At 45.1% G+C, this 72,089-nt stretch overlaps 1 protein-coding gene across 1 annotated transcript; it reads left to right on the top strand.

Annotated features, from left to right (window-relative positions):
- Window positions 1–32,172: 32,172 nt before the first annotated feature.
- On the top strand, window positions 32,173–47,082 carry LOC138525912 (heat shock factor-binding protein 1-like). Its single transcript, XM_069636201.1, has 4 exons — window positions 32,173–32,329; window positions 40,120–40,186; window positions 40,980–41,074; window positions 46,853–47,082. Exons 1-4 carry the CDS (start codon window positions 32,285–32,287, stop codon window positions 46,871–46,873), a joined length of 228 nt encoding a protein of 75 aa, XP_069492302.1. The 5' UTR covers window positions 32,173–32,284; the 3' UTR covers window positions 46,874–47,082.
- The last annotated feature ends 25,007 nt before the right edge of the window (window positions 47,083–72,089 follow it).

Genomic DNA, 72,089 nt, shown 5'->3' with positions numbered 1-72,089 from the left:
CCCCAATGCTGTTCGCATTAACGATAGAGCCCTTCGTGAGTAGGATCCGCGAATCCCACGGTCATAGGGGAATACACATAAAAGGACCCCCACAAATCATATCTTTGAACGCCGACAACACTCTAATATACCTGAAACGCCCAGAGGAAAATATTTCACCAATCCTAATTGAGGTCGAGAAGTTAACCCTGCACTCCGGTTATAAAATACATAATATGAAATCTGAACTGTTCCCCCTCAATAACAAAAAACACCAAACCTATGCAGCTACACTGCATGAAATGGGCGGGAGAAACAGTGAAATATCTAGGGGTCCAGGTCGGTCGGACATACAAAAGCCAATACGAACACAACCATGCAAACTATCTCAATACACTTGAGCATAAACTCGCTCTATGGGGGAAGCTCCCGCTGTCACTGATAGGCCGAATTGCCATCTTGAAAATGGTTCTGGCACCGAAATTACTTCATTTTTTTAGCACCATCCCGATCTGGCCAGGTCGACAATTTTTCAACTCGCTCGTAGTCTGCCAGGGGGATTTGCATGGGGCGGAAACACTGCCCGAGCAAAATGGGAATCACTCACTGAATCGTACCATCATAGGGGCCTAGCACTTCATTAGATGCTTGGAGACGCATAACATCTAGACTCCATGTCACAAACCCTTACAATCAGAATATTCTGTTGTGGTATACCCCAGATCTACCCCCAACTATGGATGTAGATATTCAGACTGCATGGGACCCGGTAAGAACAATGAAATTGGGTGATCTATTACCAGAATGCAGGTTTGTGACTATAACTGAGTTTAAAGAAAAATTAGGGGACAACTCGGTGAAAATACTGCAATATTTTCAAACAAGAGATGCTGTGCAACGACAGTGGCCATACTACCCTAACGAGCCAGAATCCAACGAGTGCATGGTAATGGTAATAGAGAACGATAACAGAAAAAGGCTGCTAGTGAGACTGTACTCCAAAATACAAGACATAACCCCAGCAAGGCCCAAACTTAGGGAGCAGTGGGAAAAAGATACTGGATCGGCCATAGATGAAGTCAAATGGCAAAAGATGTGCACACTGACCAAATAAGTGTCACTCAACGCATGACTACGATTGATTCAATACAAAGTACTAAACCTACTTCACTATAGCCCTAAACATATCATTAGATTCAATCCTCAAAATATACAACGCTGTCCGAAATGCAATGCAGAAGATGCAGACACAATACACATGTTTTGGCACTGCCCTCAGATCGCCGACTTCTGTAGACAAATCGCACAATCACTAAGCGAAATGCTGACCTTCCCGCCGACACTTCACCCATTAAAGTACCTACTAGGGGACATTGGCAACATCAACATAAAAACCTGAATACTATTTAACATAGGATGCATAATTGCAAAGAAATGCATACTATTGAAATGGAAAGCAAAGGAAGCGCCGACACAAAAACAATGGCTCTCCAAAATGGCACAAATCAATCAAAATGAGGAAGGATACGTGCACACTGTGGTATCAACGTCACGGCCGGAGGACATTTGGGCACGGAAAAGTCAAATTGAAGACAGTTTTTTGCCTGAATCATAATATAGACTTTTGAAATTGTAATGGGAGGGATTGATGATACATTACAGATGCACACGTCAAAAACAATGTATATGCACATAACTTGTACCGTATATGTGATAAGATTTACTGTACCTGAAGTATAATGATGATATATACTATATGACATTGCATCATGTTAAAATAAAGGTTTAAAAAATAATAAAAGCGTGGATACAGAGGAGATAGGAGTTTATCATTTAAAGGAATTAAAAGCAGTGGCAGGGTATAGGCACCCAACAAAGGAGCCTCCCGCTTATATTAGTGATGACAGTCCAGAAGAGAGCAAACGGAAGGAAGATGCCTGTAAACTCGTACAAGATGAAGAAGAAAGGGGTGAGAGGTCGAACATATCGACAGAAATAGACAGAAAAATTAAGAGATGGAAAGGGGAGAAGGATAAGGCCAGGGCTTTAAGTGGGCCGGGGCCTGCCGGGGCTGGGCCCCGGCAGGCTCCGAAATTTCGTTTTGAGGCGGGGCCCTGCCGGGGCCCACTAATCTCCCCTGGCAGCCCCGGCCACTCCATGAAAAGGCATTTTTTTCTACAGCCTGAAGCTCTCGCTCGTGTGCGAGAGCTTCAGACTTCAGAAAAAAATGCCTTTCAGCCATAATGGTGGCGCCTCACCTACGAAGCATCCCTTTAATCAAGTGATGCACGTGGGCCGGCGCCACCATTATGGAGAAAACGTGAGGCCGCTGGAAGCAGAGGCCTTGCTTTCTAAATGCTGAAGCTCCCGCGGATTCGCGGGAGTTTCAGTCTTAAGGAACAGGGCCTCTGCTTCCAGTGGCCTCACCCTTTCAGCCTTAATGGTGACGCTACCCCTCCCCAGCTGGCGAGGAGCAGCACCACCATTAAGGCTGAATAGGGAGGCGCTGTCCCCTGCCAGGCAAGCCTATAGAATATAAATGCAGAGATCATCACCCTCTCCCCCATAGGGGAGAGGGTGCTAATCTCTACAACAGGCTGCCTGGCAGGGGTGCCAGTAGCCCATTGAGCCGGGGCTCGTCAAGGGGGCGTGGCCTAACGGGTCATCAAGGCCCCTGCTGTTAGGCCACGCCCCCTCGATGAGCCCCGGCTCGATTTGTAGTGCCACTTAAGGCACTGGATAAGGCTGATGAGTTAATGATTGTACAGAACAAATGGATGGGAGGGCAGATATTATTCAAGTTAGACACAAAAAGCATTGAGGAGGTTAGACAAAGGGAAGATAAGGACGAGCAAGAAAAGAAAGATAGGGAAAGAGAAAAGTGGTTGAGGGAGGATGAGCAAGAAAGAAAAAGCAGGGAACAGATATATAGGGAAGAACAAGAGAAAGACGAAACGTGGACATAGGAACAAAGGAAGTAAGAAACTACAAAGAAAGAGATAGAGGAAAGGGATAGGAAAGAAAGGAAGAGGGAAGGAGAGGCACAAAAAATGCAGGAAAAAATATTACAGAGAAGGAGAGAAGAAAACGAAGATATGAAGTGAAAAGGGAAGAAGGAAGGCAAGAAGAAGATAGGGCAAGAAAGCAAAGGGAAGTGGATGAAGAAATAAAACAGAATAGAAGGCAGTGAGGTGTTGATGCTAGTCTCATTCTTAAGGAACGAGTAAGACCAAGGGATGAAATACAGGGGCAATGGGACACGATAAGTGAAATTCTCACGATGAGAGAACAGAGTCAAGGAACACCTAAAGTAGCACAGGAAAGGGAAAGATGTGATGCAGAAAGTATTGGAGAAAGGATTGATAAGATATATCAGCAAATAAGGCAGAGCAGCAAGCATGGGACGCAAGGGAGCGGCAACCGATCCCAGATGCCAAAATCACAGGATGAGGAGGAAAACATGTTTAGTGATGAACGCAGAACATTGTCTTTGAGTAGATGATATTTAGAAAGAGAAGAGGAGGATGATAGTCACACTAGTTGGGGTTTAGCAATGTCAGATAAGGAAAGAGAGTTAGAGTATGACATAGGGGTAGAGGGTACATGCATCCCCCTGGAAGTCAACAGATGGATAAAAAGGTAAGATGGTCAGATCTGGTACACCTTAAGGAAAGAACACCAGATCCCATATGTATCCTGAACTTCCCCGAAAATGATTGTGTAGTGAGCGAGGATGATCTCTACCTTAAGTGAGTAGGTTAAGGTTGTTACCAGCACGGAGATGAATAGGGATGATTATCCCTGCATTAGGCAAAAGAATAATGGGAATCAGATTATGGGATGGGGTTCTCACAGATGCCCTTGCCTTGCTAGAGAGGGGGGGCAAGACAGCAATACATTCCATTGCCTCAGATGGATAAGGATAACTTAAAATGCAAGCTCCTTAGTTTGACTTTGGGGGCTGAAAAATGGATATACGAATTAGAGAAAATGACAGGGGGAAACACGCTGGTCATAGGAGACATAAAAGGTCTACTAGCAGCTATTCGTGGAGAGAGAGCTGACGACAATGCCATTATAAAAGGATTTAATACCATAAAAGAAGAGCTGGGGGCCATAAGGTTGATGATCCTCCAGAAAAGATATGTCCTCGACATGATTACAGCAATAAATGGAGGTGTTTGCGCCAAGATTTGGCCATTATGTTGTACATTCCAACCATCTCATGACGGCAAGAACGAGACTTTGGCGGAAGCCATATCGATGTTGACAGAGCTACATGTAAAAATGGTGGATGAGACAGAGGCCATTGGAGATGGCAGCTGGTTCCCACTCCTGTTCCCATGGATTCCTTATTGGATGGCAAACGTATTCAAGTTCCTTGGAGCGATATTGGTGATAATAATGTTTGGATTTGTATGATTAGGATAATAATTGGACAATGCCAGAAAACAGCAAGGAAAGCAGTGGGCATGAAGATCATGATTGATGCAAAAGATCAACCAGAAGACAGTGTGCTGACTGATGGTGCCATTAGAGACTACATAAAAGCAAGTATTGTGACACCCGAAGGAACAAAGTTCTGGTATCCAAAGGATCATAAGAATTGCGTGGGACTTTGGGTCAACTGTAACCCAAATGAACAATGCAATTAAATGACCTGGAGTGTGGAGGAACACATTAAAACAATGGGCATCCTGAGGGGGGTGACAAAGATATGGATACCCAAGAAACCATTCTTCAAGAGAAGATACAAAGAAGCAGGAAACTTGAAGAGGTGGTCGAGTACTCGACCAGCGGGGGGAATGCAGATGAGCAGATGTATACATCCTCAGGAGATCCCGCCCCTACCTCCTTTGTATTGGGAACATGAGGTCATGCCTTGCCTGACACCAGCTATCATACCAATACCACAGCAAGTATTTGGAAGGAGACATCCATTCAGACAACCCTATCAAATGTATCCTCGAACTGATGACAACCTACAGGAGGAACTCCCTGAAGGAATATGAGAAAAAGCCAAGAAAATGAACTGATGACGTCATAAGAAAGTGTGCACGACGTCCCAAGATACTGAATGAAGATGATGTATGGATCCTAGAGGAGAAGAGACGAAGTAAAAGGTTCACATAAACCTTGAAGTGTAAAAGAAGAAGAGTACACGTTAACAAAGTCCTGCAGAAAACAGATGTTCAATGAATGTACAGACGCTGAAACGCAAGATAGATCAAGTCATCATATAGGCTAGCTATAAGTAGTAAATAGAATGCAGGCGAAACCGCCACTGTATAGACACTGGACATTGGTATAATGAAATAGATAAACCAGAAACCATGGAAGGAATGAAAAGCTGTGTTGCAGTAGAATAATAGGTTGCTGAAGAAGTGTGGCGAGGCTGACTGGCCTGAAGTCAGGATCACAGAAATCAAGGTCAGGTATCTACACTGAGAGAACTAGTGGTCAGAGGATGAATGCTCTCAAGTTAAGGTGCAAGGAACACCAAGGATGTCAAGTTTCAATTCATTTAAACCATTTAAAAGCTGCAAAATTGACCAAATTGTGGTCTATTGTCGCGTGAGTCAAGGATGGAAATAGAGATCGAACTTGGAGTTCCAGACACAATAGCGAGTGCCTTCACTCCCATGCATTCCCAGGTTGAGAATACTCTGCAAGGCCAAGTATAAAGCCAATATCATGGAAGACGGCATGGGTGATGAGAGATGTTGGGCTAATTGGGTGGTGACGTAGCTTCATGTCCTATCTCACTGCACCTGGGTCTTGGTTTACGTGCTTCTAAATGAACCGAATGTTCCAGACATGGCACAAGCATGCCAACCAATTGTATTAGTCTGTATAATGAAAGACCTTATAGCTTAGAAGACCAATGAAACACAGTGTAACTATGTTTTCCTAAATGACATGTTTGAAGAGGTACCAATCGAATGTAGACACCATGCACTCCTAGTGTAAAAGGTTTTTCTATTTTGTAAGGGAAAATGGATTTTATGTCCCTATAATTACAGTTTTTAATGTGGTTAGAGGTGCAGGGGAGAATAGAAACAACCCTGGCATATGGGTTGTCGATACAATAGAACCAGAATAAGTTCCCTATTTGGGAAATCCCGTCCCCTGCATACTATCTATGGGTAAACAAGCTCAGTAATTTAAAGTTGCTCAAATGAGTATTTCAATGAAAATATAGTCATCATATGGAATTCTATATAAAATAATGCACTGTAGAGTCACAATTGTATTTAGGGTATAAACATTAATGCAGACTTTACAAAGAGTTTTTCAATTTTTCTCAAAATTATGTATTCCATACATAAGTGCCCAATGCGTTTCGAGATGAATTCTCTTCATTAGGGGCTGTGAATTCATTCAACTTTCAAAAATCTATAAATACAAGAAAGAAATACAGACATATAAGTCAGTAGATTTAAGTAGCATAACTTTAGAGGGTGTGCAAATAACATATCAATCTACATTTGTAAAACCAATGGTCTGATTTGAAAATAGTTGGTAATAGTATAATGTGCTTCACATCGCTTTTTATAAAGGATATATCCTGTTGTCTAGAGCACTTGCTTACTCTTAAATAGGGCCTCAGATGAGACAGGTGTATGTGCATATTAGACACTATTAGGTATTAAGACAACTAAAACTATAAACTCTGCATCTTAGTATGGAAAGCATCCTAATACATATTGCATATGTTCAACAAAAAAGTGAAAACTAGAAAGCATACAAAAGGCATACCGTGTGCTCATCATGTTGTAATACATTTTCTAAGTAGATCAATCCAGAATGTATTATTAAGATTTCCCTCCAAGCGGTGTTTTCAAAGTTCCACAATCTATATGAAAAACATAAGATTTATTAGTATAGGTGTGAACTAGGTTCATCATGCTAAATGGGTTACTACGAATCAAGTGAAGGACGCTTACTGCTGTGGAATGCTATCCGCATACAGCCGTGGATGTCCTGGAATGGTGTAGTGAAGAGCAGAATTAAGCCTATGGCAAGGGAAGAGGTAGGCATAAGAGGTAGGCATAAGTTGTCTACCTGATAAAGGACAGACAATAACAATCCTAGCTCCTATATGATTGTATATCTAGATGTTTCCCTTAACCTATCCCGACCCTTGCTAGGTTTTTCACTATTGCCACATAGTATGACGTCACTCTGATGCATAATTAAGTATATGAAGTTTATTTTTTGTGGAAATCATTGAGAGACTGAGCGTATGTCAGTTGATGTTCGTTGTAACCTCCCTGTTTTAGATAATTGTTAATAAAACAGTAACTTGCCATCTTCTTGAGTTTGTCTGGTTATTTGGTCTTGGAATTATTCTGGTGTAATCCCATCCATTACCATATGCTGTCAAGGAGTTCCCCCCTTCTCACCTTGGTCCGTTCTTTGCTGGAGTCCTTGGTCACTGCCTTCATGCGGACGGACCTGGTTTTGAACAAGGCTGCCCGAGTCTCTTCCGACTCCAGAGTGCGTTCAGTTTCCGGGACGCGGGTCCAGGAATCCGGGCAACTAGGAAAGGTGCAACTAGCACACGAGTCCAGGGAATAGGAGGTAAGGAAAGGGCAAGGAACGGGTAGATAGACAGGTACAAGGAAACAATACCGCGAACTACGGGACACACGTCGGATCGCTACTTTGCAATAGCATTGAGACGCGCGGAGCCGCGGAAGGCATGGTCTGTTAATAGAATACGTTACATCCATCGCGTGGAGCGAGAAAGGGGTTTCACGCTGGATGACCATGTTGGGAGTATTATGGAGTGCAAGCCCCGTTGTGACAAGGACCAGGAAGTCCAAAAGCGACGTGTTCTGTAGTTCATGACAGCATGCCTCCTCCGAAGACCCTTTCCTCCAGGTTTGCCCGGGTGTATGAGGTGAAATCTTCTAAGCAACCGAGGGGCCTTGATATTAGAAATAGGTTCCCAGGTTCTTTCACTAGGAGGGTATCCTTTCCATTCAACCAGGTATTGAAGCTGGTCCCGTTTATACCTGGAATCGCAAATCCGGGATACCACATATTCCAGTTGGTTGTCGACCAGCAGAGGAGGAGGTCTACAGGATTTCCGTGAGGATGGAATGTAGGGTTTCAATAAAGAGGTATGAAAAACTGGATGAATTTTCTTCCAGGAGTCTGGTAGTTTGATCCGGTATGAGACGGGGTTAATAATTTCCTTGATGGGAAATGGACCATAGTACCGGGGGGCCAATTTGTTTGGTCTTAGATGTCGGGGTAGTAATTTTGATGACAACCATACTTGGTCACCGACTGCATAAGAGGTGCCTCGTCTTCTTTTGGAATTCGCATATCTCTTGGTCTGCGATCTCGCCTTCTCTAAGTATTCCTTGGCCTCCTGGTGTATGTTGACGAGGGTTTCGATCCAGGAGTCAACAGTAGGTACCGGTGTAGAGTGAGGAAGAACAAAGGGTAAAACCGATGGATGGAGCCCTTGACTACAATAAAAAGGACTGGTTTTGACCGCTGAATGTTCGGAGTTGTTGTAGGCGAATTCAACAACGGGTATCAGGAGTGACCAGTCATCCTGGACCTTGGTGGCGAAACATCGAAGATACTGTTCCAGGGTCTGATTTGCACATTCTGTGGCTCCGTTGGTTTGGGGGTGATACCCTGAAGAGAGGGCACGTTGAATTCCCAGAATTCGACAGAGATGTTTCCAGAATTGTGAGACGTATTGAGGTCCTCTATCAGATATGATCTTGGAAGGAAGGCCGTGCAGACGGAATATGTGTTCCAGAAAGATTCCAGCTAGTTCGGAGGAGGATAGTAGTTTACTGAGGGGAGTAAAATGAGCCTTATGAGTGAACAAGTCTATGGTAACCATGATAGTAGTGTATCCTCGAGATGGTGGTAGTTCCACAATGAAGTCTGTAGCGATGAATTCCCATGGCCTAGTTGGCAGTGTTGGTTGCAGTAGAAGACCCGCCGGTCTCTTGTTATCATGCTTATTTTGAGCACAGACAACGCAAGCTTGGACATAGTGCTGTATGTCAGTCTTCATCTTAGGCCACCAGAACTGTCTCTGTATAAAACAGAGGTTATTGGTGATACCACGATGCCCGGAGTGAAGTGTGTCATGACAGAGGTTTATTATTTTCTGTTGTAATTTCTGTGTAGGAATGAGAAGTGCATTGTCCTTGAATAAATATCCTTCCTTGGCTCTTAGATTCCATTGACTTTTCCTTGACATATCATTCCATAACTCAGAGGATTGGGTTTGCGCTCGGATTTCTTCCACGAGGTTGACTGCTTGCGCTACGAAGATCGTGGGGGAAAACATCTTAGGATATGCCTTATCTTCAGTGGTTACGTAGTCAGGATGTCGAGACAAGGCGTCAGCAATCAGATTATGTGATCCAGGGACATGAGTGATGTGGAACTGGTACTGGGCAAAAAAGTAGGCCCAACGTGCCTGACGACTATTTCTACATTCCAATGACTGTAGAATCTGAAGATTCTGATGGTCCGTATGGACTTGGACTGGATGTCTAGCTCCCAGAAGTAGATGCTGCCATTCAGTGAAGGCTTTGCGGATGGCTAACAATTCCTTTTCCAGGACAGAGTAGTGTGTTTCACTCGGAGTCAGGGTTCGTGAAAGATAAGCAATGGGGTGTTCCAGCTTATCTTTTAATTTCTGTTTCAACACTGCTCCTATGGCGTAATTAGAGGCATCCGTTTCCATTAGAAATGGTCGGCTTATGTCGGGTTGGGCTAAAATAGGAGCTAGTGTAAACTCTGTCTTCAAACGCTGGAACGCTGTGTCTTGCTGTGTGGACCAGATAAAAGGGGTGTCCTTCTTTAAGAGAACAACGATCGGTTGAACAATCTCGGAAAAGGTGGATATGAACTTTCAGTAGAAATTGGCAAGTCCCAGGAACGATTGAACTTGTTTCACGGACATGGGAGCAGGCCATGCCAGAATGGCCTTTACCTTTGAAGGGCCCATACCAATTCTCTCTTGGCTAAGGATAAATCCTAGGTAGTGAACAGAGGCAACGTGAAACAAGCATTTTTCGGGTTTGGCCAAGAGTTGGTGTTCACAGAGTCTTTGTAGTACTGTCTTTACGTGTTCTTCATGCTTTTGAGGGTCTTTGGAAAAGATCAATATGTCATCCAGATAAACAATGACAAAGAGGAACAACATGTCAGAGAACACCCTATCCATAAAACGTTGGAAGACTGCCGGGGCATTAGCTAGTCCAAAGGGCATGACCAGGTATTCGTAATTGCCAGAGGGTGTTCTAAAGGCGGTTTTCCACTCGTCTCCTTCCCGTATACGGATCAAATGATAAGCACCCCGGAGATCCAACTTGGTGAATATTACTGCGCCTCTTACGGCTTCCAGGATATCTGAAATCAAGGGTACTGGGTATCAGTCTTTGAGGGTGCATTGATTTAGGCCACGATAATCGAGGCAGGGTCTGAGTTCCTGGGTATCCTTTTTGGGAACAAAGAATAACGAAGCACCTGCTGGAGATTTTGAAGGTCTTATGGTGCCATTTTCAAGGTTGGTATCCAGGTATTCTTTGAAGGCCTTTTTCTCGGGTTCAGAAAGGATGAAAATCCTGCTGAAGGGAATCACCGCTGAGGGGTCCATTTCTATTGCGCAGTCTTCAGTCCTGTGTGGGGGTAAGGCCTGGACTATGGCAGTCGAAAAGACATCAGCGTAACCTTGGTAGGCCTCAGGGTGTTACAAGAACGCGTAGAAACCTATGGAGACAATGGAAGCTACATCAACCATGATACACTCAGTGGAATCCAAGATGGCGGCTCCTTGATAATGTTTCTATCAACTAACAATGCAGGTCTAGTCTTTTTCTTCCACTTAGTCCTTCTTCTCTTTCTACCGTTTGTTCGTATTTATTCCCTGCGAACTTACAGGTAAACTGCGTTGCTACTCTGCTCTTCAGCGTCTCTTGTAGCTGCTCGCTCGTAAAACTTGCCTCTGCCAGTTTTTTCTCCTCTGGAGCCCTCCCTCGCTCCCTCCTTCCTTATCCGCTTCCGCGGCTTAATTATTTTCTGCCGTTCGCGGCTTCTTCTTGTGCTTACCTTCTCTGCCGTCCTCGGCCTTTCTTTCCTTCCGGCTTCGGTCTTCCTAAGCCGGCAGCTTCTCATACTTGCAGCCGCTTGCGGCTTTGCTACGCTTTCATTTCACTCTTTCTAGCCTACTTACCCCTCCTCTTTTTTCTGGTTCCGGCGGTCCTCTGCTCTTTCTCCCCTTCATTCTCCTTCTTCTCCTCTCTCCTTACCCCTTGGTACTTCCTATTGTTTTCGACTGCTATTACAGATCCTCTTCCCCTTTTGCTTCTGTCGGGGAAATCTCCGTCCTTCTACCTGCCACCACGAACTGGGAGTTCCATCCTCATCAAGACCTGCAGGATCTGGGTTTTCTTCCCCAAGAGGGTTTCTCAGGGGGCGGCCCCCTGGGAGCACAGAGCACAGATTGCCTGGCCTCTGAACCTCTGGGGGGATGCCTCTTACCTCTTCACATCTGTCTGAACCCGAAGAGCCGTGAGTACCCCGTCGGATCACAGAGGTTGTAAGACAGGGACTTGTATGATATTGGAAACCACAAGTGGTGTTTCTTGGTCTTTATGCAGTTCCTTAGGGGGTGTTAATGAAGGTTCCAGGAATAGGCAGTGAGACATACAAAACTCTGAGCCTAGGAATAGTGATCCTGCTGTCCAGTTGATACACGGATTATGTTTTTGTAACCAGGGCATACCAAATACCATGGGGTAGTGGGCTGACTTAATGATGTCAAACCTAATCAGCTCTTGATGGTGATTTATTGAGAGCTGGATCTCCTTTGTCTGCAGGTTTATGGGCCCTGAAGTGAGGGGTCTTCCGTCAATGGCTTCCACAGGCTGCAGGGTACTTTGTGTCTCGTACGGAATCTGGTGACTAGCAACCCAATCATGATCAATGAAGATCCCCATAGCTCCGCAGTCCACCAAGGCCAAAATGGGATAGGTCTTGCTCTTGGAGGGTGATAGAAATGCCTGTAGTATGACCAATTTGTTTTGTCCAGGAGAGTTCAAGGATGGAATTGATGTGGAGCAAACATCTCTCTCCCGAAGCTCTGCTCCATCTAGGATCGAGAGCTGGCGTTTCCCGAACACCGAGGGGGTCTAGAGGACATTCCCTAACAAAATGTTTGCCTGAAGCACAATACATACACAACCCCGTTTGAATCCTTCTCATCCTTTCTTGCGGGGATATGGGTCCACGGAAGGCTCCTACCTGCATGGGTACTGGTTCTGTGACTGAGCCTGGGTTTGTGTCCGTTTTGACGGTGCTCTCAAAGGACACCTTGGAAGGATTTCCCCTGGATTTCTTCTTTTCAGCCTTTCTTTCCTGGATACGGAAGTCTATTTGCATGGCAACGTCCATTAGTGCCTGGGATGAGTTTGGTCGAGCCACTATGGCCAACTCATCCTTAATCTCATCATTCAGTCCTCTCCTGAACAGGGTGAAACTCACCTCAGAGGACCAATCAGCTTCCTTGGCCAATTGTTTGAATCGGGTCACATAAGTGAGCATATCCTGGGAACCCTGCTGAAAGTCTAACAGACGTTCCTGGGCACTAAAGACCTGCTCAGGGCGATCAACCATGTTTTTAAGAGCCTGCATGAATCCCATCATAGTCATCTAGGAGGGCATCACCGGAGTTAACGAGGGGTGTAGCCCAGGTTAAGGCATTCCCGGAAAGGTGGGAAATTATGAACCCCACCTTAGCCCTGGGAGTCGAAAAGTAATAAGGCTTAAATGTAAAGTGGACCAAACATGAATCCAGGAATCCACGAAGGGTTTTTGCCGACCCATCGTATTTGTCAACAATGCCGCCCAACAAGACTCTTTCTTTTGTGGCCGAATCCCGGGATAGGACCAATTGTTTGAGTGCAACGTTTTCCGCCTTTAGATTTTGGACCTCGGTTGATAGTTCTTGCATGCCACGCATCAGGTCCTGAACAGCGGCTTCCATGTCGCTATCGAGTTCGGTCGGGTGGTGTCTCAAACTGTCAAGGAGTTCCCCCCTTCTCACCTGGGTCCGTTCTTTGCTGGAGTCCTTGGTCGCTGCCTTCTTGCGGACGGACCTGGTTTTGAACAAGGCTACCCGAGTCTCTTCCGACTCCAGAGTGCGTTCAGTTTCCGGGAAGCGGGTCCAGGAATCCGGGGAACTAGGGAAGGTGCAACTAGCACACGAGTCCAGGAAATAGGAGGAAAGGAAGGGGCAAGGAACGGCTAGATAGACAGGTACAAGGAAACAATACCGCGAGCTACGGGACACACGTCGGATCGCTATTTTGGAATAGTATTGAAACTCGCAGAGCCGCGGAAGGCGTGGTCTATTAATAGAATACGTTACGTCAAGCGCGTGGAGTGAGAAAGGGGTTTCACGCTGGACGACCATGTTGGGAGTATTATGGAGTGCAAGCCCCGTTGTGACAAGGACCAGGAAGTCCAAAAGGGACGTGTTCTGTAGTTCATGACATATGCACGTTCCAAGGGACATAAACTCTGCTTCATATAAAGTGGAAAAAGGCTCTTGAATGGGGAATACATTTTATGGTGATGCAGTCGTTTTGAACACACGTACATAAAAATAAACATGGACCCATTGTTGTTCGGGAAAACTGCCTGGCCAAGGGAGAAAGTATAAGTTGCAACGACATGGGAACGGCTATTTGGATCTCAAATAAAATGAAGAGCATGGGCCCAGGTTTTCGCTTGGAAATTGTTGGGCGAGTGGCCAAAGAAGCATCGGACACCTGGCACAGTCAATCTAGGGTTAGTGGCTAAAACTGTAAAAGGGTGATTGTGAGCGGAGATAACCAAGGGCCTATGAGAAGGTCAAATAGATTAGCAGGAAAAAGATTTTGAAATGGAACAGAGGCCAAATGGATTGAACTGGTGGTCACGCACAATGAAAAGGCAAGAGAACGACAAGAATAAATATCTAGCATGTGACAGTGCTTACAGAAACGAGTTAGTGCCCAATCAAAGGAGACTTTCGTTAGCTCTCTATAGCCGCATAAAGTATCCATATATAAACCATGCATGTCAGATTTAGCATTGCAGGTGTGTGACCAAGTGGAAGCTGTACTAAAAATGTATTGTATGCACTATTAGGGTTGTGTGACTTGCAGGAAGAAACCCAAGAAGAGGATTCAGCTGGTATTTGCAATGTCATGAACATTGTATCTCTAAGGGAGTGGTGCCACAGTGAAGGCAGCCACCGAGACTGATGGGATTAGATTTCCTTGTATAGGGACAACCCATTTGTATTTTGGGTAATGACTTGTAAGGTAACATGAGGGAAATGTGAGAGTGTGTTACCTGTTCTGGAAATGCATATATACTGTATCTGTTCCTTTGTTCTAGGAGACTCAGGTTAGTTCCATCTCCAGGGTGTTGTCTAGCCTCTCTCCCAGTGGCCGTTGTGAAATAAACTTGGTTTAATGACAACATACATTCACTTCTTGAGAGGTGGGCTATTTTAGAGTGCAGAGATCTGAGGTCAGCTCTGACATTTGGTAACCTTGACATGATCTCCAGGCCCCCAAGTAGTTGGGAGTTTCCTATACGCACATATTGGCTGCAGCACTTTTCTTAGGGGCTCAGTCATTGTGCACATAGAAAAGGAGTGTTTGCAAGCAACATATTCATTAAAGGCTGGTCTGCTCACTAAGGCGTGGTGCCGTGGCCCAGCTGTGCAGGACAATTGAGAGAAGCACGACTTCAGGAGAGTTTCGGAAAAGACATCTAGTTTATGTAAGTGCATTTTGACAGGAAAGTAAGTTGGGTTTAGATAGGGCTGTCTATTGTATCTTTTTAGGGAATATAATTGGGGATGCGTATGAATGGAGTCAGATAGGGTGGTTTTGTGAGTTGAGTGTTTGACGGGAGTGAATGAATTGTTACATGTTGTTAGTCTTTTTTCCATATTTTCTATTTTTTCCTTCGTATATTATTTTATTTGCTTGGTTAGTCAAAAGTAGTGTTGGGAATCTTTCTGTAGTCAGAAAAAGACAGTATTGCAGTCGAGAGCACTGTAAAAGAGATGAAGAGATCAAGAGGATTTTTTGGCCATGGTGGTGTAATAACATGCTGTCTTTTGTGTGTGTCGGAGTCTTAGGAAGGAATAGGAAAAAAGGTTAGTAAGACAATTGTGTTGACGCTAAGAAGTGTATGAATGAGTGGGGGAAAGTTTAAGAAATTGGGAGGAACAAATTTGCGTTGTGCTGGGGATTGGATTAGATTTTTGTACCACAGATTGGTTGTTAAGTTTTGGTGGAAATAGATTGTTGTATCCAGATTAATTTAAGCACTGAGACTCTGCTCGATCATTTGTGCCAGGTACTTCCAGGGCATAAAATAAAAATTCTTAAGTACAACAGGGAATGGGTACACAAAGCTAAGGGGGACATTTTTAAATCATGGCCAGAGGAAGGGACATATTATAAAGGGATGTTAGAAAATATGCATACCGGAATTCTAGAACTGCAAGCTTCAGGGGTGATAGCTTGAAAGCTGAGCTCCTGCCTCACATTTTTACCATGGCTGGTGCTTTGATTCCTGAACACTCTAAACCTGCCAAAAGCTCCAAGGGTGATGAATAGATGGGTAATTGTAATAAAGAAGAATGGGATGTCAACATTTTGGAAATGCTGACAAAAATGACAGTTGGTATCGCTGATATCAAAGCCAAGTTGTACAATTCAGAGGAGAAATGCCCGGAGATGTCTACTACGATTGTTGGATTAGATTTGAGGTCTATTAAACTGGATGAGAAGGTTACTGCAACGGCTAATACCATCAGTGAGCTCCAGCTGCACAATGAAAGCCTCACTCAAAAATGATCTGAGCAGGAGAAACATTCCAGGAGAAATAACATAGGTGTCGCAGGCTAGCCTGAAAATGCAGAACATGGGAATCCGACAGAGTTCATACAAAATAACCTCTCAAACATATTGGACTTGGACCCCAGGCATTTTGTGGACATTGAGAGAGCTCACAGGTCTTTGGGCCCTAAACAATCATTGGGACAGAGACCACGCTATTTCATTATAACATTTTTAAAATTCCCTGTTAAGGAAATGGTACTGAGATGTGCATGTGAGTTGGGTGACTTGTCCTGGGTTGGACACCAAATTATGATTTTTGGAGATCTCATTGAGGACGTTGTTGGCAAAGGAAAAGGCGAGACAAAAGAAATTGAAATAGGGAATTATTTCCAGGGCCTCTTTTGGATCCCAGTCCACCCCTGAATCTACCATGCAACCCTGCATGTGGTTTTGGATGGGAAAAAACATTATTTCATTCATCATGTCAGGGCTGAGGCATACCTGTCAGACCTGAATGAAAATGAGCTGGACCCTATGGAGCAGAGCAGGCGGCTCCTTCCCCAATGAAAACCTCTCAGACGACCGAACTCCCCCAAACAAATCAGAACAATCCTTTTTCTTGTACAACACTTTCTCAGACTGAGACAGAATAACTAAATCATTTATCCGTTCATCTATTTGAGGTTTTCTACCTGGTTATCCAAACCTTTAGAATTTGCTTATGTGCAACCACTAATGCACAAACTAACCACATTATCAAACAATATACAATTCCCCTACTACACCCACTCAACCTTAGTACTGTATACTTTGGACATCTTGAAACACTTGCATCCACAACCAATTTACCACGATCCAAGTACTCCTTCCAAAACACCTCCACCCCAGAACAACCCCACAACATGTGCAGTAATGTCTCACCTGCCCTGTGTGAGAAACCTGAAGGTGTCTTCCTATCTAGTCCCCGGGGATCTGTCATCCAGGTGCCCAGGACATGGCCATGGCTATTGGATCCAGTTTCTGTGGGTGGACTAGTGCAGCAGGTTCACCTGGATGGGGGTCCTTGGGGAGTGGAAGTGGGACAGTGATGGGTGAGATGCAGTATCCCCCTTCTTATGACACCTTTTCCCCATCCTACCATGTAGGATACTCTAACACTCTACACCCCCCACCTCCCTTTTCCGACATGAACCCTTTTGCACACCACGAAAGACAAGGGACAAACGCCAGAGCCGTTTACCTGACATGTCCCAGTACAAGAGTCAGGCAAAGTCAGGCAATTGACCAGGATCACACACACCTGACGGCCCTTTCCCTTCCCCACAGGGATAAAAGGTGGAGCACGAGAGAACAATAGGAGCAAGGCAGACAGCACGACGAGAGAGCTAACTCAGCACGGAAGTTCAAGAGGAGGAGAAAAGCAGCGCAAATTAAGAGGGTACCAAGGAGAGAAGCGACCATGCCCTTTCCGACCAAGGCCTGTGAAACATTGGGAGAAGAAATTGTAAGGTTGTATTCTAATTGACCTTTTCACAATTGACCTTGGACGAATTGACCTCGGGAGAATTGGCCTAATTTAGAAGGTCAATTAGGACATATATGCGGGAGGAAACCCCCCGCTCACCCCCCCACCCAATCCAAAACCCCCTGCAACCCCCACCCAATCCCCTTATATTATTTATAATCCATAACCAACCCAATACATATATAAAATAATTAAAATAATATAAAGGTCAATTGTGCAGAGGGTCAATTAGGACCACTATAATTAGGTCAATTGTGCAAAAGGTCAATTGTAAAAGGTCAATTTGGGTAATACCAATTGTAAGATCGCAAACAATAGCCAGTGTGTGTTGCAGCAGATATCAATGGTACACAAGGCCCTCCACCGCTGACAACCAAGCTGGGGAGAGACGCTTGCCCCCAGGGTACTGCCCTTGACTCCAGAAACAAGAAAAGCCAAGCTGTTCATCACAATCGGTGAGTCGACGGGAGACTGATAAGAAACCGAATTGTGTTGAACGAAAGTAGCAAGCTGCTAATTAAAGTACAGAGGACTATTGATACGCACAGGGGAAGCCAGCTATAGAGGAGTCTGGCACCATGTGGGTTCTCACTCGAGAAACTCTGGCCGATTACCATTTTGTTGAAACTACCGTTACCAGAAGGCCTTGGGAGAAAGACGAGAAAGGGGTCAAAGTGGTCATACAGGGCTCTAGTAAAATCCTCTGTACAGTTGAAAGCCTCTGACCGGCAGATGATTGTGAAGCTAAGGGACGTGAAGCACACATCGTAAGAACTGTTCAAGTAATTGTAAATTGGAAATGTTGGCAAGAAAGAATCCGACTGAGGGATGCAGATAAAGAAGGGGAGAAGCCAAAAGTCCTGATTAACAGTGTGTCAACAAGAGTGAACCCAGCAGAGGGATGTCCACAGTGAACCATTTAAAAAGACCTTAAGATTTGTGAATGTCACAGATGAAATTGTGTTAAAAGCAGTAGTGAACCCGGCGGAGGGAGGCTAACAATCGAGAATGGTCTGATCCTGGAAGAGGGGGATCCAGGGGTGAAAAGCCCTCACCCATCGACGTGACTGCAACAGAGAAAATCTTTCAATACATGCCAGAGTGAACCCGTCAGAGGGAGGCGGATATTCGAGAGAGGTCTGAGCCCGGAAGAGGGGGACCTAGGGGTGAAGCCTTGTCACCCAAGTTTAATCAGAGAATAGCTTTTTAACTTTTGTTGAACTTTTGTTTTGGTACGTTGAACGTATCAGGCCCTTGCAAACTAGAAAACATCACTACAGAAGGTGCTGACATCATTACAAACTTTTTGTAGAACTGAGCCCAGAAGAGGGGATCCAAGGGTGAAAAAGCATCACCCAATGTGCAAGCAGAAAGGAACTTTGTTTATTAATTTTGAAGACGTCTGGTCGTCAGAGGCAAGAAACGTTTTGTAGAAAAGAGACTTAAACCATGAAGGCCCTTATAAGCTAACAGCGGAACTGTTATCACGTGCTGGAGAAGCTCGAGTGTGTGCTTTGCTCAGGAGTCCCACCTTGTTCTGTGCTCAAACCGTGGGGAAGGGAGACCCTGACTACCGCGTCCTGACTTATTCTTTGTGAACACTTCTTTCTATCCCATGAACTTCATCCCACACTCTTTGTTTTAACGTAAACATTGGCAATAGGTTTTTCTTAGTATAGGCCCCTTTATTTGACAAAACGCCACTAAGACTGCCTTATTTTTATTTGATGGTTGCAGTTTGCTCTCATCTTAGATTTAGATTTAGATTAGGTTTTTTTTCCATCCAGCATTTACTGTTTAATAAACTCCTTTGAACTGTGATCACTTGTTTCTGTCTTTACTGTTGCCACCATGAGTTCCTTACACAGGGGATAAGAAGATAGCAATGTTTTGGCATATGTTGAAAAAGGGGTTTGCTACAGAGGTTAAGCATGATTTGGACAAGGTTGTAGGATAGAGACCAAGGATGGCCATAGATACAGGCGCATATTATTCATTTTTGTAAAATAAGATTGGAAAAGGAAAAAGAGAATGCTGAACAGGTACAAAAAGCAGACACTAAGCTTACCCAGAAGACATTATCAAAAATTAATCTGTAATGAGTCGTTTTTTTATTTTTATTTTTTTATTTAATTGTGCTACAATTTTTACAGAAAGGAAATAGAGGCCAAAGCTGGTTGAAGTCCATTTTCCTCTTGGCTTAGCTGTCCCTCTCAAATACAAATACAAATACAAACATCATTCTAGTTAGTCTTATCCCTATCTCACTATGACAGTCCTATATTTTCCATAAATAGGGCCACAGCAATTGTCAATGGGTTTTTTCGCCACTCATAAGGAGTGTCCACCATGTTTCTTCCTCATGTGTACTTATCGATTTCAGGATTTTCATTAAATAGGTGTCTCTTACTCCTTGCGTGCCAGTACACGTCAACAGTAGGTGACGCATTGTCTCTACCTGCTTTGTATTGCAGAAGCAATGTTCATTAGTCGAGGATTCACCTCTGTTCGCCCATATCTCATTTGTCCTCACGACATTTAATCTAGCTCTCAAGAAAGTGCGGCCAAGTTTTCTGTCCGGAAATTTTGTCCGGTAGCCTCTGATTTCATTAATTGCCATTGGGTGGGTTGGGAAGTTTTTTTGTTAGTTTATAGGCTGCTGCTACTTCTTGCGTTCTTATTCAGTCAATTTCTTTGCCACCTTATCTGGATTACCTATGAGGGTTTCTTCAGTCAGTGTTACTTCATCTAGGAGGTTGATGTTATCCCCCGCCTACGTTGACAGCATTTTATTCTTTCCGCTGTCCATTTCCTTTTTATGATCTCAAAGATTTTTGGTCTTTGTTTCATGATAGTTTTTCTATATAGCATCATGTTGTTTCTTTCAATAGTACCCCTCAAAGATGTTAAACACAATTTGCGCATAATGAGGGATATTAGCAGTGATTGCAGGAGGCCAAGTACCTGTTTACATAAGTAGCCTTCGAGTTTATCCCAGATTTGTTTTGGGATTTGGGGCATTGCTTCTGTGCCGTATGTTATGCGCAGTACTGCCTTTGTCGTAAAGAAAGTTATCACTGGAGCTAGTGAGAACCACCCGAACTTCCTGTCCACTGCCTTCGCCTGTGAGGTCAAGGACTTAATTTTTTCTCTTACAGTCTCCTGCATTGGATATTTCGTGATGCTTTTTCTCAATGTTACACCTAGATATTTGAAGCTTTTGACGTTTTCTAGTTTTTCTTCTGCCAAATACCATTTTCCTTTTCCTACTGTCCTTGACAACGTCTCGAACGCCATGATTTTGGTTTTGGTCTTGTTCAGTTCCAAGTTATGTGTCTTCAGGTATTCTAGCAGGTTGTTCAGTTGCCTTTGCAAAATTACTTCAGTTTGGTCTAGTAGTATAATGTCGTCTGCATACAGGAGTCGGGACACTTTGGATTCTCCTATCGTCGGGGGAAAGCTTCTGATGTTATTTGTTCACTCTTCAAAGTCTGCTATGAAAGCATTGTATAAGGCCGGAGCTGGAAGGAGTAGTGATTACCGGCTCAGCAGAAGGACAGTAGGGATGATTGCAACAACTGGGACATTTTTAATCAGGATGGATAGATGGGTATGCTCCTGATTTAAGGCAGGTGGAAGGATTCATGAGGGGAAGGTGAGCATTGTCGAGAGGAGGTGGTGCATTTGGTGGGTTTGGTGGCATGAGGCCCTGGACTATTGGGCCGATGAGAGGTCAGTATGGAGGGTTGTAGGGAGAGCAATGCTGGTTTTATGGGAAAATGGGACATGTGTCAAGAGATTGTCAGAATAGATCTACATATTTTTCAATTTACGTGCTAATCCAGGGGGATTTGTTGGTAGGTTTAGATGCAGTCCTTTGCAACAGATGCAGCCCCCAACCCTGCAATATGCCCCAGAATCTGTGCAAACACAGCAGGTTCAGGTTGTTCAGAACCCGATGTCTGAAGTTGCACGGAACTCTATACCTCAGTCGGTCATGCCAGTACAGGCATCGGTGCAGACATGGGATAAGAATAATTAACCTCAAGGAACAATAGCGCATTACTCTAGAGTGCATTCAGTTTGGGAAAGCCAATAGAAATCTCTAGCATGTCCAGTCCTGTCTGTTACTGCCGATTTCGGAGAGGAACCCCAGTTAGTTGTAACAATAGGAAATCAAACCTTTTCGTTTATGATAGACGCGGGCTACAAAATCTTGCATGAAGGAAGGTGAGTTTCCCTTATCAGGTAAAATGATGGACATGCAGGGATTTTCTGGGGCAGTCCTGTCGTTTCCATGCAAGGAGGATCTGCCTATCGATGTGCGTAATTAAAATGTATCTGGTCCTTGTTATATTGTACCAGTGAATCAATTTGTAGTATCGGTTTTCTTTTTTCTTTAGCTTTCTGTTCTAATGGATCAGGAAGAACAAATGTAAATATTTATAAGATGTCTGGGGGTATAGAGTTTAAAGAAGTATTGTTACGGTCACCAGGAGACCGGGAAACAGCATCTATGAAATTGTATAATGAACCACATTTTAATCACATTGTAAACATGCATGGTTTTGCTGCACAGAGCGTTTGGTATCGGTATATGATGGAGGTGGGGAGAGAGAAATCTTTGTGGTCTTGTTATATATGCTCACTCATTCCCCATGCTTCTGGCATACCAATGTTATTTATTCCAGATGAAAGCGAATCTAGAGTTGCACTATATTTGGTGCACCTAGCCTCATGTCGGGTTAGAGGGAAGTTTCAAAGGCAGTCTGTTACAGATACAGTAATTCCTGTAGATTAAGGTGAATGTATAAGAAAAGATGTTAAGGAGCAGGAAAATAATGTATGTTGCACCAGAAGAGTACAACTGAATCTCGAAGGCTCTATTGTCATAGATAACCAATGGGAGCAAGGGGTGAAGAGATGTAAAATTGGTGGAATGAGGGGTTATAATGATGTAATGGTTACACAAATTAATGAAGATTGTGGAAATATTTGGAACCTCCATATAAGATGTCTGACTTGGCTCAAGGAGCCAGAAAACCTGTTAAGAGTCAGATACTTACATATTTTTCTCTGTGTTTTAAGGGCGATGGCACAGTGTCTGTGGGCAGTAATGTAAAGTGCAGTCACATAATGCACCTTGCTGACTTGGCTGGAGGACCATCTGCATTGTTAAACACTGTGTAGACTTGTGGAACAAACTCCTATCGACAATTCCCTCCAGCCTGATGGGGTGTGTGCAGTTTGACTACATTGCATCTGCCCATTACGTGGTTCTGGAAAAACACATGATGTTTGGAAGTACAGTATCAAAAGCTGTATGTGTGCCTAACTTGTCCCCTGTGGTCCTTGCATATTTTGAGTTTCCGTATGAGAACAGTACATCAAACTTTTCTGAGCCTATGATGATGGAACATCCTAGTAGGGTAAAAAGCGCAAATTATGTTTCAGCTGCATCTACAGGAGCACTTAACAGGATTCCTGAGCAGCACAGACATTTTTTTTAGTAAAGCTGAGATGGTTTTTGCCTCATTCCTGGCCCCAGGTGTTCAAGCCAGAGCAAATGCAAAATGGCTCCAGATTACCCGATCGATTCAAACTGCTTTTGTTAGTAAACTCTTTAGAGATAGCATTTAGTGCCATCAAGGAAGAAATGTGTGCTTTAAGGCTTACGGCATTACAGAATTGCTATGTCCTCGACCACCTCACTGCTATGGAGGGCGGTCTTTGTAGCAAAATGTGTAGTTTGTGTTGCACCTTTGACCCCTGCATATGATGGGGAGAATGAGAAACTTGAACAGACTGTTACCACATTGCGTAAACTGAAAGAGGCCCTGGAGAGTGAGGCTGGCATTAAATAAGATTCATGGATTGACTCTTGGTTTGCATGGATTCTATCATGGATGAGCATTGCAATGAAGATCCAGATGCCAATCGTTTTTATACTGTGTATTTCTTGCCTTTCTCTAGTTTTTTCTAGATGCTATTCCTTTAACATGCCAAGAACTGCTCGTATAATGCCTGCCAACCCGTCCAATACCCCTCCAGTTCATGCCATGTGGGTACTCAAACTCTACATTGGGAATTAATGGGGGGGTTCGGATTTGGGTCTAGGAAATGTATTAGTTAATGAATTAACTAAAGGGGGGAATATGTTGGGCTAGATCGATTTTATCCCAATAGGAAAGAGAAATTCACGTCGCACGCACCATATTTGTTAGGAAATGGATGTGATATTATTACAATTTTGTAGTTTTGCAAGTATTTAGAATGGTTAATTGAGGTTTGCAAAAGGTAACTTTTAGTGTTATTTTATGTCACGTGTGATACATTTTAGATTTGCATACATGTAGCAACATAAATTGTGCAAATATAATACAGGTGCACATTGTGCAAGTTAGCACAATGTATTTAAAGCATAGAAGCTTCTTATAAAGTGGAAAAAGACTCTTGAATGGGAAAGCCATTATGAGGGTATGTGGTAGTACATAAAAATAAACATGCAAGCATTCTTGTTCAGGAAAACTGGCTGGCCGAGGGAGAAAGTATTGGTTGGCAGAAAGACAACTGCAATCACATGGGAATGGCTATTTGGATGTGAGATAGAATGAAGAGCATGGGCCCAGAGTTTGGCTTGAAAATTGTTGAGCGAGTGGCCAAAGAAACATCGGCCAGCTGGCACTGTCAATCTAAGGTTAGGGGCTAAAACTGTAAAAAAGGTATCTGGGAGCAGAGATGGCCGTGCACTATGAGAATGTCAGATAAATTAACAAAAGAAAGATATAATGGGAACAGAGGCCAAATGGATGAAACAAGTTAGTGCTCCATCAAAGGAGCCTTTCATTAGCTCTCTATAGTCTCATAAAGTGTCCATACATAAACCATGCATGTCAGATTTAGCATTGCAGATCTGTGTCCAAATGGAAGCTGTGCTAAAAATGCACCTAATGCCATGTTAGGGTTGTATGTCTACAGGGATGGTGCCACAGGGAAGGCAGCCAATGAGATTGTGGGCAGAGATTTACTTGTATAGGGCAAACCTATTTGTATTTTGGATAATTACTTGTAAGGGAACATGAGGTAAATGTGGGAGTGTGTTAACTGTTCTGGAAATGTGCATATACTGTGTCTGTTCTCTGGTTCAGGGAGACTCAGGTTAGTTCAATCTCCAAGGAGTTGTTCAGCCTCTCTCTCACCAGTCGTTGTGAAATAAACTTGGTTTAATGACAAAGTGCATTCACTTCTTGAAAGGTGGGCTATTTAAAGTGCAGAGATCTGAGGTCAGCCCTGACACACACCTGTCATTTTATTTTTGCGAGTGACATCTCCATTGACGCAATGAACAGGCAAGGGGATTAGAGGGTGAGTGAACTGACTCTATGATAAGTGTCAACTGCCAAAAGCGCATGAGTTGACAGGTATGTTAATAAATTAAGGAGGCACAGCTGTAGGAACAAGGTATGTTTATTAGAATAGGCCTCCAGACAGAGACTGCCAGCTGCATCCGCAACCTCCAACTGTCAACCCTCTTACCTTCCACAGACCTTAATTTCCACACTCGAAGTGCATGCAGTATGAAGCAGGAAGACACGCATACCTTTCAACACTTTTAGTCCCTTTGGTGGGTGAAAACAGCAGATTTCATTTTGTGCAGGTGAGAGCCCATTAAAGCAAATCGATTTTTAAGGAGCTTGATGGGTAAAATAACTGTTTCCAAGTCGGGTGACACGGGTGTCAAAAGCGTGTGAGTTGAGAGCTATGGGAACATGGCCTGGGGAAGAAGCATACATGCCAACAATTTATAGCACCTGGGAGGAATATTCTCTCAGAGAAATCGGGAGAATTGAATTTCCCCATTAAATTGCATTAGGGTTCGAATTATTTTAGGCTGGAGACAGTAAAAAATAGCAATGTTTTTGTTACCAAAATCAGAAGTCTCACGAATAAATTGGGAGGGTTGCCATGTATGAAAAAGCCAGCTACCACATACGGGTCCCCAAACATTGACGATCAAAGTCAAGCTCAAGAGGATTATGTCCTGAGGCAAGCAAACTGTAAACTGAGCAGAAGGAGGTATTGTGCATCTTTAATTGTAAAAGAAGTTTCCTGTTATGGAGGGTGGTGTCTCAAAAGTAAGTAGTGTGACAAGGAAGGGCGATGTGTATGTAGCTAATCCAGCTAGTCCTGTAGGCATTTCATTTGCTCTCTTCGTGCAGAGCTCTCAAGTATCCCATGGCCAAGCATGAGAAGGCCATCCAGTCGTGTTTTTTTATTTATTTATGCACATTTTTAAAGCGCTCACACAGCCTTGGGGCATTGAGGCGCAGTTACAGAATTTTTTGTTGTTGTCTTAGTTGCATATTTATAAAGCGCTTAATACCCAGAGGTTTCTAAGCGCGGACCCAGGGATTGAACCTGTGTTACTTTGTCTCATCTTGCTTCCATGGCGAGCACGTTGCCACTGAGCTATCCTCCCAGGACAATCCAAACGCCCCCTTCCCCCTCCCCGTACCCCCATCCTACTTCCACTTTGGATTATTGGACTAGTAGAAATTTACGGAAACTACAAGTCCCAGAATTCTAAGCAAAAACATGATTATTGACCTTGTTTGGCCACAGGAAACGTGAGACCTCTGTACATGCATTGACCGTGGGATATTTTAGGAAGAAAAAAATAAAGAAAAACAGCTATATATGAACAGTTCTCCCAGGTTTTCTGTGGCCATGCATAAGAAGGCCATATGTTGTGTCCTCATTCATGTTAATGACCCTGTTTGAATGGGAGCCAAGTCCCATTTCTATTGTTGTTCTTTTGTTGTGGGCTGCGCCCCACGGTAGGCAGGAAGAGGCGGGGTCACCACCTCAGGCGCCAGTTTCGCGCCGATGATTAAAGAGATAAGAAGCCACTTGACCGGCTCCCGCGTATTATTGTATCTGCGTCATTTGATCTGCTTTATTGATTTATTGCTGCATCCGACCCCTGTCGAGATATAACAATGGCGACGAGGATCTTCAACTGAGTTGTCACGCTCAGCCGAACCCACTAGACCATGCCACGGCGAGGTGCGAGGGCCGCATCCGCAGCCACACTGCACGGTGAACTTCAAGGACTTCACCGCCACGGAGAAAACGCTCATTACTACGCAAACGCTGGCAGTAAAAACCACGTGGACTACACGATGACTCGACTTCCCATAGACGACACAGGCCGCGCTGATCTGCAAGGAGAGGCCTACCCAGAAAACATTGCGACACAGCCACCCACACGTGGCTGCAACCATGTCGGAAGGTGCCGCAGATAGTGGCATCCAAAGCCCCCAGGCCAGCTCCACCCCTATGCCTGCCAGCAACAAAGAGGAAGGTAACTCTGAGTCACTTCAATTACAAGCCGTACCACACTTCGACATGTCTGACACGAACAGCCTGGCTCCCAGATGGGCCAGATGGCTAAAAGAACTACAGCTCTACATCGACGCCTCTGGAGTGAGGGAGGAACGTCGCCTGGGAGCCATTTTGCTGCATTCATTGGGCCCTACGGTACGTGACATAGTATTTGAAATGCCTGATTCTAGCACTGACTCATTCCAAGGCATCATCGACTCTTTGAATACGTATTTTGCACCGTTAAGAAATGTTGACTATGAGACACATATATTTCATACGACCATACAAGATAAAAGTGAAAGCATGGATAATTTTGTCATGAGATTGAGGAAAAGAGCCAAATATTGCGACTTTGACAGATACTCCACAGACGAGGCCCTCAAATCACAAACCATTGCCGGGTGTGGATCCCCCGAATTTCGCAAAAAACTACTGCAGAAAAGTAGGACACTAGAAGAAATCCTGCAAATAGCAAGAGCAGACGCTGCATTAACACTACAAACTGAGTCGCTAGCAAACATCACCATCACGCAAACAGCCAATGCAGCACAAGTATGTCCCATTCGCACTAACGCCGACTCATCAGAACAAAAGAAATGCTACAGATGCGGTTTTCGGTTTCCCCACACAGGACCATGTCCTGCAATAGGTCACCAATGCGACAAATGTGGGGGTGAGAACCATTTTCAGTGGGTGTGCAAAAACATTAAATTCTATCAGAGTGCTGAGCCTCACAGAGAGTCCTGGAGACAAGATGGCAGAAGGCCACGGCGAGAAGGCCCGCGCAAACACGTAAGCCAGCCGTCTGCGCCCAGCAGGAGGCGCTCACCCAGCTCGTCAAGGGAGCACGTGCCATTCACTCAGTAGCGTGAAGAAAGAAGAGACACATCCAGCCATCGCAAAAGTAGACATCACTCTCAGCACCGCCAGCCAAGACAAAGAATCAGGTACCTGGATGAATCGCCGCAAGAAAGAAGAACGGCCAGGTCGTCATCTTCCAGTGGAGAGAGGAAACGCGCATATATACATGCCATAGGAAACAGCACGGCTGCTGAATATAGCCCAACACTGCTGCTGCAACTCAATGGACAAAACTTAGAATTCTTAATCGATACGGGGGCCACTGTCAATGTCATAAGCGACATAGTATATAAAACACTTGAAGTGAAGAAAGAGCTATGGAAAGCTGACACATTGATATATCCGTATGGCTCCAACAAACCGCTAGATTGCAAAGGCATGTTCACCGCAAAATGCCAATACAAAAATCAAAGACAAAAAGTACAAATCTACGTGATCAAAGGGGAAGTCCCAGGTGGAAGCATACTGAGTTTCCGCACAGCCATACAAATGGGGCTAATCAGCATCATGTACCAAATCATGTCTGCCTACACGTCTAGCGCAAAAGACATGATTCAAAAGATGTTTCCATCTCTCTTCAAAGGCCTGGGACGTCTAAAAGACCGACAAATCAAGCTACACATCAACCCGCAGGTACCACCAATTGCTCAACATTATAGAGGCATCCCGCTTAGCATACAGCGACAGGTTGAAGATGAAATACAGTCATTGCTACAACAGGACATTATAGAGCCAGCATCCGGTCCAACACCGTGGGTCTCTGCGATAATACCGGTACCCAAAAGAGACAGCAAATCAAGCATACGCATCTGTGTGGTCATGCGTGCCCCAAATGTGGCCATTGAAAGGGAACGACACTTAGCCCCGCGCATGACTGACATGATGCATCTATTACATGGGGCGACTGTGTTCTCAAAGCTTGATCTAAACAAAGGTTACCATCAACTTGAACTTCATCCCTCATCAAGATACATCACAACTTTCTCAACACACCTAGGGACTGTTCAGGTATAAAAGATTAAGCTTCGGAGTATCTTCGGCCGCTGAAATTTTCCAGAACGAGATTCATCAAATAATCAAGCATATTCCCCACTGTCTAAATTATAGCGACGACATTCTCATTTTCGGCACATCACAAGAAAGTCACGATGACACTTTGAGAAGGGTCTGCATGGCACTAGAAAACGCCCACCTCACTCTCAATCCCGAAAAATGCGAAATCAGCAAAACAACATTGACATTCTTTGGACATATATTTTCGAACAAAGGCATGCGCCCAGATCCTGAGAAGGTGCAAGCACTGGTAGACGCCCCTACTCCCACATCTCCATCAGCCATACGCTCATTCCTAGGGATGGCCAGTTACTGCACTCGGTACATTCAAGATTTCGCATCAGTGAGCACACCACTAAGGCTCCTCACAGGAAAAGATCGAGACTACCAGTGGACCCCAGAATGCGAAGAAGCATTTCAAGAGATAAAGCGTTGCATCGCATCAGCCTCGTGCATGGCTTACTACGATCCCGCATATGACACTGAACTGACCGTGGACGCTAGCCCGGTTGGACTTGGAGCCATCCTGGCCCAGTCCAGACCCGGAGCCTCACCAACTTCACCAAAATGCATAGTGGCATATGCAAGCCGAAGCCTGTCACCCGCCGAGTGTGCATATTCGCAAACTGAAAAGGAAAGCCTGGCAGTCGTGTGGGCATGCAAACATTACCATCTCTTTCTATATGGACGCCCTTTCACCGTCGTCACGGACCACCAGGCGTTCACCATGATCTACACCAAACCCACGGCTAAAATGCCACCTCGCATAGCCCGATGGGGATTACGACTACAGGAGTACTCATTCACAATCGATCACAGGCCAGGCAAAGACAATAATCCAGCGGATTTCCTGTCCAGATACCCTCTGCCCGCTCAAGAAGAGCGTCAATCCGTTAAAGCAAATCAATACGTCAACTATCTTGTTGACAACGCTCTCCCGAAACACATTTCCATAGCCCAACTAGTGGAAGCCACCAGTGAAGACAAACTCCTACAAATTGTGATGGATTGAATGCAATCAGGCCGACGGCACATAAAAGACCGAGACAAGACGGGCCTATCCTCCCAAGAGGAATCTCAACTGAGCACATTCAAACTTATACACCACACCCTGTCTCAATCCCCGGAGGGTTTTATTCTCAAGGAAAACAGACTCGTGATCCCATCCAGTTTGCAAAATCAAGTTCTAGACATAGCACATGCGGGGCACCGCGGAGTAGTATCGACGAAAAGACAGCTACGGACAAAAGTTTGGTTCCCAAAAATGGATGAGAGGGTGGAGAATCTCCTAAGCAAGTGCCTTGCATGCCAAGCGGTGGCTCCGAGAACATTCCCCGCACCGTTAAAGCCGTCTGACATGCCCCTACAGGTATGGGATGAGGTGGCCGTCGACATGTTTGGACCCCTAGTGAATGGAAAATATGTGCTAGTCATTGTGGATGAAATGTCGCGTTTCCCAGAAGTACACCTGGTACACTTAACCAGCGCCCAGGCCATCATCCCTGCCCTGGATAAGACATTTGCAGACTATGGAATCCCCACGACCGTAAAATCAGACAATGGGCCGCCCTTCAGCAGTCATGATTTTGCAATGTTCGCAGAACATCTGGGATTCCAACACAGAAAGATAACACCTTTACATCCCCAAGCCAATGGAGTGGCCGACAAATTTATGAGCAATCTCAAAAGGACTTTACAAGTCTGTTCCATCACCAACGGATCATTTATGCAAGCCATCTGCACACTGTTAAGAGAATATCGGAACACGCCACACAGCGCCACTGGCGAATGCCTGTCCACCCTAATGTTTAGCCGAATCATACGGACAAGACTTCCGCACAACCCCCATGTCCGTCCACCCACCACCATCGACGAAGACGCACGAGCCAGTGACAAGGTGAGCAAGGACAAAATGAAAACCTACTTCGACCAGAGGAGCAGACATGCCAACATTGTGGAGCCGCTGAGAGGGAGATTTCACAACAGAAATCAGGAGAATGCAGTTTTCCCATAAAACTGCATTGGGGTTATAATGATTTTAGGCGGGAGACAGTTAAAAATAGCATTATTTTTAACTGAAAAATTGTGAGTCTCCCGCCTAAATCGGGAGGGTTGGCATGCATGGAGGAGACAAGCCAAAGCATGCCAGATTCAAGTAGGCGATGTGGTACTGGTACGACAGGACCAAAACACCAAGGGCACCCCTGCGTTCAGACCCGAACCCCTGACGGTGACCCGCACCAGCGGGTCCATGATAACGGCAGCAAGCCCTCATAGAACCGTCACAGGGAATTCATCGTTCTTCAAAGTCTTCGAAGGAAACTCAGCTCGTGAAACCACAACCACCACGGTCTCAGACGAATCCTCAGATCCAGAATCTGAATATAGAGTGGAACATCGGGATGCCGATGACAGCGACAGCGACACCCAGATGGCCAGATCAGTGACACTGAGGCGGACAGTACGCAGACCAACCAGGTGGATAGAAGAAATGAACTAAGTTCTCTTTTAAGTGAGGGGGAGATGTTGTGTCCTCATTCATGTTAATGACACTGTTTGAATGGGAGCCAAGTCCCATTTCTATTGTTGTTCTTTTGTTGTGGGCTGCGCCCCACGGTAGGCAGGAAGAGGCGGGGTCACCGCCTCAGGCGCCAGTTTTGCACCGATGATTAAAGAGATAAGAAGCCACTTGACCGGCTCCTGCGTATTATTGTATCTGCGTCATTTGATCTGCTATATTGATTTATTGCTGCATCCGACTCCTGTCGGGATATAACACCATACAGTTCTGGTTTTCTCCTTGGTTGATGGGACTTAGAGTTTTGCCTTTCCCTTTTGAAATTTAGAAAAACTACACGTCCCAGAATCCCAAGCAAAAGCATGACTGTGTGGCCTTTTCAAAAATGGCCACGGGAAACTCGACAGCTCCTCTGTATTAAATTGCCAGCTTTGGAATATACACCTAATGTCACAATGCGGTGCTGGTATTGCCATAAGACATAGTTTGCTTTCAAGAACAACGAGATTTTTGCTTGACTCAGTTGCCTATAGATACAGTCATTACGTGCTGAAAACCTTCTGCAATAGACTTTAATAATTAGTCGTCCATCTTTAAATGGTCAGTGCAGACTACATGAAAGCTTAAGAATCTTGTTTTAAGAGAACAGTTTTCAGTTGTTTTGGAAGGACTTTCCAGTTGGAAATTAAAATGGTTAGAAGATTATGTAAGATTTTGCTTATTCAAATTACACAAACTTACTAGAATTAAAACTTGAACGATAGAACAAAGTACATACACGTTTCCACACAATATAAAGAGTGCACATTTCTGGAAATGCAAAAATATTTCAAATTGGATGGTTCGTTTCTGTTATTTTCAGAAGAATAACAGCCGTTCTTTTATGGCCGCCATGGTTGCGTCGGCCGTCAACGTCTCTGGTTGGCGTGCGCCACTTGTGATGCGAAAGCTTCTTCTCGCGAGAGAACAGCCATTGGCAGTTGTACTGTCATTTTAGGGAGTATTTGCCTAGCTTCTCTTTCGGTTCTTGATCGGCGCTTCTGCAAAGAACAGCTGTTCCAGGACATGGCCGACACAGACCCCAAAAGCGTTCAGGACCTTACGGCCGTGGTAAGCGAGTCGGGGTTCCCGGGACGGGCTGTGAGCCGGTGGCTCAGATTGCTATGGTTTTACGGAGACTCGTTCCGCCCCTCAGTTAAAATGTCACCTTTCTAAACTATTGCGATGTGATGGTACTTTGTTTCCTATTCATTTTTCTTTTCCACGTCGCATTTCTTCGTTTCTTCATTTTTCACGGCACGCCCCCACCCTCTCACCCCCCACTGCTCTTGCTTGTTGCCCCCTCGCCACAGCGTTTAATATTGTTTGTTGCCCCCTTACTGGAACTTCGTCTTTAATTCACCCAGCCCCGCTTATATCTCAGTGATGCTCCTTCATCCAATATATTCTTCAGTTTAACCAACCTTTTCGTTTACTTTTCACTTCCTATAGAGTCTGACATGAATTCCCTTTTTAGTTATTTTCTTCCGAAGGTTATACATACGGGATTAGGTACTGTCTTGGCCGTTTCCCCTTAACCCCTCCTCACCCATGATCCCTAAAAAAAAAAAAAAAATTCTTTCTCAACCTAATCAAGTTCTAAACCAACGCAACTTGTTTATTTTGTTCATTCGTCACTGCCTCTATTAGCAGATACATTTTGCACGGTCAGGCATACTCAAAGCTCCTAGTCGCACAGAAGAGTACAAGATACTAGACCTGCGTCCATTACCGGTTGTTTAGTATTAGTATGGCTGTCTTATTTGACACAATACAGCTAATAACATAGCTCCATAATTGTGAGATTTCAATGGTTCAACTTAGTTTTGGGTCTATGCAGGGTCCCACGTAGTACTTACCATCCTTAATGAAATTAAAATGATTACATGGACCTACTGTATGAGCTGTGTCGCCACAAAATGTGGTTGAGCCTTTGCTCTTTTATTCGTTTTCTGTTTTGGTTTTCTGTTTTGGTAAACGAAACTATCCTTGGTATAATTGCGATCTAAATAGTGGTTTATGTAACGAACAAACTACTCATTCTTTGTTAAATAATTTTTAAGTAAGGGCTTGACATCCTACGACAGATATCCCTTTATCCTGGTTTGTACTGTTTAACATTAGCACATCTTGTTTAGCATGTCACGCGTTGGCACAAAAATTAACATAACACATTGTTGCCCAGGTGAGTGCTTGTGCTCCACTGACCCGCCTGGTCCCCTTGAATCTGATGGCACTATTTATATCTGAGCCCTCCTGGGCCTGTGTGCAGGGTTGTCTTTCTCTCTTTCTCTCTCCCCCACAATGATTGGTCTGATCACTGACCCTCCCTATGCAGCCTTGCGGCAAAGGGCGGCTCCTGGTCTTGTCAGCAGGAGAAGCAAGGCCTTGGTCCTGTTTAGAACCTCACTCTACCCTGAAAACCTATCCACATAGCTGTCTCTCAAACTTGGGTGTGTTTCCTCCTATATTTAAAATAGCGTTGTGACAGTAGTGCTGTTCTGTGGTTTTGCCTCATAGCAAAGTACTCATCTAGCGAACCTTTCAACCATTATCGAAGTGCCTGTTGTCTTGTCCAATTGTCAACTTGTCTCGTCTGCTTGCACCCTGCCCGTGTCCTTCCCAGTGTTCTCCCCTAACCCCACCGGCTCACTTCCTCGTCTCTCCCCCCCTACCTACTCCTATGGTGCTCTGATTCTCTATAGACTATCCTGCTCTCTTCACTAAATCTGGTAGGAAGAAGTTTAAAAAGGACATCCTGGTCTCCAACCCAGGCCTCCCTATCTCTGACACCTATACCAGTGCCTCCTCCAGGCAAACTTTCACAGACATCCTCTTTGTCGTTCCTCCGCCAGACCTGGACTCTACATATGGTCTGTTTTTTCCTCTCTCCTTCTCCCATTAATGTTGGCACTCGGTGGGATGCCTTCCTGTTCTCCTTCCACTCCTCTAAGGTCATCAATAATGTCTACTTGCGCGGTACTGTGTTGGTCCAAGGCTCTCGGCCAATCTTCTCCTCTTTGATAGACGCTTCCCGCGCCTCATCAATTTCCTTCCTTATCTTGCTGTCCCCTCTCTTCCTGCCACAGCTTCCTTGCCTCACCCTGCTGTCTCCTCCTTGGCTATCTTGCCTTCTTCTCATTCCGCCCCCCCTTTGGGCCTCTTCTACACCTCTGCAGGGCGTACCTCTGATTCGTACCCCTCCCTGGAAGTCTTTCAAGGACAGCAACCTTCTCCGTATTGCCACTCTTAACTCTTGCTCAGCTGTCAAACACTCCTCTGACATCTGCTGCCTCCTGAAGGAACTTGACATCGATGTCCTTGGTCTCCCCGAGACATGGTTCACGGCCAGCTGTCACAAGCTTCGACACTCGCCTCCCTGATGGCTACAAGATCTCTCAGCACCCAGATCCAACTATTCAAGAGGGGGTGTAGCCCTGATCTTCCCCACGTGGATTCCTGCCTCTGTCATTCCTATGCAGGCCTACTCCTCTTTCGAATGCCTCGTCTGCAGTTTCTCTTTTTGTCGCTTTCTTTGTCTCTTTCACGCTCTCTCTCCCTCAGCCAATCCCTTACTGTGGCTATTGGCCACCTGGTCAGATCTTCTTTGTCTCTTTCTCTCTCCAGGGCACACCCTGGATGTTCTGATCTCTTCAGACCTTCCCCTTTCTATCCCTCTCGCCTCTCCACTCAGGCTAGGCCAACTTCAGCACTGCCACCTACCTTCTCAGTCATCCAACCCATGAAGCTCGTGTCAGTTGAGGCTTTCGTTGTTGCTGACTCCCACCATGACGCAGCCCTTTCCATGCTCCTCTGCTGTATCTTATACTCTCGATTTTCTTGCCCCTGTCATGAGGATCCGCTTGAAGCCCAAAGCCAAGTGCAACTCCAGGTACGACTCAGACCTCGTCACCCTCAAACGTAAGTGCAGGGTGGCTGAGTGGAAATGGCGTGCTTCTGGTGCATCCTCTGACAAACTGGCCTGCCGCCTGCTACAAAGGCAATACCGGCTCTCTGAACTCTTTAAAATCTGCAAGGAACTGGAAAATCCTGCTGCCGTCCCTACCTCTCCTGTCCCTTCCCAGGCCCTCTGCACGGCTCTGGCTTCTCATTTCATCTCTAAAACTCAGGACATCCTGTCCTCTCTCTCTTCCTCCAGCCCTTCGGCCACCCCTCCTCACTCCTTCTCTGCCTTTCCCCTGTTCTCCCCAGACAAGGTTTCTAGACAAGTCCGATCTATGAAGTCTCGTCAAAACGGGTTCATCCTGTTCCCCCAAAACCATCAAGGACCACATTGACTCCCTGGCTCCTTCTCTGGCCGACTTCTGCAACCACTCCTTCACCACGGGGTTCTTCCCACCCCCCTGAAGCACTACCTTGTGCACCCTCTTCTTAAGAAACCCTTCTACCGACCTGTCCTGCCCGGCTAACTATCACCCAATCTCCATCACTCCTTTCCTCAGCAAACCTTTGGAAAAGCTGGCCATCTCCCCGCTTAATCTTCACACTGAATCTGTTGGTTGTCTTCATGATTATCAGTCTGGCTTCAGAGCTGCCAGAAGCACAGAAACTGCTCTCCTGAACATCCTTGAAGACCTGCTCTACAACCTTGCTTACAACACCCCCTGTGCCCTCATCTTACTTGATCTCTCTTCTGCCTTTGACACAGTCAACCATGCCATCCTTCTAAACAGTCTCCATGATAACCTGGGTATCGGGCCCTGGTGTGACTGATTTATTTCCTCTCTGATCGACCCTCCCAGGTCCAACTTGTGTCCTTCCTCTCCTCTATCTCAACCCGTGGTGTTCCCCCGGGGTCTAACCTCTCTCCCTGGCTGTTCAATAAATATGTGGCACTTCTTGCCCACTGCACTGCGGCTCTCTGCCCAACTTCCAGTGCTATGTGGATGACGCTTAGTTCATTTTCAGGCTACCTTCAGCCACCTCTTCTTCACTCATCTCTCTCTGTCTGCTATCCAGGAGTGGTGTCTGCTATCCAGGAGTGGTGTGCTGCAATGATCTCTGCTTTAGTGCCAGTAAGACTGAGATTCTCCTCATCAGCACACCCACTCCCTCCTTTCTTGTCACTCTGGCCGTCCTCTTTTGGCCCTCTTCCTGCTCCCACCTGCAACGCTAAAAACCTCTGGGTCATCTTCGACTCCACACTCTCCTTATCCCCTCAAATCTGAGTCTCTAAGAAGTCGCACTACCAGCTACACCCCAGTTATTCTTCCTTTCCTCTCCTTCCTCCAGAAGTTCAGTCTCCAGAGCTCTGGTTCTCTCTATGCTGGACTATTGCAACAGCTTCTTTCTAAATCTGCCTGCTTTTCCTCTTCAACTCATTCGGAACAGAACTGCAAGACTTGTCCTTGGCCTCAAGCCCAGGGATCGTATCTCTCCAGGACTGAAATCTCTGCACTGGCTGCGAGGAGTACGTTCGAAACCCTCTGCATTGTCCACAAGGCCTTCTGGGGCTCTCTTCCTAAATATCTTCCTCATCGAGCTCTTGGCTCCTCCAACTCCCTCAGGGACAGTTGCTTCTCCAAGCAACTAGTTGGTGGTAGATCTTTCCTCGGCTGGGGCCTCCCTGTGGAACTGCCTCCCTGAAACCCGAGTAGAACCATCTCTGGTTCCGGAAGCACCTCAAAACCTTAATCTTTGCTTCTGCTTTCTCTCCTCTCCCCTGCTGAACTCCTGGCTGAAATTAAAACTGCACTGGTTACCTGGCCACCCTCTGATCTCGGGCCAAGTCCCTTCCACCGCCAGTTTGCACACCTGCACTGCCTCCGTGGCAGCCCCTGCACTTGGGGACTGTTTTCTGTATACCTACAATCCCCCTACCAGCACTTGACACCCAATGTCTGCACTTGCAGTTGCCACCAGCTGCCCGTATATTTATCCCATGTATTGCACTTGTGCAATCTGCTTGACACCTGGCCTAGTAGGATCGTTGTCTGTGTCTTCCCTCTGTTCCCCCTCCCTCGTCGTGCCTTGAAACACTCGACGCGTTATAAATGCCACATCATATAAGTTTGGATGACCCAGAGGGTGATGGAGAGGTCTAGTCCAGTTTCGCTGAATGCAATTTTGCCATTTTCTATTTTGCGCTTTTTTTGTGGCGAAATGCATATGGGGGGGGTGAGATTAGGTGTGTGTATATATGGGGGTGGGGAGTGTAAATGGCAAGTGCAAGGTGGTCTGTTCCCCAAGTATCTTGCTGCAATATTTTACAAAACCTTTACGGCAAAGGTTTAACGTAACGGGTGAGGCTGGGTTCCCCTTTATGAATATCAGGCAGATAGTTGTATGTGGAAGGCGGAAGTATAGAGTCCCAGAAGGTATTGGAGATGGGGAGGATGGGGAGGATGGAAATAGGGGAGGGGAGGTAAGGACTAGTCCTACAAAAAAAGATGGACACTTGGAGAGGATGATTTTGAAGGTGAAGTCGGGAGAGAACCAACTCTGAAGGAAGCAGAGTAGGAGCCGTCAAGCACAATGCTTGACCTGAGGGAGTCGAGAATTGTTGAGGTACGAACATATGGTGAGGCATCAAAGCTACAGGCGGCGAGACCATGATGAGGCTGCAAGAGACGTTGCACTTGGGCTCACGATCTTTGACTCGTTAAGGTGAGTAAGCACAGGGTTTGGCAGAACCTAGCCAAAATATTAAGGCAATAGGTGGCGAGAACCCTCACACTAAACTACTAGATAGATCTTACCAGCCATCTGGGTGGGCCTATGGGGATTTGCCAACTGGTGTCTTACTCCAGTCTCAATTGTCAAGCTGGCCAAGCTTGCGGGGGCACAAAGACCCTGGAGATGCATGCAAATGGCCACAATCTATATAGATGATTAGAAGCAGATGACCAAACCTACAAAATGAAGTGGGGACACTAAAATACTCCAGGACACTGAGTTGACTATGAAATCCATTCCTCTGGGGTAAGAACTCCGATAGGGAAACGAGGGGTGGGGGGCGTTGGCAAATACTGTGACGTTAAACCAGAGGAGGAGATATCATGCAGTGCTGCAAGCTTTGTTGCCATTTGCTTACCGTGGCCCACGATTTTTACTTCTATTATACCTGCTTAGTTCTAAAACCCGTATCTGATTCCTGTTGGTCCTCCAGGGCATGCCCGTTTTAAACCATGCCTAAAGGATGGCATTACCATGCTCTATGCACTGTTAACCTTCCAACTTCTCTTGCAGGTTGGATAGCATCTGTTCAGTGGTTTTTGCACTATATATCCCTAGGAAAATGGTTTGTTTTGACCACACCTGTTTACTCTACCCCCCCCCCACCGCCCCCATAGCACGGAGGGGACCCCACAAACATTTTCCAACATACATTGGAGTGGGCGTTAATGTTGCATGTAGTTCCGTCTATGGAGTGTGGTTGTCGAATTATAAGGGAAATGTGATGTGTGTTTTTTGGCAACCCAACCTCTAACTTTGCTACTCTTGCAAGGAACCTGACCCGACCACATACAGATATTTAAAGTAGGCTATGTATTCCGGATTGATCCAGGAAATTCCACCCACAGGGGTTAAATGGCTTTTATGAGCATCTTTCTTTTTTGGGTTGCTCCGCGTTTTCACTCAGTTTGACACCAGACCTAATTTGTATAGCCTCTCCCTAGTGTCCACTGGCCCGCACCCCCAGGTCTTAAATACACATCCAAGTTTTGCCATGCAACCTCTCGTGCAAGTTTGGTGTAAATTTGTCTACGGTGGCTCCATACGATAGAACCTTAACTTTCGAACTGTCTGTGCCTCTTCTTGTTTTTTTATTTTTTCTCTCATCAAATTGTGGCAGAATTATTTGCACCCCAAAATACTAACTCCAGCTGGAAAATAAACTTCGACTGACGGGACATTGTGGCTTCAGTACAAAACCTATAAAATAAAAAAAAATCACTAGCTAGTCGCACCCAGGGATGGGCGCTCGGCCAATCGGATGGCTAGAAACATGAGCAAGCAAAATGAAAAGGTGATGGCTGGAAGGTTTTGAATAAATCATAACCACGGGCACAGCTCTGGGCAACCCTCCAGACCATCGTTCTTCAGCCTGCCAAGCCATTACAAAAGGGAGAAAAACAATATGCAAATCAGGCTTGGTCCTACCCCAAAAGGGGCAGTCCAGCCCGAACTGCTAGGTCACATCCCTTCTGCACGAGATCACAAGCATCCCCAGAAATGTTTCAGCCTTGTTTGGCGTCATGGCAAGAACATAGTGTACCGCCTCAATTTTCCAGCCGCACGAGGGGCTTTCCTGGGAGCAGCCATCCCGATTGTGATGAGGCAACCGTCTTTCTCCCCGTGCTTTCATCCCCACCGTTCCTAATTACCTGCTGGACCAGAGGGAGCTCTGGTCCCAGCGCTCTCGCCTATCATTGGTGTGCCCGCAATAGAAATAGAAAAGGGACTACATCCCTTTCCCAGTTCATATCGCACACTATCTTGTTTTATTAAAAAACACAAAAAACATTTTCATGGGAGAATCCACGCGGACCCCGTCTCATGGAAGAAAATAAATTATATTAAAACTATTGCGCCCCAGACGGAGCCCTGGGGTGCGAATAGCAATCATCCCCTTGCCAGGGGGGGGCATACATGGCCGGTAACGGCCCTTGGCCCTCCAAGGCCTAGGCTCAGGCGGCAGGCAATTACCGGCCATGTATGCCCCCAGGCGTGGGGTGATGGCCATAATGGTCAACTATAACATGCCCTCCCAACCGACACTGCTCATGACATGTAGTTGAGGTTAGCAGTATGGGCCAAATACTGTTTTAATCATTCACCTTTTGTTATGCCTTTATTGGTGCTAGACATTAATTGCACATTTGTGTTTCTTCCTACAGGTGCAGACACTGCTTCAACAAATGCAAGACAAATTTCAGACCATGTCGGACCAGATAATTGGCAGAAATATCCTTTGTGTGTAGGCGCTAGTGGTTGCTGCTGGGTGTCCCGTGAAGAAGTTGCAGGCTAATGTTAATTTACTGCACGTCTAATTGTTAATATTAAAGATATGAATTAAGTATGTGTGCAGTAGATTGTAGATCGGAAACTAATCAATGATATTTGGTGGTTTCATATTTGTCTGTATTCTTGGACTGGCAAGGGTATGCAAATGAAGTTCTGAATAGATGGAAAGTGTTTCACGAGCAGTTTGTATGCAGGACATGTTGCTTGGGTCAGCTCTTATGTAGGTATATTAATTATTTGTTTTACTACTATGTAGTTTATCATGTTTCTTTAGTTTGTGTTTAGCTCACCAAATACCTCAAGTAATTCTTGAACGGAAATTGAATAACCCTTCAAGAAGACATCAAATGGAATGCTACACCTCTACAGTCAACGTCCATATTGCAGTGCTGGCCAATGCATTCAAGTAGCATGGCTCTGGAGCACCCCTCATAACAGATGACTCTACGCTCTCATCCCAGTTCAGCTAGAAACCCACACGCCCTGGGTAGTTCTGGTCTGCACAAAACAGCAAAACATTCTTGTTTTTGCTACAAACCTTACCTCCCCACTCACCGTTTCAGATCTCCCAGAGCACTTGGTAGTGTTGCTTGGTATATATCCCACTAACGTAAAAACCTTCACAAATGACATGCACATTTCTAATTTTTGGAGTATAACGTAAGATGTGGTCCCAATGTTTCTCTAGTAGCCCAGAATCACAAAATGCATGTTTTCCCTCAACTCTTATTACTTGATGAGATGAGCGGCCGCATTGATGACTTGGAGAAAAACATTGCAGATCTCATGACGCAAGCAGGAGTGGATGAGTCGGAAGATATTATGCAGGTTTGTTTTCTTTTTCTGAGAAACCGATTACTTATCATTGCTTGCATGAACAGAAGGCACCATGCAAACACCTGCAAATATTTCGTTTTCCATTTGTAATCTTGAATGATGAAGGCAGAGCAAATGTACTCCAAATCTAGTTGTCTAACAAAGTCTTATGGCTAGGAGATGCATGGTCTGTTTGTTCCTCTTAGGCCCTGGAACAACCCATTCTACCTTAAATACTCCTTCTTGCAGATCTTCCACAAGTCTTTTACTGCCTCTGCCCTAACGGATATGATCTCACTTTGAATTATTTCTATTATGGCAACGCTCATAACATTGTTGCTCTGATAACTTAAGGTCCAGTACTGCATTCGATTTTTAAACTACCTTCTGGTCGCTCCTCGCTCTGTAACTCCACTGCATTACGGTTGCTCTTTTGCCCTGAAACTTAATCCACCCTCATCCCTTACCAGGCTTGCTCTGGCGATCCCTACTTCTCCTTACCATTTCTTTTCTTTTTAGCTTGGGCTCTGCCCGCCCGACTGTTTCCCCTTCTCCCTTCACTCCTCTCCCAAAGGTTCCTCTCGCCCGCAACCCCACCCACTCTGATACCCTATTTGTCTCCCTTCATCTACTCTCATTACTTGCTCCTACCTCCACACACCCACACCTCGGTTCTCTGGAATGCGCGATCCCTCTGTAAAATAACATCCTTTCTCACTAACCACTTCAATTCCCATCACCCCATATGATCATTCTCGTCTCACCAAAGAAGCTGCCAACCTGGCCGCTCTACACACCGACTATGCTTCATTTGCACACTCCCCTCTTCTCCACAATAAAGGTGCTTGTGTTGGTCTCGTGAGCAGTAAAAAAAACGATACCCTTTCTCCCCTTTGACTTGATTTACTCCCTCCTTTGAGCCCCTCTCTAACCAAGGTTACCTTTTACCTCTTAGATATTGGTCTCCTATTTGAAACATTACCAACTGATGTCCTTGATGCCATAATGGGCGATTTCGGCCTCGCCAATATGACCAAGACCTAGCAGCTTCAACTTGAGTCCACTCTATGTATGTTTGACTAGAAAGTTGGATCATTTTCCACCCACTCCGAAGGGAACTCTCTTCTCTCCACCATCCTAGAACCCTCTTGAATGCTCCCCTCTCTGATCACTCCCATCTCTTATAACCTGATTCTGTCCCCTTCCCATATCTATTACCAAATGCAACCCTGCTTCATAGTCCCTTACTTTCACCTCTTTCACTTGCTCACTACATTGAACTTTCATCAAATTCGCCCCTGTCTACTTCTTTAACAATAGTTTCCCTGCCTGCTTCTACCCCGTCCCTCAACCATGGATCGCCACAGCCATCTAACTGATGGACAACCATGCAACATTGACTATGCTGCTGGCACTAAGCCAGATTCACCTGGTATTTAGCTTTGTGATACACCCTTCACATCTACCAGCAATTAAGTCGCAATAGTCTACATTGCTTATAAAACACTCACTTTATTCTATCGCAATATGTTTTACCTTATTTAACTCTTCAATATGCATTCATCTTTGCTGAAATTATCCACTTAAATGCCTGGGTGTCTTACCTTTCTCCGATACTGGGAATGATTCAAAAACAGAATACAATAGCTTTCAATGGTGGTGTTTTCAATGATCCACGCAGTGATCGCGAGTATTTTCAATGTAAGATTGTTTATTGTTTACAGCAAAAATCAGTGGTCATTTAGGCAAGTATATAGCGGGAGCCACCGTCTATATTGGAACACTTGCTACTGTATGCTTTGTAGCATTCAGCTTAACATTGAGTTGCCGCAACCAAATACCATATTCCCGCAAACGTATACAAAAAAAAACACAAATTATATTTATTTGAATTTAAATATTCAATGTGCAGATATAGCAAAAAGACCCCCAATGAATTGTCAATTAACGTGCATGAAATATATATAGACACTAAATATGCATAATAGAGTTGTCCCGAAGTGTCTTTACAAAAACTTTTAGAAGTGCATACATTGTTAACAAGAAAAGTACACAATTGTATAATCTACACAATAAATGTGCAAAAATGGGGCAATTTCCATCTTTATTCTTAATAATTCTCCCGTGCCACCATCAAAGATTTGGTCACAAACTTAATCCCAATTGTAAAGTTGTTATACACGCCTTCCTACAAAACAAAGATTTAATGCCAGTTGACTGCTCTCCCCATGAATCTATTTTTACCCAATAATAGTCCGTCCTATATGTTCACTACCCATTGGCAAGTAAGAAATAGGTGTGTGTGGAAAACGCAAGAGGGCTAGTAACTCGCAACAATGTTTCTACCCCTGCATAGTTCCTCACTCAAAACGCTACAGGCTATATTGTAGAAATCCTTGTGCTTTTAATACAGATTTATGTTGCAAGGGTATAGTCTTATTCGAAATAAAACATTGATCTTGGATCCTTTCAGCTTTTTAGTAACTATAACCATGTTATTGTGAGTCAATTGGCATTATCTGTTTTTTAGGGAGTTGTGTATAAATAACGGACCTTTCTGATTTGGATTAAGTTTTGGATCAATTATTTGATTGTGGGTTTAGTAAAATTAGAAATGCGAATGAAATTGCACTGATGGGCAACAGCGTCTTTTGTGAAAATTAACATTTAGGCAGCAATAACATTTTCTTAGGAAGTGGGATATTCGGTAATGCAGTCAGTCACAAATGTAACTTCAGTATGTACATTTTACTACCAGCAGTGTTTCTATTAAATTGCAGTAATGCACTCCCTAGCCTGATTTCAATTGACAGCAATTGTAATCTGTTACTGAATAATTCAATATTGTCAACGGGTGGGAAGACTGAAAATTTCATTGGGTAATTGTTAAGCAACTCGTCAGTGAAGAATTTCTCACCTTGAAACACGATTGCTAGTTTCCAATTATGTTCTGTGAAGAAATTGTGACATTTGCAAGCAAATCAGGTTATTTGTACAGTAAATGTACATTTGTATAGGCACTGATGGTTTTGGATTAATTGTTAAATGCAAACGAGGTGGAATATTATAGCCCAATAATGAATCTATCTTTGATGATAACTTAATACCGGAGACCAATCTCTAAGCAGGCAACTGGTATTCGAACCTGTGTTGCTGTCTTGCTTACAAGACAAGTGTGTTGCCCCCGAGATATCGGCCCAGTACCAGGCATTGTTTAGCTCCTATCAGTACCTGGTGGTAGTATTCTGTGACCCATCCGATCACCACCACTCTATGTATTGAGATGAAGACTAACCAGGCTCCTCTCTATTTTATTTAGAAGATGAAAATCTGAATCTATTGATACTTGCTAGCACTCTCCTCTTTGCTAAATCCATTGCCTCTCTGCTTACACCCTCAAACTATCCTTGACTCGCTAGGCTAAGTATTTGCCCTCCCCCTCCCCCCACCAAAAACTGCTCTCCATCCTCCTCGCAGCTGATGACTTTGCCTTCTACTCCTCTTCTAAAAACACGAAATATATTACACCCGGTCATCCTCCTCACTTCCTCCTTCTCCCATTCCCTTAGCTCTTTTCTTTCACACTTGTTCCACACCCCTACAGACCTTCTTCCAACCTGTCCTATGCTCTAGTTGACCCTTTGCGCCAAAACCGTTGGAAACTCGCACATCACCTCCTCTGACCTTGCCACCTTATTCAGCCTCTCTTGGGATCTTCCCTAATTGCTATAAATCTGCAACCGTATTCCCGAGCCGAATGCTCACCATAACCTCCCCCCACCCCCCATTATACAGGCATGTCTCTTCTACCACTCTAAAATCCTCAAATGGTTTTCTTCAGATTGTGAGGATCAACCGCCCTCTACCCCCTGCCAACCCAAAACTTAGACTAGGTTCTGTCCCAAACATTTCCCTGTGACTGATATGACCAACGTCTTAGCCACTATTCGCCAAGCTAACCCCTTGGTGAGCCACTTTCTTTTTGACCTGCTTGCAGCCTCTGACACTGGACCCTTCCTCATTCACTTTCCCTCCTCTGATTTGAAAACCTTGCACTTTGGCCTATATTTTCTGATCACTGCTGCATCTCATGGAGTTCTAACACCACCCCTCTGTAGGCGTTACTCAGTAGACCCATTCCTCTTCACCCATTACACATCCACCCACAGAAAACAAATGTCCTTTTGGTTTTAATGAACTTTTCGCTGACCATACTCAGCTCTTCATCTCCTTCAATGCTCCAATCTTCAAACACTTAACCAACTTCCTAATTGCCATACGTCACTGTACAATGCCTCATGCTCTCAGATGGAGGTTATTTCTTTTTCCCCAGATTCCCAACACCAGCCCACTGTTTTCTCATATGCTTCCCGTCCCCCCCCCATCTCTCAGGGCTCAGAACCATGGCGATCTTTGACAGCAACATCTTCCACTTCATCACTGCCTTGGCTGCCAGACGCCACCCAAACATTAGAAAATTTGCCCACGCACCACTCTTCTAATACCACAGCCGCCTCCTTTGTGCTGAGCTAGTTAGACTTTTGTGTAAGCCTATTTTTTGGTACTCCTTTGCTTCTTTCATCAAGGCACTCAACTTTGCAGCAAGCACCATGTTCAACCTTCGCAAATCCTCCCACACCGCCAAGCTGGTTGACTCCCCATGCAAAATCACTCATGTTCTTCTAGTCTTTCAATCCCTCCATGATCTTTCCCCCAACAATCTTGCTGTATGGTCCTGAGTCATCTCTGCAAACTGTCCCCACCTGCTTTCGCTCATTCTCTCCCACTCCCTGGGCATAATAAGTGGAACGCATAAAATCAAGGCTTAAACTCAGTCTGCTAATGGTAGGCAGGAGCAGTCCTTACCTCCTTTCTATTCAAACGCTGCTGTCCAGCTTTCTGGCCGAAAGACTTCCTTATGTGAATTGTAATTGTTGTTTGCCGTCTTTTGTCTCTTAAATATCATCAATATTTGCTGTTTCCTACTTTTCACGTCCCTAGAATATGTTCCACTAACAACTGGTCAGTCACTTAATCCTACCTTGGCCTGTTTGTAAAGGCACGTTATCCGTAGGCCTACCTCTGCTCTCTCACTTTGCAAACTATTTCTGTTAACCTCCTGGTCCTTCAGTAAATGCAAACCTGTTTTTTTTCAAATGTTTTAAAACTCTACTAAATTTTAAAACTCTACTAAATTGACTGGTACAATAAGAATTGGCAGTTCAGATGCAGAATAAGGCATGTATTTGACGATTTAGGGATCAAAAAAAGTTTAAGAGCAGCCACCTCTATATTTAGCATCCCCTAGTAAGCAGGACCTGCTTCTGGGGAACGAGGACGTTTCGCATATATAACTTCACATGACCTGCAAACAAATTTTTGTCTATTATTCATGACACATTAGACTTCAAATGACATATACTCTTATACACCTCCATAACAAACCGATGACACACAGATAACCCACTAACGTGGGGAGTCAAAAGTAGCCGTTGGTGTCCTGCTAACCAGGCTCTTGTAGAAGTTACATGGTTGCTGGCAATTCCGGTCCTGAACATGCACATAGCTGCTCCCTCCGGCCCCCACTTTTATTGCCCCTCTGTGCCAGTCCTTTTTTAGAATTGGCCTCTTTAAAAACTGTTGGACGTGGCTGAATGTCCTATTGGCATTTTGGAGCCTTCAATGTGGTCCTTCCTGGATTGGCACTAAACCGGTAAACCTTGTTTTACAGATTTGCAAGTAGTGGTTGTATGTATTGTTCCATAATTTTGTGTTTTGTTTATGTTTTAGCCGGATGCCAAAGTTGTCTGATTGGATTATGGAAGATTTTGTACACGCTCCTGGAATCATAGAACACTTTTCTTCAAATTCATTGTGTGATAACAATTTTTATAAATTAACTGTAATAGTGGCATTTCTAAAGCTTATTGTATATTTTGATTTTCGAGTACGTTTGTTTTTGTTAACGTGTGTCACAATGGTCAGTCCCATCAAAGTTATTAAACAGTATGATGTTTTCACTTGGCTTTGTGTGAATCTTATTTTATCAAAAAATGTATTTGTTTTTTTTCTGCTGTGCATGGATTGGAAAAGACCTTCGTGAAGTGCAGTATTTTTTTACATCCGTGGACTTAACACATTCACATTTTCAGGCATATATGGATACAGTATTTTTCACATTTGCATATTGGCTTTACAGAAGTAAATCTGTGGAAACACTTGCTAGGTTTTCTAGATTTTTGAGGAATTGGAGGCCCAAGCTGAGCCGTGAAGCTACTAAATCTAGAGTGCATGAAGACCTGGGTTTTGGTATCATTCTGCTGTCAGCCCAAGGGAGTCTGGGTTAAGTCTATTTTGTGGGGGTGAGGGGAATCCCTCCCTTGCACTAACTGGCACAAAAGGGTTATGTTGGAATTGTATTTGGCGTTACTTCTGGTGACCAATGCTGGCTTCTTTCAGATTAATCGCACTCGTAAGTAATTACTTTAGACTTTGTTTCCAAGCACATCAAAAACCCACAGGTTGGCATGGGAGTCAACCTGGTATCTTTTGTGCTTGGAATGTGAAATCATACTCGTATCTTCAAACGTATCCCTTAATGTACAATTGGTTGTACCTGGACATTCAGGTTTTTTACATAGGCCGGTTGTTTTACCACCGTATTTATCTCCTTCACTTTCAACTTCGAGAAATGTTCATTTAACCCAGGTCTCTAACTTCAATTATTTTTCCTAGAATCACATATTCAAGTATTCAACATTTCCATTTGATAATGTACATTCGAATTCACATTAATTTAACACAAAGATAAAATGACATGTTCTTTCATGCTCCCAATCCTGAATTGGCCACAGGATGGCGCAACATCCTCCAGGACAGGAAACCCTATTGTGGCAATCCAAATGCACAATCTAGGGTTGCTTTGCCCCTTTACAAAGGGGCATACCAACATAGTTAGGTTTCCTCATGGAAGTTTTCAGCAAAGGGGGACCTGCTGGATTTAGATTAGCAAAGTACCATGACTGATGGAATATTGAAGGATTTGAGGATTGTCATCAAACGAATTCTACCCTAAAATGGGCTTAATGCAAGGGACACCGGGTGTTGAATATGTAATTGATCTCTTGGAGGTGGCAGGATTCTCCCTTGGAATTGGCAAGTTAATACCTGTCTATTTGATCACTGGTCTGCCTCGGAACTTGAGCAGTTGTCTCCATGTCTCTTTTTGGATGGGGAGCTACATCCTTGTTGAATAGGGCAGTGCCCGGTTTTTTCGGTTCCAGGGATTGTCTGGACGTTTTAGTAGTGTCCACCTGCGTCTGAGGTATTGCCATAAATTATCCTCCGTGTGGAATGGCAACATATCCCCCAACCCCTCAAAGTCTGAAGCAATTTGTTTCATGATAAGGTTTGTAAACGAGTGTCGTGTAACATCACAATTTCTATTTGTAGTCTAAATTCTGCTTCCCACAAGTTTCTCATGAGTCAAGCAGGAACATAGACTGGATAGGACCACCAACAAAACGTGTAAATGCCTACCCACTCGAGCAGCCCCAGAGCGTATCATCCCCAATGTGCAATGCAAGGTCAGACCTTTTGCTTCCCCAGCTTTGCATGGCCCCTTGATATATGATATGGCATTTGTAACGCGCCTATACACGTGTTTCAAGGTGCGACGAGGCAGGGAGAGGGGAACAAAGGGAAGACTGGCAACGATCCTACTAGGCCTGGTGTCATTCTGATCGCGCAAGTGCATGGGTGGAGGGAAGGGAAAAGTGCAAGGGGGAAAAGGGGGGGGGGGAGTGCAATACAGGATAAGTAGAATAACAAATAGGGCCAGCTGGTGGCAAGTGCAGACAAGTGCTGGGAATGGGGGCTGTAGGGATACAGAGACAGTTACGCAGTGCAGGGGTTGCCAGGGAGGCAGTGCAAGTGGAGAGTGGCTGGGCCAAGGACCAAGATCGGTGAGGGTGGCCCAGTTGCAGATTCAGTGCCGTTTCAGTCAAGAATTTTAGCAGGGGAGAGGGGGAGATAAAGCAGAAGCGAAGAGGAAGGTTTTGAGGTGCTTCCGGAGATGGACGTTTCAGGAAGGCTGTTCCAGGGGGAGGCCCCTGCCGAGGAGAGAGGGTTACCCCCCAACTCGTTGGTTGGAGAAGCGGCTGACCCTGAGGGAGTTGGAGCCGGATGAGCGAAGAGCTCGAGAAGGAAGATATTTAGGAAGAGAGTTGAAGGTATTTAGGCCCCAGAATCCCTTGGGGATGCAAGCTGGGAAACTTCAGTTCCAAATGTGTATTGGGGCTCTCTATGCCTCCTCGTACAATTGGGTCTCTTTAGCCAGCGATTCAGAGGTACTCCAGCCCCACTGTATTGATGAATGCATGCAGGGGGGTTGTGTATAAGATCTGTGTAGTTCATGTTTGAATGACCGTGCAGCGTGTATGGGTGTTAGTGCGTGTGTGAATGAGAATGCAGTGTGAACGTTCTCTGCACTGGCGAATAATTGAAAGAAAAGCTTTATGGGTGCATGACTGGGGTCTATGGGGAGTCTCGGAGCACTTGTGCAGAATGGATGAATGCCTTCTTGCAGTAGAATGGCATGTTTAACTGGCCTTTTCTGGGCAAAACCAGCGACTATTACGTGGAGGGGGTTTAGGGTGGGTGGGCAGCTTCTATGTTGCGGCAGGCAGCCTGGATGTTTTATTTTTGTGGCACAGCATTTGTTATCTCATTAAGGGCAGAGCTATCATGATGTTCGCTCTTACATGGGAGGTGGGATGTATTTGGTCAACTAGTAAGGACATGCTTCCATATTCAGGGCAAAGCCAACCTGAGTGTTCTTACATGTACTGGGAGGCATTTGTGCAGCCAGCAGGGACATGGTCTCTTAATGTGGTATGGCTTTTTTTTAATTGGTATTAAAAGCAAAGCCAACAGGTTCTTCATGGGGATACTGGCATATATTGGCAAAGCCAGCCAGTTTTCCTGAAGTATCATTATGGGCAAAACAAACATGAGCATGTTATATGGGAATACTGGAATATTGTGTCAGCCAGCGTGTATGGAAATGTGCATTTAAGATCGTGAAAATGCTTTGGCGTACTGTTGGTGACTTGGTACGTAATGGATTTTGTCTTGTCTTACATTTCAAAGCGGCTGCCTGGGTTTGTACCAACCTTTCACCAAGTGTGCTGTAAAATGCATAATTTTAACCCATTATTTAAATGGAGAAACTGTTCCTACAACCTCTGTCGCTTCCATTGATTGGTTCAGGCTTCCCCACTACGCTCAGTGGCTACTTTATATTTGTGGTAAATATTTCCGCCCCTCCAATAACAGAATTCAACAGCTTCCACTCCCTCAGTGTAAAATTCTGCTTACAAAGCATGTTTAATCATTTTTAAACCAAGATTATGGTGTTTTATGGAAACTAGTGTAGCTTGAATTTGTTCACGGCTCGAAGTACACAGAATTCATTTGTTTAGCCATTATTTCAACAAAAAATTGCCCTTTAAAATGCACAATTTTGCCTTAATCTCAGTTGGAGGAGGAAACACACTTTCCTCTCCAGGCTCCTTTGGTGGGGAGGGCAACTATTTTGGCTTCAGGCCCCACTTGTCAAACCATCATGGCTGCACCTCTAGATTCAAGCTAACTAAAGAATTTGCACATCCTGTGCCCTTTCCGGACAAAGACTGCTTCAAATAGGGCACATACCAATACTGAGAACAGAATCTCATTTAATAATTTTTTCTTACCACCATTCTGCCAGCTTGTCTTTCCTTGTGTCATTACTAACGTGCATGACGAGAACTATCAGCTTTTCATTTTCTTTGTTTTACCTTATTTTCTTATCCGTAATATTGGGAGCTCCACAATTGGTTGCTCTCGGGTGAATAGGGAATGCTAGGGGGGGGTCAAGTGAGGCACAGGGCGAGGGGCGCATGGCAGTGGGGGAGCTCAGAACGTGGGCTTAAACTAGAGGATAGATCTGCGTTCCGAGCGCTCTTTGGCCAGTGCCGCCGCCCAGGGTGCTAATACATAAAGGGTACATACGAGCAGCCTTTAAATCCATTTCACATGCACATATTTTCATATTGAACTTTGGTTAGCATTTTAACTTGGTATGTTCTGGGAACTCTGAATACAAATGACACATTTTCCCAAATTTCATCAGACTGGACAGTATTTCCAAGTAGCAAGTACAGTTCGTCAGCATCATGAAACTACGTAACAGAAGGGTTGTATACCAATTGACCTCGGAAGAATTGACCTAATTTAAAAGGTCAATTAGGACATGTATGCGGGGGAAACCCCTTGCAACACCCCAATCCAAAACCCCCACAACCACCCAACCAATCCCCTTATTTATAATCCAAAACCAACCCAATACATATATAACTTAACTAAAATAATATAGAGGTCAATTGTGCAGAAGGTCAATTAGGACCACTATAATTAGGACAAAAGTTCAATTGTAAAAGGTCAATTTGGGTAATACCAACAGAAGCTCAGCCAGAAGTCACTAAAATGTGATGCATCAATCACATCTCATCCTATAACAGTGACGTGCAATGCCCACTAAGGGCCGATATTGATGTAAGGAATTACCTGCGACTTGTGTTGAGTACATCTTCCCAGAATGTGCAGATCGCAGGACACCGCTTGAAAATGCAAGGAATCGGCGGCATCACACCCACACTTTACACAGCTTGGGTCTATTGAGGGGAACCAGGTATTTGCAGTAGTCTAGGGGTTCTGTAAAATTTAGTAAGCATTTTAAACTGTAGGAGATGGTAACTCTCGTTACGAGACAATGCCTTCGTTTTGGCTTGGACCCGATCACAATGTTATGAAATGGGGGTATCTAGATAATTCTTCCTCTTGCTCTTGCTGGTGTGATGTACTTTATGGTAACTATTTCTAAATATACTTGTGACTAAATTACTAATACCTTCCAGTGATAGTATTCGATGCATTTGGTCTGTCATCCGGGATGTGGTGGGAAAGCTGGGCCATTTCTTACGAGATGTATATTCCTGTTCTGCGCTTACCTGCAAGGTAACCAGCTTGCCCTTGTCGCACTTAACGGTTCCACCACGAGAAGTCCGTAATAGATTTTCCATTCCCACTTAACCATGGTGATGGATTCTTGCTGCATATCCTCTAGACTGTACCCTTGTGTATCATCATGCCTGCAGGAGGGGATAGGGGGGGTTAATAAGTTTGAAAGGGGATTTGTAACCAATGTATTTAAGCAATGTTTTCTATGTATTTAGGGTCGTGTTCACCGGGGACCAGCTGTGACCCTTGCAGGTCTCTGGGAAGGTTACGTAGGATCCCAAAATATGGCGCTTTTGTGATGGCTTCATGTGGGTGGATGGGCACTCGGTATGCCCAGCCAGCCAAGAGACTGCATAGTGAAGTTGGGCTGCCAAATACCATGCAGACTAATCCAGGGGTGTTTGATGCCTCTTAGCAAAAATCTCAGCAGCCTCCAGCAGCTTATGAACTATCTGGGGTATTTTACATGGGAGATTGGAAAAAAAACAGCGATTTGGTTAAAATATTTTTATAAGGCAGCACAGCCGGAGAGGGAGAACAAGAGTGGACATCTGGCAATGTGATCTTATATATCGATGTGTAGGTGTAGCACATGTTTATAGAACTATGTATGGTACATATTGATAAGTATTTAATCCAATGGGGCGCCTATTTAAATCCAGTACCATGTATGTGCTCAATGAGAAAACGTCGGATTTCAACCTAGTTTATTATAAACCCGTTTATACATAAACCTGATGGTCAAAGAATTCGAGGACTCGGCTAGGTACCATGGAGGAAGAAGGGAATGTCATCAGCATACTTGGAGACTTGTATATAAATTCCACATTCATGAGTCACACCTGACCCTATCCAACCTAAGCTTTTGAGCCTGTGTCGCCACAGCTAAGGAAAATGAGAGGAGAGCAGACATCTCTGACTTAACCCTCGGTAAAGGGAGAAGTGTGACATCACGATTTGATTCTCACGCAGTGTCAAATAACTCCTTTAAAGAGCAGGCTTGTAATGCTATTGAATGTAACTCAGTCCAGTGTAGCAGCCACAACTGATACTCAGTGAGTTTAAGTCTTCAAGAATGCAATGATTCAATCCTCCCCAAGTGTCGAGGGAAGTACTGTCTTAGGTAATGCTAGACAGTCTAGGGTCCACAATGTTACGTTACGTTGCATATATATGGCGCCTTATGTACCATTGCTATGATCTCAAGGAGCTGGCAGGTTGAACGCCCTCGGGAACCGTAGTTCGTCTGTAGAGTGTGTCATAAGGTGCGTGTGAGCACCAGATATGTGTGCAGCAGCTGTGGCACTTGTATGACAGCTGCTTCTTAGCGGTAGGTGTGGTGGTTGGAAGATCAGGAGTATGTGTTTGTTCTGGCAGGGTGATACCAGACTGATTCTGGCTGTGTTAGGCCTGAGGAGAACGCCTAAGCTGGTGGGTATGCAGACAGCAGTGTTTAGTTAGGATGATGGAGTAAGTGGCTGGTGTTGGTATGAGATTAGTTATACCGAATGTGTCATAGTATCGCTGTGCTCTAGTTGAGTGGTGGTGTATAGAAGAGAGTAAGTGGTGATGAGGTATGGTGGTTTTCAGTAGGTGCTTGAGATCGAGCGCACATCTGAACCATTTATTGTATCTGTTTTATTCACTCGGTCTGTTCAGTCGGCTTCGTCTGTTCACTCCATCCATTGAGTCTGTGCCATCCGTAGTGACTACTCCATGCACTCCATCCGTTCCATGTACTCCCACAGTTCTATGCATTCCATCCGTCGCATGTACTCCCACACTCTTCATCTGGCACATAGCATTTGTACTTCTATGGTGAGCCTTCCCAGTTTACATGGAGCCCTTAGTCGCAATAACTTCCTTCTCCATTAATCTTTGTTGGGGTCTTCCCTCCTGTTGGCACTCATTTTTGAAGGGGTGGCTGGTGTCAACTTCCTGCTAGTACAGTTTCTGATGAGACCTGCAAGGTATTTGTGTTATCAACCTTCTGGGACAGGTGCCCTGTCTCTTCTACGTGTTCTATCATGGATGGGACTGTCATTTCTAATTGACCAAGCCAAAAATAATTCGTAGCTTGAGCATACTGCAACACAATTGATTTCACTATGTGCAGTATTGTTGAAGGCTGATTTCTGTTTGATAATTCCCCATGATCGCCCTGTCCTGTCCTTGGTGGCATCCTACATTTTCGTTTTGGCTATTATTATGAGCTACCTATTGCATTGGAGTACAGCAAGGAGGGAGATGGGATCCGAGGAGGCACCCACAGCAGATGGGTGGTGTGTTCTAATCACCCATTGATTCCCCATGGCCCTGCTAATCCCTATGACCATTCCGGCCTCTCCCAGCCCATAACGCATGCTCCTAGAATCTCTGAGCTAGGCTTATTGAGCAGTAACCTCAAACTTTGGCCTGCCATTTTTCTTTCTAAACAGTCTGAGTTAATTGCAAATGTTACTTGTGCTGTAAACCATGCCTTAACGAGGTGTGCATTCAACCACTTTATTTGTGAGCCGTTTGCTGTCTTTGAAGCTTGTTAAACCATCATTGGCAAAGCCAACATTTTTGGATTGTGTATAGGTATCTTATTTTGCAGGCACTGCTGTCCTATTACCAGGTACTCGCACTATTTTCCAGCTATCTTATGTCCATGTGGTATCATTATGGTAGTGCCTGGCAAATGCCTATCCCATGCCTACACAAAAGCCAAAACCTTTGGATTTGCTAATTCTTGTTTTCTAAGCCTTCTAAGGTTTCCACTTTGTTATATAGCTCTCCCCTGGTGGTTTTTAATATGCCTCCCTGCATGCACTGCAAAATAGGCCTTGACTCGTTTCCATTCTGTCCTCACTCGTATCATGCATACAGTTCCTGTGGAAATAATCATTTTTCAGTTCTCAACTGTCGTGGAAAACAAGCCCTTCGGCTTTCTAACATCACCCTCTAGACTTGATGCCTTCATGCCCAATTTCATTGACAAGTACAGACTATTACGTTCTCTGCAACATTCTGTTTTCTTTGACCCACCCCACATTTGCACTCGAGAGGAGAAATAAATCTGTCCTGGAGGAGTAGTTGTGCATTCAGGAATAAAAAAAAAAAATAATGCTCCGATGGATACAGAGCCCACCAAATATCCGAAGGATGGTAAAAAACCATAGCCCGGTCAATGAACTTGGCAGCCTCAATAGAGGACGCATATAAGATCTGTCAAGCTGTGCCCAAAACTGTTTGTATCCTTGTTTACCAACCATGTGTTCCCCAGTAATTTAAGGGGACTAAACATAATCTCATAAATTCGGGGCTATATACCTTCGAGGACGATTTGTTGGTTGTATAGCAATCCTTTGAGCTTCTACCGAGTCAGCCGTTAACTTAAAAAACTTATTTCAGTGAGTCCGGAATAAGAATTGGAAATCCTCGAGTTGAAGGGGTGGGACGCAAAAATCGGAGAACCCAATGCTTTTTCAAATTTGGGGTGTTGGGTGCGTGTTAAGTGAGTCTACTGTAACGTGAGCTTAATTCCCAGTCAATTGAATTGTACTTCAACCAATTTTGCAACCTCCTTGTTCCTTTTCAGGTAGTTACTTAATTCCTCTGTAATGGCATGCGTTAGTACCATGTTGACATAACTGAGGAATTATGGTATGTGAAATGACTGCGTATCTGCAGGGAAGCCTGCTGTAAGGTGCTAAACTGCCCACATGTATTCCAAAACTCGGTCCACTTTTGTGTAACTTGTATCTTTTTCCTCCCCCCCCCCCCCCCCCACCCCCTACTGATGCCACAATTCGGATGTCCCTTTAATTTCTCAGCGTGGTCATGGTGGACATGTTGGCATCGGTCGTATCTTTTTTTTTTTCTGCTCTTTTCTCTGTCAGGAAGTTTTCCCTTCGTCTGATTTTGCGGTCTTTTGCCTTATGGCAAGACTAAAGGGCTTTGCCTCTTGCGCGTTGTGTAGTTGAGACTACTCTGCATCGGATCCTTATACACTCTGTAGAGTGTCTCGGTCTGGATCACAGGTGAGACGCATGCCTTGCCTTTGATGCACTTCTGGCTTGGGCCCTCACTTGATGACTTCAACGCTGGGAAGAAGTCTTTGTCCGACAGTGCCCGGTTACATTTGTAAGTTAGTGTCGTGACGGCAGTGTTGACCAGTAAGTGACTTTCTGATCGGTGGTTCCTCGTTGGAGGACCCTGGTCACAGAAGGAGTCGCAAACTAGCGCTTCTTGGATTTGTCCTGAGGCCCATAGGGCTAGATTGGATACCAGAGCTTGCTCCGATGGCCCCCCCCCCACACCCCCCACCCTCCTCTAGTTGGGGCAAGTCTTGTACTGGCAAGACCAAGGTTCCCCAGTTGGGGGCTAAATGTAACTGGGGAACCCACTGAGGCTCCTGCAAGAAGGGCTAATTGATTTTCAGGCAGTGCCGAGGGTCCCCCACGTAGGGGCTTAATACACCGGTTCTAACCCAGAGGGTCCCTCACAGAAGGGTACATCTTGTACCGGCACAGCTGAGGTTCCCTGTACAAGGGCTAAATATGACAGGGCTCGGTCTGGTAGTACAGTGGCCTATACAGTCGCCTCAGCCATACAGTTTACCCCCTTGTAGTGCTGGACCATCCTCGTACCAAAATGGGGCCAGCTCCCTCAGATGTTGCATCCATTCTGTCTGACATCTACGGCATCCTCTGCGACAAGGGATCATCGCAGGTCCACATCAAGCGCACCCATTGGTCATGACCATTCTGCGCCTCTACCCAGAGCTCCTTTGTACCATTGTCAATTCACCCTCTGAGGGGAGTGGTCGGCTCCTACTGTGTACTTGCTATCAACTCTGCCCATCACCTCCTCTCTGCTGTGTTATGCAGATCCATGGATGCCTAGGCCATCTGATCCCCATAGAATTGTAGTCCAGGCCTATGCCACATCCGTTGCTGATCGCACCAGTCAGAAGTTTTCTTAGTAAGTTTCAGACATGAATGCACTCGGATTCAAAAATATTTTAAAGGCGATCATTCCTAAACCTCCAGAAATACCTACACCACACCCACCTATACTGCCAGTGGTGGCACAGGCCCCTGAACCACTGCTGCATGCATACCTTTAGGACTCGGATGGAGCAGGCCGAGGAGGAAGAGAAAATCCCTTCCTTTTTGTAAGGGCCATTCACACCAGGCTCATGGATTTAATGGGGACACTCCACCTTGGATTATCTTCTGCTCCCTGCAGTCTTCGGTGATGGTGGCTGCTACCATGTTTTCCAGGCCCTCCTTCTGCCACCTCGCAAGTGTTGAGCAAATGATTAAATGCTGAAATCCCTTGGCAACAGCTGAGACAAGCTAATACCACAACATTCTTAGCAGCAGATCTGAGGCTTTGGAAGGTTCTGAGCATGCAGATCAAGTTAGAAGGTTGCCTGGCAGATTCCAGAATTGTCGCTCAGGATCTCTTATAAGTAGTGCACCCCACGTTGACACTCTGCTAAGGGTGTCACTATTTACGAAAGAGATACAGATAAAGTACTGGGCCTCCCTTTCGATGGAAAAGATGTGTTCAATAACACCACAGAGGAGGAGCTAGCTAAGAAGGCAGCGTGCATACTCATGCAAAATCCCTGTCCGTGCTGACAAAACCGGCAGCCACCAAACCATCAGCAACCTTTAAGGTTGAATCATGCTCCAGTTCCTTCTCAGGTTTTGGGGGTTTTCAGGAGCGAAGAGTGAGGCTACATGACAGATCGCCCAGCACCCAACAAATAAAAACGGCTTCCTCCCTCCAGGCCATTTCAGTTGGTACTTTGGGCTCTCCCGCTGATTAAACTTCTAAATGATGGTCCTGCTCTGTCCATGGGACTCCTGTAGGGGGCAGAATTTCCCTACAGATGGATGCTTGGAGGACCATAAAGACTCCTGGGTGTTGTCAGTAAGCAGCAAAGGGTTCAGGCTTCCTCTGCTCCTTTGCCCCCACTCCCTGTCCCCCTCTTGAGATCAGGAGATTTTGAGATTGAGATAAAGGCTATAGAGGTGGTGCCTGGCCCAAAATGCTGGACAGGGTTTCTACTTTTCTCTATTCACGCTGCCAAGCCAGGCAGGCCTGCGCACCATCCTGGACTTGGCAGATCTCATTCTCTTCCTTCCCGCTTCAGACGTTCCAGATAATCCCATCACAGATCCAGTCTTCCTTACACCAGCAGGATTAGGTTTGATATTTTCGATGGGGCTGTCGCATTTCCAACACAAAGTCCTTCCCTTTGGGCTCAATTCGGCACCCAGAGTCTTCATCAAGATGATGGCAGCAGTACCTCCTTTTCTGTCTCTAGAGCTTACATGTCTATCCATACCTGGAGAACTGGCTGGTAAGGGTGTGGTCCGCAGTGGCTGTTAGGGGTCGGGTCCCCAGTGACAGATGCACAGCTTCACTATCTCCTGGACTTGCTCGTAGACCTAGGTCTGTTGGTGAACTGTAAGAAGTCAAGCTTGATGGTGTCTCATTTTATTTTTTATTATAGGCTTCCTTCGGGATACCCAGCTGGCTAAGGTCTTCCCAAACATGGAGAGAGTAGCGGACATCCAGAAAACCTGTTCCTCTCCTCCACTGCATGGTGTTTCCAGAGACTACCGTGCTTGATGCATCTTTCCTTCAAGCAGTCCCCCATGCCAGGTTAAAGATGCAAACAAACCAGTTGACCCTGAGACTTTCTTGGTCACAGGGATCGGACCCTCAACTGATTAATATTTGCGGGACTTAACCCAGGATTTACTTTGGTGGTCTGATCGTCAGAATCTAGTAGGGGGTTCCTTTCCGCAACCCTCCCCTGATGGTGATCACAAAAGATTCCTCTCTTCTGTGCTGGGGTGCAGCATTAAACAATCCTGAAGTCTTTGGGCGGGGGAGGACGAACAGAGCATAACGACTACCTGTAGTTGAAGGCCTTTCTCCCCAGTATTCAAGTCAAGCCAGGTGGTAGATCTCTTCGGCTGGGGTTTCCCTCTGGAACAGCTTCCCTGCCTCTCTGAAACCTGAGGAGAACCATCTTCGGTTCTGGGAGCACCGCAAGACCTTCCTCTTAGCTTCTTCCTTCTATTCCTCTCCCCTGCTGATCTGTCTTCTTCTGCACTGGGCATCTGACTACCTCTGTTTTTGGGCCCAGATCCCTGCCCACCCAGCTGCACACCCGTACTGCCCCCTGGCATCCCTTGCCCGTGGGTCTGTATCTGCAACTGTACAGTCCCCTCACCTGCACTTATTTATACCAGTTGTCTGTGCTTATTTATGCCCTTGCCACCTGCTGGCTGCTATACTTGTTGTTTTTGATCATGTGTTCAGCACTTCACACTCCTCTCCTGCCCCTTCCCTATTCCCCTGCCCTTGTATGTTCTCATTGTCAAGGGCATTGTAAGATCATTGTTTCTTTCCTCCCTTGTACCCCTGCCTTGCCTCGTTGTGCCCTGAAACACTTGTGTATGGTCACTATATAAATAATCAAATCATATGACTGTATTGCTAAGGACATACAATTATGTCTTTGTTTTCCAGCCACAAACTGGGAGGAACAAGATTCCCCCCTCAACCACTCTTATTTGTCTAACCTTGGACATTTTGTGAATGGGCAATTCGTAAGGGTCTATGGCTTCAAGCAGTTCACCCAACTGGATCATCAAACACTAAAGCAGATCAACTGAGCCATATAATAGGAGCCAACCTTGAGTAGCAACTTCACCCACAAGTGGTGGGGGATCCATCTTTCACCAGTGGGGATTCCCTCTGGTGGATCGTTTTCCCACCAATCTGATCAACCACTGACCTATGGATGCATCCAGGGGAACGCACAGAGTGTTGTCTCAGAGATGCTCTAGAAATGACAGCTTCTGCCTTCTCTACTGTTCTACTCCTACATTGATCTCTGCAAACATTCCAGGAAGCAGATTGCTGTTAACTCCTAATAGTTGTGCCATGGTGGCCAGCCAGGTTCTGGTTCTCTGATCTGGTAAACCTATCCAAGCAGACCCTGAGATCTCTGCCATCTCGCCAGGACTTAATATCTATGGAGGATGGGAAGATCACCCATCCCCACAATCGCTTAACATGGCAGCCTGGTGCCTGACGTTGGGTCTCTAGGCAATCCCAAAGAAGAGAACATGCACGTTCTTCAAGTAGCTTGGAAGGGTTCCACCAGGTCAGTGTAAGAGCAAGTGGCTTAGGATCTTTCACTGGTGCCTTGAAGCACAAAAGTCCTAGATCTACTTCACTGGATGATGTTCTTTCATTTCCGGTCTGGCCGCTTCAGGAAATAAGCCTGAAACTTGAATTTATTTGTCAGTACTTATGTTAATTAAGACAATCAATGTTTTTGAATTGCGAACCTGGTTGTAAAGCGGCACTTTGATGTGCTTCGCTGTCTTTTTCCAGCAGTCAAGCCACCACATCACAAATGGGGTCCAATTGTGTTACTGACGGCATTGTGCCACAAACCATTTGAGCCAATGGCTTTTGCAGGCTGATAGCATGGAAACTGCGTACCTGGGCCAGGTGAATAAGTGAGATACAAGGCACTAGCTGCTGACAAGCTGTTTAGTCTCATTGCGACAAAGTAGTGCTATGCACTCACTCGTCATGCCTCCCTAAAATAGTGTCTGTTACATATCATCAAGGAGATTTGTCTACTGGTGTTTTTCCCAATACCAACTTTGGAACCAGGAAGGCTCCTGCATGCCTTGGATGTCAGGGGGGCTCTAAAGTTCTACCTGGACCGTACCAAAGAGTTCAGGCAATCACCGCAGCTGTTTGTAACATTTTGGGGCACAAACCAGGGCGCTTCGGCCTCAAAGGCAACCATTGCTAGATTGGTAGTGGTGGCCGTTCTAGAAACCTACACTATACAGAAACGCCCTCATCCTAGTGGCTTCATGCTCACCTAGGTGGAGACAACCAGTATCTTTTGTATTTCAAAGACATGTCCCCTACAATATCATTGCAAAAGCAGTGACTTGGACCTCCCCCTCATCCTTCTGCAAACACTTGTCTAGACATGAGCTTGAGGGCAGTGGCTCAATTCGGTCAGGCAGTACTGAAGAACCTCATCAGCTCAAGTTGAAGATGGAACCTTCCACCCTCTAGGAGACCAGTGCTAGTGAATCTCCCACAAGTATGGAGGAAAAGGGATGGGACGTAGGAGAAAGGACAGTTACTCACTGTAGTGACTACTGTACTCCTAGTTCCCTTTCTGCCATACGCCCTCCCTCCATCCCCTTAAAATGCCATACCTTATCAGTTGGGACCAACCTAAGCTGGTTGAAAAGGACTAGGGAACAAGGTCTGGAGACTGTGCTTGGGGAGGTGCAGCCTGTGGGCATGCATGTGCCAGGCCCACATCATAAAAATAAGACGAACATCTAAACAACTAAAGTCAAATAAGAACCTGGACATCGCTACAATGTTACTGTCTGCTGATAAAAGTAAGAAACAGGACCCCCCCATCTCTACCCCACAGAAAGCTTCGGAAGATAAGGGGACCCTTGCAACCAGAGCTGGCATTTATGGTTGACATTAAATCTGAATTCAGGTCTTGTATGACCAAATTTACCACTAAAATAGAGACAACTGACCAAAGGGTGATGAATGCCGAGCAGAGATTGGAGGAGGTCGAAGACTGCGCTCAGGACCACACCGCTGCCCTGGATGAAATTCAATGCTCTATTAGGATATTACAAGATAAATGTGAAATTCTAGAATTCAAACAGGAGGACCTGGAAAACAGAGTTTGACGTAATAACCTCTGAATTCGAGGAATTCCAACCTCAGTCCCAGTCCAAAACCTGACGGAATATGTGGGTGACCTGTTCCAGTCATTGCTTCCACACGTCATAACCAGGGTGAACTTCTTCACCACGAAAGAAGCTCGCCCCTTCAGATTTAACAAGATCTATCCCTTCTCACACTTCAAAAAAGGAGGTCCCTCCAGCCTCTTACTCTTTTCCTTCAAGATCAACAAATTCGACATAGATGGCTTTTCCCAACAGCCCTGCAGTTCACCTATAAGAGCACCATAAGGAAACTCAGCCACCTAGAGGATGCAGAGAAAATCATGCACCCAACATCGCCTAAGTTCCCCTCGCCCTCAACCTTGGGAAAACGCCATTGATAAAGACCCCACGTCCCCACCACAAACGAAGCAAAACTCCTGGTCGAGGGTCTAGAGATACAGGAAAAAGAAATGATCCAGCACAGGAATGAAACAGAAAGGCTGAAACGCTAAACCCCAAATATCCTGAATCCTGAGACTGGTGCTCTGTGGCACTTCCTCCACTTGTGGCCTTCTCTGGCGCAACTCCCTCTTTCTTTAGGCCCAGAACATCTCTTTTGGCCAACGAAGCCTTGTTACCTACGAAAATATAGACCAACCTTTACAGCTATTGCAGCGGGCCTTCCCCCATGACTCACGACCATTTCCAAGACACAATCCACCCATGAGTCCTTGGAATGATCCACTGAGTTTGCTCTTAGTTCTAGCCATGTTGGCTGAAAACAGTTATCTGACCCTGTTGGCCAGGGGTAGTGCCAGATCCACAAAACGCCCCCCCTGTTACATCTAGGCCCTCCTTAAGTGCAGCATGGTGAGCAGCTACAGACTCTACAAAATATTGACTAACTCAAACTCATCCCACTGCCCCGATCTGAACCCACCAGCGTCCTCACCTCCCATTCAGGAACACCACACCCTAAGGTTTGTTTCCCTGATCGTCAAAGGAGTAAACTCTCCCAAACGCAAATCAATCTTGCAAAATCTCCAAGACGAAAATGCAGTGGTAGCCATGCTTCAGGAAACGCACCTCCTGCCAGCAGACAAAGCAATTCTTCGCCTCTGGAAATGCCAAAAAAGGGGGCACAACGATTCTTTTCAGGAAAGGGCTAAATCCCCAGATATTGGATACAAAACTGTGCCCGGACGGCTGATTTACAGCAGGGAAATGCCTACTGTTGGGACAGCTATATTCATTTGTCTCAGTATATGCTCCAAAAACAGGTCAAACTGCTTTTTATGAGACATTGAGCTCCACTTTTTCCCCCTTCATAGAGGGCCAGCTAGTAATCAGTGGCGACTTATGGAGTCCCAGATCCTGCGAAGGTCAAATCACACCCGCCTTCCTCTGGAGACTTTACTTCTGCATTGGCACTCCTACACCTATTTAGATCCCTAGAGGTGGTGGACTCATGGAGGATACTTCATCCCTCAGAAAGAGACTCCTCCTTTTATTCCTACGTCCATAGGACATTCTCCAGAATAGGCCTCCTCCTGGTATCCCCGCAAATGCTTGCATACTCCAACGATGTAACCATAAGTTCAAGGATCCTGTCCAACCACGACCTGGTGAACCTAGAGATCCGAGTACATGAGCCATCCCCCACCGCTCAACGCAGATGGATGCTGTACGACCCTATACTCAATAAGATGCTGCTAAGAGACTCGATAGCGATGTCAATTAAGAACTTTTTAAAAGAAAACCCTAACGAAGATATCTCCCCGCTAACACCTGGGACGCTATGAAAGTGGTAATACGTGGGGAGCAGATAGCCCATGGGGTAGCCTTCAACAAAAAAAGGCGACAAGCCCGTCTGATACTTGAGGATAAACTCCAGAAAGCAGAGAGGACGCACAAGGAGAAAGGTTCGTCCCCAAAGACACAACAAGCTATTCGCATGGCGCAGAAAAAGATCGAGGCCCACTACGCCGAACACACAGCACACCTATTGGCGTAAGCCAAGCAGTTTTACTATGCAAAGAGCAATAAAGTGAACAAATTCTTGGTGGCCAAACTCGCCAAGGGGAAAAGGAACAATACAATCACCGGATTGCGGGACCCGCAGGGCAAAATACAGTATGCTGAACAGGAAAAATGACTGGCAGCAGACCATCTGGCGCAGGTGATGACTGCTCCAATACGAGACCTGGAAGAGCAAAAAGTATACTTACAGAAAGCAGCACTCCCCCCGACTGCAAGACTCAGCCCGAGACATCTTGGACGCTCCCATTTCAGGTGAGGAGGTAGAAGACCCTATAAAATCCCTCAAATCCCGAGCTCCCTGTCCCGATGGCTACACCACCAGATTTGATAAGATCTTTAAGCCCCAGCTGCTCGCTCCATTAGTAAAGCTCTTCAACTCCTCCAGGGACACGGGAGTCATAACCCCCTCCATGCAAGAATCAATTACTGTCGTCCTGCCCAAGCCTGGAGGGGATCCAAGGAATTCTGCCTCCTACAGACCAATTGCCTTGTTGAACATTGATGCCAACAGCTATTCTAAGATCCTAGTGACATGCCTATACTATGTCCTGCCTGATATAATACATCCCGATCAAACCGGGTTTATCAAGAATAGATCTACAGGCGATAACATTCGTAGAGCCTTGAACTTGGTGTATCTGGCCTCCCAGGACTCCTAGGGACTAGTACTTATGGCTCTTGATGCAACCAAAGCGTTCGACAAGGTGGAGTGGACCTTCATGAGGCTCACTTTGGAGGCCTTCAGGTTTGGTCCAGAGTTCCGCACCATGGTCCTGGCTAACTATAAGTTGCCAAAGACCCTCCTTAAGATCAATGGTACTCTTGCCACTCCAATCCCCATCCCCCTATCCTGTGGAAATAGACAAGGATGCCCATTATACCCAATCCTATTCGCACTAACCATGGAGCCGTTTGCTCAAAGAATCAGGCTCAATAACTTCATTAAGGCCCTCGCGTCAGCTCCTCACTCAACAAACTGGCCCTGTATGAAGAACTGGAAATTGATCTGAAACGCTGGGCATCCCAAGAAATATCACGAATGGGCCGGATTACTGCCTGCAAAATGAATCCGCTCCCCAGATTCCTATATGCATGCACATCCCTCCCGGTTATGATCCCGATACCAGCCCTCCGAAGCTTGCAGAGGAAAATGCTACAATTCATTTGGAGGGGGAAAAAAAGCCAGGATTCCCAAAGAAACGATGCTGGGTAACGCAAGACTTGGCAGCCTAGGGGTCCCAGACTTACAGGGATATCAGATGGCAGCACAGCTGGCATGCATCCAGTCATGGCAGACACTCACTAATTGCCCCTGGTGGGTGGGCCTAGAACAATCGCGCCTACCACTCCGTCTGTGCTTTCTCCCGCACGTTTCATCCTCAATGTGGCGGCAATGGCAGGGATTACTGTCATCCACCAAACATACCATAACCATCTGGGACAAAGCCCTAAAACAGAAAGGGATTCCAAGAGGACTCAGCCCCTCATCCCTGGTGTTCCTAAACCCGGCTTTTTCACCCAGGGCAAACCCCAATAACTTCAAAACCTGGTTTGCAGGGGGCCTAGAGACTTTGAGGCAGCTTTTTGATGAAGGATTGCCTCGTACCTTGGAACAATGTAAAGAAAGTTTCCGACTCCAGGAAAAGGATAGATTCACATACATCCAGCTACGTCACTGGTGCTCCCACCCTCAAACCCGCCAAGCAGCAACTCGCCCCCCTACAGCCCTAGAGCTGACTCTGAGATCTCCTGATCCGGAGCAAGATCTCTACCTTATACAAACGCCTTCAGAAAGACTTTGTTACCTGGAAAACTCAATCCATGGCACAATGGGAGGCAGACCTAGGCCCAGTCATCATCCACCTGCATCACCAACAGAGAATACGCCTACAAGATCCTGCTGCGCTGGTACTATTCCCCCCTAAAACTCCACCATATGAACCATGCACTCGACCTGGCCTGCTGGAGACAATGTGGTCAGATAGGGTCTTTCTTTCACATGTGGTGGACCTGCCCAAAGGCCCAAAGCTTTTGGAAACAATGCTTAGCTTTCATTGCAGAAATCAGCCAGACAACGTTCCCTCTAGAACCCAAACCCATTCTCCTGGGTGCCGCTGTCCCAGGGATTTACCCAAGGTCTGGAGCCAAAGCGAAGTTACTATCTAGTGCCTCCTGGCAGGAAGAATAGTGGTCGCTTGCTCATGGAAATCAGCGGAGGGTCCTCTCCTGCCCCTTTGGTGGGTGAAAATATGGGATGTACTAACCGTGGAAAAAGTGACGCTGGCCAGGGCAGGCCTCCTTCACCGTTTTCGAAACATTTGGAGCCCAATTCTTGACTTTGACCGAGACTTCCCGGCCCTGACCTAATTGGCCCGGAGGGTCCTGGATGTGGGGTACACACACCAGGAGCAATAAGTTAGGCACAGCTGGGTCCAACAACCTCAAGGGAATGGAGGAGTGGCGGGTGGGGGGGGAAGAGATATGATTTTACCGTGATGTACAATATGCTTTGATGAAAAACCTCTAATTCCGCCCTGCCTTGTTCCAAAAATAAACATTTAAAAAATAAATAAATAAGACAAACATGTTTTGTATGGTGCTACGAAAATCTCTGGTCCCGAACAACGCAATGTCTACATTTTCTTTTACAAAGCACAAACCTAGCTGGGAAGCAACACAATGGGAACTATATAAGTAAGGGTGTGGTGGTAGTAGAGAAGCTAGGGGGTCTGGGGGAGCAAAGGAAAGTGGTGTGGTAGGTCAGCAGGATACTTGACTTTTTTTTCAGATGCACCAAGTGGTTTATTAACATAATAAGAAAGTGACCTATCTATGTCCATTATATGGATTCCCCTACCTAACCAAACTGACTAGTGTGCTCGTCATCGGTAGCGAAGTTCAAAAAAAAAAAACTGTCTCAAAACTAATCTATTCTGGCCCCATTAGTAAAGAAAGAAACTACAAAAGTCCAGTAGAATGACTCCTTCTCCTGGAAAGGCTGTCCAGCCTTAAGGGATGATTTTCAAATAGTTCTTGGCTATCTCTTGAATTACTTTCTTTAGATCTTCTTGGGGACTCTTCTGCTGTCCTAACGTTCCCCTTACCTTTTAGAGATGACCCTGTTCTTGCACTATTTGCGTGTTCACCTCTTCGTGCTGCATCCTCTTGAAGTCTCTCTATAAGGTTCCCTTTCCGCAACACTTTAAAAGAACCCAAATGTCTCTTGATGTTGACTTTCTTTATTCCTTTGCTTCCTTATTTCCCCCAAAACAGTGTGCTTCTCTCTCCTTGGTCTTTAGAAATGCTTGGTTGGGACGAATAGGCTGAGTGTGTCCCTGCTCCCCATATCTCTCTCCGGGTCTGCTGCATCTCCCGTTACCCTTTTGCTCTCGGGCTAGCGTCACTGGATCGCTCTTTGGGATCGGAACAACTCTTGCTGTTGGAAAGACCTTGGAGATCACCCTGGCTCTTCTTGGTTCTTCAGCGTGGCTCTGCGTAGCCAGGGCTGCAGTGGTCTTTGCGCTGTTTCTGCCCTAACAGTGCACCTTTCCCAGGTCATGTGACCTCTTACTTGGTCCTACTTTCCTTGGGATTCTCTTCCCCTGCACAACATTGGATATCTGGTTTCCCCTGTGCTTCGTCGGTAGGTCCACTAGCTAGGTCCTTGCGATTGGGGCGCTCCCGGTCCTCAACAGCTCCCAGCTCTTCCCAGGTTCGAACTTCCTAGGCTTCTCTTCATCTTCAGTGTGTTTATATCTATCTAATCACTGGGTCCTCTCAAGCGTAACATCAGTCTTCTCTCTCTTTGATGCGTAATCTCTTACTTGTCTGGGCTCCTTCGTCACGATTGGATTAACTTTAGAGCATGGAGTAATCTGTATAACTTGCCCATCTCTCTTTTTTGTCTCAGTGGTTTTGTCAGACATTTCTTCACAAGGAATGTTGGTACTAACATTACAATTATCTACATTATAACAATGTGTTTTTTTTTTATTGCGAAGTCCAAAACTTCTAATTTTATTTCTCTGAATTTTCCTCTATTCTTGCAAGGAAATATGTGCACGTTCGATTTTTTTTTTTTTAATTATTATTTTTTTTTTAAAACTCAGTTTTCTGCCTCCCAGTGTTTGTACGCAATATTTTCATGCAATACCCATTACACTAGCAAACCATAGTTTGTTCTGGTGGACATCTCTGATGCATGTATGGTATTGATGGTCCAAAAGAGGGTTTTGGGGAGTTCCTGAACAGAATGGGAATCCTTATGCCTAGAAGGGCACTCTCTTCATGTAAGGTCCCGCTGGCTGTCACCCTTGAGGTGTGGGGGGAATGTTGCATAGCAGGCTCACCTCCCTAGCCTCACAAGGAAAGGCTGCCCTCTAGGCAGAAGTGACTAAACCTTGCAATTCGTCAGTGGGGAGCTCCAGAGGGAGAATTAGCGTTGAGTTTAGCGATGCGTGATGGTCGGATGTTCTTGCAGTAGGGTCTTCCGATCTTTGTAGGATGAAAGGGGACCCAATCTTAACTGTTAGTAACTTGTTCCAGAGACTGGTTGCATAGCAGGAAAAGGCCTGGTTCCCCTAGTTGTATTTCTTTTTTGCATATTTTTCTTTGTGGCTTCTGGTGGTGCGCTTCTTGGCCTGGTACAGTGATGCGTTGGCTGTGACTGCTTGGCAGGTGATGCAGGCTGTCTTGAATGTTGTGCATGCTTAAACGGATAACCATTGCAGTTCCTTAAGAATTGGGGTGATGTGTTTACATTTTCTTAGTCCTGTAATAATGTGTGCTGCATGGCTTTGTTTGAGCAACCAAGGTGACATTTGGGACTTGTTATTGTAAGGTACTGGCACTGTCTTGGTAGCAGATGACCAGGCTTGGAGAGCTGTTCTGTAGCTTGAGCAGGGATGATGGGCTTATCTTTGCAGAGGTGCAAGCTGGTACCATTCTTGAATCTTGGTGATTTTTGTTTTGAATGAGATGTTGAGAAAGTTTGCTCTGGGAAAGAGTTGAGGCATGTGTTAGAAACTTCATGTTAGTTAGCCAATTCTGTACATATGCTTGCTTGGTGAAGTTTTCTATTAGACTGAATTCTGTGATTGTCTGCTTGAGTTTCAGGTAGGTGCTCGCAATCCATACTAATGAGGGACAGTACTTGGATGGATGTTGTTGATGCACAGCTCTGTAGAATCATGTTACCTGCTTGGTGTCAGTCAGGCTTCTGCACCCAGCATGGTACAGAGTCTGCGCTTTTAGATTTTAGAGAAGGTCTTTTTTTTGGAACCCAGATAACATGACTCTTCCTTGCTGATTCTACTTGATTTGTATTCAGCATTTTGCTACCGTGGATCATTGATTCCCCCCCTCCAACACCCCCTCAAATGACTACTGTTGCCAGAGTTTCAGAGTCTGCCCTCTGCTGGTTGTCATAGCTGATCATTGTTTTTGTTAAAGTATTTGGTGTTTTTATTGAAATTGGTGACACCAAGTTTGGCTTTCCTCTGGGATCTGACGCTTTTTGTTCAATATTTGTTAAAACAAAAGTGTGATTTACTTTCTAGGTTGAAAATTGGGTTTCGATGCTATGCTGATAATGTTTTTAAAGTTTCTACTTTAAGACATAGATGTATTCACGGTAAAGCCCCATCCTACCTGGTACATCGATTGAAAATGTATACTTCCAAACAGTCTATTTGTTCTGTATTCCGTAAGACTTTTGTTTGTCCTAGATTCAAATAGAAGTATGTGGGAGGTCACACCTTCATTGTACAAGGTGCAGAATTCGTAGCAACCCGTATACCCATTCTAATCCCCTTTTATGTTAATTTCATGAAGGGCTTAAGGACCACCTGCTCTCCCTCCATATGTCTTGCTATTATTAAAATTACTGTTTGCTGCCATCTACTTTATGTATGATTGTGGTCTCGTGCCCTAGGAACTGAGTACTTTATAAATTGAGTCATAAATCAGCTAGCTGTCTGCCCTCTCCTCAATCATCAGATGAACTCATTACTGGACTGCACCCACAGAGATGCAGGCTCATCTTTGAAAGAAAGAGATGGGTATCAAACAGCCTGATTGTATTGCATAGTATTCTTTTTCACCGTCCCTCTAAGTCTTATTGGGGGACAGGACAATTAATAAAATGAATTTCCTGCCAGGTCCTTGATCTTGTGACATGGCAGCCCCACTGAAGTATCTGTGTACATGCTTAATAGATGGCTTGGACCCCGAGGGACTTAAGCCAGTTTTAAAGTTTTATGTAGACCTCCAATTTACAGTAAACTACCAGTTTAAGCTACACCAAAAGTGAATGAACATAGCATTGCAAGAATTTGGTCTTTGGAGAAAGCGAAAACCGTTTTGGATTTATTAGAGTATGCCCCACAGTAGATGTCTGTGCACTCTGAGGCTTCGGGCGTATGGTGCTTTATAAATAGTAAAGTCAAAGTAGGATATATTAATAAAATGTAAAAACGTGGTCCTGGTTTATGCTACAGGGGCATAGCGGAGCAAACCAAAAAGACCCTGTGTTTTCACAGGTGTATTTTGAGACTGATCTGTGAAGTGTACGATATGTTCAGTTTTGCAATGGATTATTAAATGTTTGACCTGTGGAGCAAGTACTTCTGAGTACAGACGCACCTTTCTAGTTGGATGAGAGGGAGATTAGCTTGCCCATTTCAATTCCCAGATAATGATGCCAATTTAAATGACCATCACAATCTTTCCAATAACTTAGAGCAGAAACGAAGATATTCTGCATGATGGCCATGGTTTCAAGCAATTGGTATAGTCACTCTTATCTGTTAAGAGCTACAGTAAATTACTGAAACGGGTGGATTTGGGGGTTGTGGCCCAGTGCCATGTATGCTTGCTCTGCCAGAAAGATATCCTAGGGCTTTGCATCAGGCAGGAGCTCACTAAGCAGCCTTTTAACAAATGCAGTCATGGGTGTTGTAGCTTTGGATTCCAGTACCCCTAAAATCCGAATGTTCTTACTAGTGCGTATTCCCACTCATCATCATTGAAGCAGAAAGCCAATGATTTTAAATATAGTGACCTAGGCAGAACCGTTTCCTCCAGTGCAGTCAGGGAGTCTTCTATCGCCCCAATTTTGGTCTCTACTTTATTTAGACGGCCAGTGATTGTATCTAACCATTGCTGCATGAATCCATCCTGGGGCCTACTGAATCCACCTTTTCTAATTGTAGATGTTTCCCTTAAAACTACTGATGGCTCTGGATCTACTACAGTCTATTTACAGTCCCTGCAGTCGTGGCCTTCACTGCTTATTCCTATGTTTTGTTTAGTCATGCTGGTAGACACTCACGATTCGTTGTGGCTGAGACATTTTGCACAAAAAAAATAATGCAAAAATGTATGTTCAGACACGTTAGTATTTGAGGGGTAAGGGGAAGAAGAAGCTGCGACTCACCCAGCTTCATCACGTGACTCTGCAAATGTGCACTTTTTAATATGGATTTTATTGACACCTGTTAATGAAAAATGCACACAATATTCTGGCAGATGTATTACTCATCTTGTGGATTAAATGATTTTCTTAGCAAATGCCTGTTGATCAGTGTAGTGTGTGGTTTTTCGAGCGGAATGCTTTGTTATAGTCTTTCGGAGGACAAATCTGTCACTGTCATTGCGGGTTGTGGGGGCATAGCTCGTATGGGATTGTAATAACCGCATTGAGGAAACAAAAGCATTTGAAAACCATTGTTTTCAGGGGAATTCCCAAATGAAAAACGTGTGTTCCCTGTTTTGCTAGGAAATGTGGTATTGATATTTGAGCTGAAGTTGGATACAATGCCTGGGGTATTGCAGGGATTACATTGTCAAGCATGAGATAGCTTGATACCAATCCTTTTGACTGCACATCAGCTAAGTGACATTAACTGTGTGTGTTTAGCAATCCCAGAGCATAACCAAAGGAGGAAGGAAGTCAAGTGAGGTATTGCTGTATGAAATGCTAAATGATCCTAGAGCATGACCAAGAGGAAAGCAGGTTTATAGAGCCCATGTTTTCCCTGCCGGTTAGAAAGACATGGAACATCAATCAGAAGTCTAGAATGAGGACTTTAGCTGTTTAAAACTTTTTTTTAAAGGACATGTCTTAATTTCTTTGTAAAGATGATGGCTTGCACCACTGCTGTGGGGGATGGACATTG

The sequence above is a fragment of the Ambystoma mexicanum genome, chromosome 1q, assembly GCF_040938575.1.
Source record: "Ambystoma mexicanum isolate Mex_15411 chromosome 1q, UKY_AmexF1_1, whole genome shotgun sequence".
Lineage (NCBI taxonomy): Eukaryota > Metazoa > Chordata > Amphibia > Caudata > Ambystomatidae > Ambystoma > Ambystoma mexicanum.
The sequence above is the reverse complement of the archived record's forward strand: the minus strand, read 5'-3'. Positions and strand labels throughout refer to the sequence as shown.

Excerpts from the sequence above, each read along its gene's own strand:
- LOC138525912 (XM_069636201.1), top strand. The coding sequence starts at position 32,285 with ATGGCCGACACAGACCCCAAAAGCGTTCAGGACCTTACGGCCGTG. Across the intron at positions 32,330-40,119 it reads TTCAGGACCTTACGGCCGTG|GTGCAGACACTGCTTCAACA; the intron begins GTAAGCGAGTCG and ends TTCTTCCTACAG. Across the intron at positions 40,187-40,979 it reads GGACCAGATAATTGGCAGAA|TTGATGAGATGAGCGGCCGC; the intron begins ATATCCTTTGTG and ends AACTCTTATTAC.